Here is a 71,653-nt window from a genome sequence, read left to right on the forward strand (position 1 = left end):
AGTGAATTGTCAATTCTTTGCTTGCTATAAAGATGACTATTTGAGTCCTCAGTCAGCTGACATTGAAATCTCTTAACATTGCCTAAGGCATGTGACGTGTGTTAAAAAACATTTGAAGATGCTCATGACACGCTCAGACTATTTACTATAAACCATGAGAACATATTCAAGCAAGATGATTGGTAAAAATAACTTCCACATTTTTCTGCCTTTTACTAAATAATTTTGACTGGTTTGTCTTGTTTTACAGAGTGCTGTCAGGCTGCCTGCACTAACCGGAGCAGGACCCCTGTGGCATTAATGATTTTGTTTGGACTTGTTCTCGTGATGCTCATTATTTGGATATGTCACAGGAAGCTGAGATGTCATAGATGACTCTATCATTCTGTCAAGTGATGACAAGCTGATTGCATAACTGAGGAGTCATTCATCCCTGTGAGGACTAAATAGTCTTGTCCATCTACACTTTCCCCACTTAAACCTGACTTAAAGAACACGCACACTCCTTACCCACTGGACAGACAGGGTAGTGTCATGCTCATATAGCCCTCTTAATTCACTATAAATGATCAGCTCTACTTTTTAAATATCAATTTAATGCCATAGTACATTTTTGTAATGTTTTTTCGTTTTTTTTGGTACTTTTAAAAATGGTTTATTTAATATGTAGAACTGTATTATGAACCAGATATCTAACTTCTGCATTACTGCTGAAGGGAATAACTTTACAGTTGTCAGCTGATCCTTCACTCAACCTAGTTCCAAGTTGACTGATGATAAATTCTGAGGCCAAAAGTGAAGCCAAAGCAAAATGGGCAGCATGTGTAACCAGCACACACACAGCTGGGTTTGGCTCTTAGAGCATACCCACTACACATACACACACACACTCCACACACACACACACACACACACACACACTGAGTGCAGCTGGGCTTGGCTCGTAGAACAAAAAAAAAACAGACACAGCATGTATGTTTGAAAAGCCCTTGTGTCAATATATAACAGTAAGTCTTTGAAATTAAGCTTTATGTCTGTATGTGTGTTTGAGCTTTATGTGTGTATAGGATAGAAGACATCTGAATCTTTATATCACTTACCTGCATTTACAGTTATATATAGGAAAAGGCAGCCAGAAATGAAAGTGACACCATAAAGTTGATCAGCATGTTTGGGGTTAATGTGCGGGAGCATCAGTTTACCGTACTTGTTTGCAACATTCCCTTCACAGCTTTAGTGCAAAACTAAACAAGTCATGTATGAACACCAAACACGTCATTGTTAATCACCGTCATGTTATTCAGAGGTGCTTGTCATACTAACTCCGAGCTTCTGCATTACACACAGTGCTGTAGATTGGCTTTAATATGCATTTAATACGCATTGATAAATAATGTTATAATATACATTATTTAGAAAGTTAAAATTCATAGGTCTAGGGTATGAAGCATGATAAGCTAAGGTTATTTGTAAATGTAACTTGATATAACAATAAACTAAATAAAGCCTTAATACATGTTGCCTTTACTCCAAATGCTGTTCCAAATTATGGTTGTGAATGGTTCTTATAGATATGAGCATAATGATCATTGTTTTGTCTTACAGATGATTGCATGGTTACAGTGTTTTGCAATGTGAATGTCATCTGGTATTGTATATAACTGAAACTGACTGAATATTTGAAGTTGAAGGGGGTTTTGCTTGAGCAGCTATGATGAGCAGACAAGATGGTGAAATAAAAATGCCAATTTCACAGAGTTCTGGCCCCAGGACCTCCTGACAGCCACAGTCAGCAGTGAGTTAACAGTACTGGAGAGGATATCGTGCGTGGTGCTGTGCTTGCTGCATTTCACATCACAATGTCAGGACATGCAAACCATATATAACATATTACATATGACTGAATATTGTTTGCCTAAACATTTGCTGGCAGACAGTTGAGTGCATATGTACAGAGCATGTGACAAGTTCTATATAAATTACCTGGGGAAAAAAACTATATAAATAAACCTGACCATGTCTTTTTTAAGAGAACATGCACCCACAGTATACAGGGCAGCCACAATTAAACTGTGTTACCCAAAAAACACACTGAACCCCGAATTCAGTATCATAGGAAAGAGGACAATTACCCGTGGCTGAGTGTACATGAACTAACGGGAATGAGCAAACCATTTGGTGGATTTCAGAGAAGATCTCCAGTAAATTTGGCTCTGATGGTAAAGGGAGGGACTGGTAAATGTTTGTGGGTCATCATCTTTAATCTGGTTCAACAATCCCCAAGCAATCTAAATCCTTTCCATGTCAATATTTGGTGTTTTGGAAGGTATTGGAGTTAAAACATTTCACTTCTGCAGAATCTCCATGAGGTCTATTTACTTTATTGCTGATCTAAAAATGTTTTTCACTGCCAGCTCTGCATCCCCCCAGCTGTGTTACTACAAATAGGGATACGACTTTCATCAGATCCTGTTTCTGACAGATACTAAAAGTAAACATAATGATAACAGTCTCATCTGGAAGACTATTTAAGCTTCTACTTATATATGAGAGGTATTACACATTCTAGGTTCCAGGTATGTATGCTACCTCATGGCCTCTTTGAAATCACTATTCTGTCAAATACAGCCCAAAAATAGCATTATTATCATATTAAACATCATGGGCTGCTCATTTTTAGATGAAAGAAATTATCTTCCATTTTTTTGTCTATTTTGCAGACATGGGGACTCTGTCTTTTCTGTTCTGCTTTGCCATTCTGATTGTAGCTGGTAAGCTGAAAATCTTGTACTTAAAAAAAAAAAAAACAACATTTTAGAATGGGACATAAAACATTAACCTTAAATGATAATAAATTATTACTCCTAATGTTGCATTTGCTAAGTAATATTACTTAAACAGTTAATAATTGACATTTATGCTTTATTAAAAAATGATGTTGCATCCTAAATGAATATTTGCACTATGGTATGCTGGATGGTGTTTTCTATTTTTAATGCAGCAGTGCTCCAGTCATTTTAAAGTGTTGTCTTTTTTCTTACTAGAAAAGTATGCTTAAGAAAAAAATTATTAACATTTTTTTCGGCAAATTAAAAATCACTGAAAAGTCTCAATGAATTTGTTCAAACCAGCCTGTATCTATCCATCCATCTATATTTTGCTAATCAAAGTGATTTAGCACAGCATTCTACATTCAAGCTTCTCTGCTGTCAATAGTCATAAAGTATCTTTTGTTTCTCTGGTGTGCCTTACAATTTTCAAACACCAGCCTGATAAATGTACTGTAAAGAATTATGATTAAGATGTTTTAAATAATTTAATCAGTTAACTGTGATTACAGCTGTTAAGGTTGATTCAATTCAGTCACTTGTATAATTATTTTGAACAAAATATTTGCTCATTTGCATTTTGAGGATAAGTTGCTAGCTCTACCTTTATTTTTTTGTCCTCCACCAGTCGTTGGATGCCCTGTAGGCCGTGAATTCATCACTGCTTTCATGCCTAATCATGGACTTAATGATGGTCAATCTAAACTCACACTTGCTATCACAGCCCAGGATTCTGTAGCCACTGTCTCAGTTGAGGTCAAAGGTCTCCAATACAAAGAATCACTGAGAATAGAGAAACGAGCTACAAAATGGATCACCATCCCAGAAAATTCTGAGATCAGTGAAGATGGAACTTCAACCAAAACTGTGCTGGTTACATCTGATGCAGACATCACGGTGGTGTCCTCCAACTTCAAACCATTCAGTGGAGACAGCAGTGTGATATTTCCCACAAGCCAGCTTGGCAAAAGTCACATAGTCTTCACCCCAGATGGTGGCCCCATGCAAAAGATTGTGGCCATCATCAATGGCAAGGAAGCCAACGCAATAGACATCCTGCCATATTCAGATGTGACGCTTACAAACAAGAAGCAGCTAAAACAAGGTGTCAAAACAACGGTGAGATTGTCTCCCTATGAAGTCTATCTGCTTCGGAGTGAGGAGACCTTCTCGGGGACCAGGCTCGAGTCCAGGGTTCCCTTGGCCGTACTCTCAGGGCACCAGTGCCTGAGCATCGATGATACCTGCGAGCATGTCTACGAGCAGCTAGTGCCGATAGAGTCACTCTCGGATGAGTACCTGGTCCCAGCCATGCACCTGATCATTGGGAAGGATACTGCCCATATGCTTGCAGTTGAAGATGAAACTAACGTGACCATCTTTCATGGGCTTGGTACCCAGCACAAGGAACTTCATGCTGGAGAGCTCCTGGATGTTACCATTCAAATGCCTACTATTATCCGAAGTAACAAAAGGGTCATGGTTATGTATACTAGTAGCAATGTCCCCTTTCATGTATTTTTGACTAATATAATTCCCACATCAGCGATGGCAAAATCATGGTCCGTTTATTCACAAGATGATTACCAGAATTTTGCAGTCATTGTCTCAGAGGCAGAATCCAGTAAATCTCTTTTTGACTTGCTGAAGTTGAATGTTTTTCCTGCAAACAAGAAGTACACGTGGACTATTAAACCTATTGGAAGCGTCAAAGGCCCTATAACTATATCGGGGGATTCACTGCAGGCTGTGTATGTTTATGGTGGGAAACTGAGGCATGGCTATGGCACAACAGCAGTGTGCAATGCTGGTAGGATGCCATCTTAATAAAGTCTTTAAATATTCATCAATTATATTTTATTATTTGTAGACGTTGTCAGAAAGCAAATGTTTTAAAGTAAGAGTAAAAACATTCTGCACTGTAATTTTAGTTCCTGCACATACCAGACCTCCACCCGATCCGTGCTCAAGTATCAGGTGTCGTGAGGGAGAGGAATGTAGGAAGGGTGCGTGTGTGGCCACTACCTCTGCCACCTGCTGGGCTGTTGGAGACCCCCATTACAAAACATTTGATGGGAAGCATTTCGATTTCCAGGGCACGTGCACCTACATCTTGTCCACCACAACAAAAACGGAGCACGGCCTCGTCCCCTTCAACATTCTGACCAAGAATAATCGCAGAGGGAGCAATAAGGTGTCCTATGTAAAGATGGTGTCCATCACTGTGTATGGTTATTCCGTGGCTGCCAGTCAACAAAGGGGTGTTGTTGAGGTAAGGGCACTGGGTAGCAATGAATGTTCTTCCTTTACCTTGACACTTAAAATATATATATATATTTTAATATTGTTTAGTATTGCATTGACTGTGGATGTGTGTGTGTGTGTGTGTGTGTTTGTGTGTGTGCTTAATGTTTGTTAATTCAGGTGGATGGTGAAATCACTCACTTGCCGATAACAATAGCTGAAGGAAAAATACAGATTGTGCAAAGGGGGAGGAACATGTTAATAATGACAGACTTTGGTCTAGAGGTGAAGTATGACTGGAACACGGTGCTCTACATTACAGTACCCAGCACCTATTCTGGCGCATTAGGTGGGCTATGTGGAAATTACAATGGTGACTGGAGAGATGAATATTCAGATCACACGGGAGCACAACTCTCCACTGTCCTGGAGTTCGCCAAGATCTGGAAAGTTCTAGACAATGACTTGTTCTGTCATGATGAATGTGAGGGAAAATGCCTCAGCTGCCCTGCTGAACTTCAAGAGAAATACACGGAAGATGAGCACTGTGGTCTCATGGTAAAAGCAAGTGGACCTTTTGCTGCCTGCCATAAGGTGATGGAGCCTGGCATCTATGCTGATAACTGTGTATATGACGTGTGCATCAATAAAGGCATCAGAACCTTCCTCTGTGATAACATGCGAAGTTATGCTGAAGCTTGTGCAGCAGCTGGAGTTAAGATTGACTCAAACTGGAGGGTGTTGGCTGACTGCCGTAAGTGTCTCTCCAAGTTTTTTCCTGTTAGTCTAATGTGTGGTTCTACATGTTTTACATTTGTGAAGACATAGCTAACGCATTACTGTGCTAACACCGTTTACTCTCTCCTAAAATAAAGTTTGTGTAATCACGCAATCATTTGTGCCTCAACCATCCTAACAGCAATGCAATGCCCGGAAAACAGCCATTATGAGATCTGTGGAACGGCCTGTGCTGCCTCTTGCGCAGATCGGGACGCACCATCCAACTGCAAACAGCCTTGCACAGAGAGCTGCCAGTGTAATTACGGCTTTGTGCTCAGTGGAGACAAATGCGTGCCAGTGAATCAGTGTGGCTGTGTCTATGAGGGCCGTTATTACACCCCTGACAGCATGTTCTGGGCAGACAAGGCGTGCACCAAAAAATGCTCCTGCAGTCCAGAGAGTGGACGGGTGACGTGTACTGCCACAAAGTGCAACGCGTCTGAAGTGTGTGACACGTGCAACGGTGTGAGAGATTGCTACCCACTGTCCTACGGGACCTGCCAGGGTTCTGGGGATCCTCACTATCAAACCTTTGATGGCAAGGCTTTTGACTTCCAGGGTACCTGCACCTATTACCTCTCTAAACTGATCAACCCATCTGACTCATCGCTGGTGAACTTTGAGGTCCTTGTCAAGAATGAGAACAGGGGCATGAACAGGGCTGTGTCTTACACCAAGACTGTAGAGATAAAAGTCTTTGGATACACAATTATCATGAGTAAAGACAGTTATGGCAAAGTAATGGTAAGTGACCTTTCTAACCGTATAGCCAAATGAACCATCATTGGCACAACAGATGCAGAGTTCATGAACTTGATGCCTCATTATGCCATGGCCAGGATCCTGAGCATCACCCACATTGGTTGTGTTCTCAGGAAGGGGGGGGGAGTGAGGAAGAGGGGAGGAGTGAGGAAGGAGGGGAGGAGGGGTGGTATGATTTCTCTCCCTGTCAGTAAGAGAAACGCTGCCATTGCATGAGCTGCGACTAGAAAACGTGGTGTTTGGGTAAATATGTCCCAGAGGAAGGACATGACAGCTGTTGCCCTCCCTGGTTGGCACCTGATGAATAGGGGAAGATTTACCTCAGGTGGAAATTGGCCATTGGCAAAATAGGGCAAATTCAGGGATACAATGAAAAATGCTAATTATCAGTTTTAACTAAGTATCAGTTTACCTGCCAAATATTGTTTGCCAAACAGAAAATAACATTATCAAAAACTTTTTTGTTAAAGGTCAACAACCTGTTTGTAAATTTGCCATTTGAGAAGGTGGACGGTGGCCTCTCTGTTTTCCGCAGTGGCTACTTCGGATTGGTTCGAACAGACTTTGGCATGACTGTGAAATTTAACTGGGAAAACTACGTGTCAATTACCCTCCCTAGTACCTATGGTAACATGGTAGGAGGGCTCTGTGGAAATTGGAACGGCAACCCAAGCGACGACATGTTCATGCCCAACAAACTTATGACAACTAATCCGTCTGTGTTCGGAACCAGCTGGAAAGCCAGGAGTGACCCAGGTTGCTCAGAAGCGTGCCAGGACATGACGTGTCCCAAATGTGACCCCGCTGAGCGGAACAAGGATGTTTTTACAAAGGCCTGTAGTGTCATTACTGACAAAAATGGTCCATTTAAAGGATGCCATGGGAAGGTCAGCTCCGCACAGTTCTATGAAGACTGCCTGTATGACATGTGTATGTATGCTGGGCATTCTACAGCCCTCTGCAATATCCTTACAGCCTACACAGCTGCGTGCCAAACCGCATTCACCATTGTGGAGAAATGGAGAAATGATAGTTTCTGCCGTAAGTGCTCATTTCTCAGCTTGAGAATACTATTTATACTCAACTGTCCCCTAACTGTACATTCTGTTAATATGGCAGGTACCTACCCTACTCTTGTTTAAATTGATGTCTGCTTTTACACACCATCACTGCTGAATCCACTTGCAAATGGTGATGTGTTAGCTGACCAGTGCTCCTTCACAATATCTCCCCACAGCTTCCTCCTGCAAAGCTAATGGCCACTACAACGTTTGTGCCACTGCCTGTCCACAGACCTGCGGCCACCTCAATGCCTGCCAGGACATCCATTGCATGGAAGGCTGCGTGTGCAACGACGGCTTCGTCCTGAGCTGTGGCGAGTGCGTGCCCATGGAGCAGTGTGGATGCATGCATGAAGGCCAGTACTACCATCTGGGTCAGGTCTTCTACCCCAAAGACCAGTGCAACCACAGGTGCATCTGTGGAGAGCAGGGAAAGGTCAAGTGTGTAGACAACTTCTCCTGTGGTCCGAATGACAAATGTGATGTCCGTGGTGGAATACAGGCCTGTTTCCCTGACGAAAAAGGAACTTGCTCAGTGTCTGGCTCTGGGATTTATCACTCCTTTGATGGAAACCACTTCACCGTTCCAGGGGACTGTGTGTGCAGAATGGTAGAAGTCCTACCAGAAGACAAGAGGAATGTGCCTTTCAGTGTGACAGTACAGCAACTGTCTTCAGCTAAAGAAGCTGTGGTCACAAGGAGAATCGATATAGAAGTTGCTGGATACCACATTTCACTGCTTCCTCGTGTCTTGTGGGAAATAAGGGTAATGTTTGCATTTTAATGTACATTTGTCCAAAAAGCCACACCAAAAATTCAAATCTTAAGCCTGCTCCGTTTCTTTCTTGGCAGGTGAACAATGTCAAATCAGTTCTCCCTCTGACACTTGAGGCAGGACTAGTGAAGGCCTATCAGAGAGGTGCTTTCATCACTTTGGAAACCAGCTTTGGGCTTTGGGTCACATATGACACAGTGTCCATGGCCACATTTGAAGTCCCATCCACTTATAAAAAAGGAGTCCAAGGTCTCTGTGGTAATTATGATGGCAACAAGGCAGATGACTTCCTGTTGCCCGACGGTACGCACGCTCCTTCTGCTGAGATGTTCGTGGAGGGATGGACCCTTCCAGAGCAGGTCTGTCAAACAGGATGTGGCTCCAAATGCACAATGCCTGACAAGGAACATCAAATAAAAACAGAGAATGCTTGCAAGGTCCTAATACAGGACAAGGGCCCATTCTCTAACTGCCATCCCAAAGTGTCTCCCACAACATTTTACGATGCCTGCACAACAGATTCTGCTTCACAGCCAGAAGATGCAACACGTCCTTGCCGCCTCATCCAGAACTATGTGGCTCAATGTCAGCAGGCTGGTCTTTCCATTAGCACCTGGAGGAATGTAACTTTTTGTTGTAAGTAGCTGTATGTTACTTTCTAAGGGTAGAAGTGTATGCATTTGCATGTGATGTATATCTACTTATGTCTTCTATATTCATACATATCACATATATATCTTATGCTATCACATATCGTATACTGCATATATCTTATATATGTTTTAATATAGTTTAAGATAGATACATATATATATATATGTGTGTGTTAAACACATAATCTTTCTCTATATAATCTATAGCAATGAGGTGTCCTGCTAGGAGTCACTATGAGGTATGTGCAGACATGTGTTCTTATTCTTGTGCCAGCCTTTCTGACTCACACGGTTGTCCAGCATGCCTCGAGGGTTGTGAGTGTGATGAGGGCTTTGTGTTTGATGGGGGTGACTGTAAACCTCTAGAAGACTGTGGTTGTCTGGTGGATGGCAGATATTATAAGGTGAATGGTCTTCCAGTTTCTATCGTAATATCTCTTGGCAGTCTGAGTAGCGATATCTCCTCTGATGGCTCCTCTGGTGACTTGGCTTTTGGCAGTATTAAAAAAAAGGTTTAACTATGATGATTATGATTTTTGAGCAGTCGGGTGAGTCGGTAGTGATGGGAGACTGTATAGAGACGTGCTCGTGCAAGACTGGACAGTTCGTATGCCAGCCCTTGCAATGCAATGAAGATCAGGTCTGCATCCAGAAGGAGGGCATTTCTGCATGTGTGCATGGTAACTCTGTTGTCTCTTTATCAAACTACACTCCTTATTCACGTGACTTATGTATCAATATCCAAATCAAATACAACAATGTTCTACCTTGTTCCAGACCCTTGCCGGAAGAAAAGATGTCGTGAGAAAGAGGAGTGTGTGCAGAAAGACAACAAGGCAGTGTGTGTTGCCAAAGCCAAGGCCTCATGCAGAGCCATTGGTGATCCCCACCATGAGACATTCGATGGAAGACTGTTTTCTTTTCAGGGCATCTGCTCCTATACTTTGGTAAAAACGTGGGGTGAAGACAAAAGCCTCACCAACTTCAGTATCGTTAATAAGAATGAACTCGCCAAGGGAGGACGTGGATCTTACATTAGGTCAGCCAACATCAAGATCCCAGGTCACGAGATCACCATTAACTTTGGTGAGCATAACAAAGTGAAGGTGAGTAAACCTGTAATTTTTTCTTGGATGATTGCTGGCAGTTTATTAGGAATACTAACATACTCCTTTATTAGGGAGCATTAACATACTCCTTTATTAGGAATACTAACATACTCCTTTATTATGGAGCATTAACATACTCCTTTATTAGGGAACATTAACATAGTCGTTTATTAGGAATACTGTCACACTACAGCCCCGGACCCCTCCCCTTGCGGTGTGTGTTCATATTGTCTACGTCTGGTTATGTCGTATGTAGCTCCGTGGGTGTGGTTGTATGTGTGTGTGTTCATCCGTCTCACCTGTGGCTCGTCTCGTCATCACTCGGGGTTTATGTGGTTTGTCTATTTAATGTGCGTTCGTGCAGTGTCTTGTGCTCATCGTTGTCTGAGTCACACACGCGAGTGTATAAATGTTCGATGTGCACTATCTGCGCTATTTGTGTATTCACCATTAAAGTAACGTTGCTGTGTTTGAGCTGGACTTAGTGCCTCATCCGTCCGCCTGCACCCAGCGTTACAAATACAAACACTCCTTTATTAGGAGCGTTAACATACCAGAGACTGCCTAAGGCACTTATATTATTATAAGTAATTATTAATATATATAAATATTAATAATATAGCAGAGATTGGTGCACAGGAAGACAATCAGAAGGAAACGCTCGGTAATAGACATAGTCAACAATACTTTACGACTAGACTGAAACAGTCAGGAGTATAAGAAGGCTCAGGGGTGTGGCTGATGAGACACAGGTGTTCTGAGTTAGTATTCAGGTCAAGGGGTCATAGAGACTGGCAGCCAGGTGGTCCTGTCGATATCTATAATTATTATATGCATATTTACAGTATATAATATATACATTATACAGATAGCAGTTTGTGCAATATGCCTAATTCTAGTTTCTGTCTCCTGCTCTGGCCAGATTGATGGTAAAGACTCAGTCCTCCCTGTGAATCTGGACTCTGGTGGTGTTACCATTACTCAGTCAGGCAAACTGGGAACCCTGAGGACAGACTTTGGCTTGGAGGTCATCTTCAACTGGGGCCAGTACTTCCAGGTGACAGTGTCCAGCAGCTACTACAGAAACCTGGTGGGCCTGTGCGGCACTTATAACGACAACAGCGACGACGACTTGGTCACGCCGGCGGGTGACCGCCCATCAGACGTGACCGAGTGGGCGGCGTCCTGGAGCGTTGCCGATGGTGACCACAGCTGCTGGCATTTCCCCCCCTGCTCCGAGGAGGAGAAGCTCCTCTATCGCGGGCCGACATACTGCGGTGTGTTGGAAGACGGAGCAGGACCTTTCGCTCAGTGCCGTGACACTTTCGAAACGGCGCAGTTTCTGTCCGACTGCCTGTTTTATGCCTGTCTCAGGCACGGGAGCCGCGAGGCCTACTGCACAGCCCTGGAAGGCTACGTCAACACCTGCAAACATTCCCACCTGGAAGTGTCATCAGAGTGGAGGCAAATTACTAAATGTAGTAAGTACCCACTGCTGCATGCTTAACCGTTCTATTATCTGATCAACATATGCCAGAAAACTTATTGTTCATCTACACAAGTGAATAATATTTGTGCTCCTTCTGGGTTTTTTCCTTTCCATATGAACAGCTTAATGAAACGCTCCTCAGAGTTCTCCTGCATATCCAGGGGTTCTCCTGCATATCCAGTTTCTTAAAGAGTGAACTGAAACAGGAAACAAGTAAGGATGGTGGATGCAGCCAACTCATGAATATTCATGATGTTTTGAAAACCTGATAAAGCAAAAAAAAAAAAAAGGCAGCAAATGAACACTCAAAAATAACTTTCATTCACTTCATGAAAACATTTTTTCCATCTTTAGTTAGTTCTAAAGTCTATTATTTCAATGAAGACAATATATTAATTTTTTTAATTGCCGGATTAAACTGTACTGTTTTTATTGTTATTAAATTCTTGCATCCACAATCCATTTTACTGTGTAATTTAATTTGTTCAGCTTCATTATGTGTCTTAAATATATCTTTGTTTTTAAAGTAAATGTAAATGTCAATAGATTAAAGGAAAGTAAAATAACTAAAAAGAGAAAATTTATCTTTAAAAATAAATAAAAAGAGGAAATGTAAACTTCAAATACAAGATACTTTCCCAGAATGCTACAATGGTCCTGTTTCTCTGTCCTTGTAAAATCCAAACCTCATGACTGTCATGTCTGCCCTTGACTCTGCCCTCAGGCTCCTCTGTGTGTGTGTGTGTGTGTGTGTGTGTGTGTGTGTGTGCAAAAGTGTTTCCGTCGGTATAGTTTCCACTAGTTTCACCCCTCATTTTGTCCCTTGTATATTGTTATGTTGTCAATGTATTTAAGTGTGCATTCGTGTTTTTGTCAGTCATTGTTTGACCCAGCTTTGTTTCGCGTTCAGTGTAGAGAGAAATAAACATCTTAAAAAACTCTTTTGAGCGAGCAGCTCTCTGTCTGCCATCATACAGTCATCCATGAGGTTGATGTCACATTGTGCCTGGCCAAGGTTACCCTAGGCCTGATGCCATATATGGTGTCTATTTCTATTGTTGGGTGTTCAGTCTAGCTCTGCTGAATCCACAGTACTGTCATGTACTTCACATGTGCTTTTATTGTAATAAAGATTCTGAGTTGCGAGAATAGTGCCAACCCACCAGAAAAAAAATTGCTCCTGGTTTAGAATGAATGAAACTGATATGCCTCTACCAGGTTGGGATAACAGCATGTAACAGATCCTAACAGTCAGTCCTGGGAACAGTGGACAGTTTTCCTGTTTGGCTGAAACACAGTAGCTCTGTAACAGTGTGAGTTAAAATCAAGAAATGGCATGAAAGGCTTATGAAAGCTTATATAAATAAACCCCAAAAATAAAGCAGGAGATGAATGTGTAGCACCAGTGACTTCTGTGTATATGGGTACTTTATTTCTGCCTTTCTGATTGTTGTTTTTCTGAATTATATGGACATTGCTCTTACTCTTATTGTAGCAGTGAACCTATTTTGTGTGATAAAGAGGTCAGTGGCTTGAATATAAAGTTTGGATATATCACTGATTAACACTGCAGGACTGAGAGCCTGCAAGTTAAACATGCCTTTTCCTGAAGTGAAAGTGGTCTAACAGATCCACAGCCTAACTGTCCAACTTTCTAACGCATTAAGTCAGAGCAAAACTGTGAAATCATCTGGTAGCCCACAAGCACTGGGCTCAGCAACACTGTTTAACTGATACTTCTTTGAGGGGAAGTTGGGATAACAGTGGTTTAACTGTCATTTCAACGGTTACTCCCAACAGATGTTTTAGAGCTGGATATGAAAGGCCCCACAGAGACTTTTTTCTTTCCTGAAAACGTTATTGAACATAAGGAGAGATTGTTGAAAGGTGCCAAATGCACAGAGTTCTGCCCGCGTGCAGTCACGCCAACGCCCTGCAGCTCTACAAAACTCACCGGCAAAGTTAGGCTCTTACTGCTTTTACCTAAAGGCATGTTATCAGGACCTGTAGTGTCCAGACCAGTCATAAAATGATGCATGATGAAAACAACATAAAACATAGGATGTGCTGACCTTTCCAATGACCGTATAATAATCATCAAATGATTACCATTATTATTATTACTTTAGGTATCACATGCATGTCACTCCTTTAGTTTGTGCCTGGGTGACAAAAGCAGCAGTCTTTGCTATCTTCTAGAAAAAGTGACAGAAATTTCACACAGATTTTGCAATGTTTTTTCAAACATATATTACAGTATGTAAAAAAGAAGAAAATATGCATGTACAGAAATATACAGTGCCTGAATACAGTGTCTGAGACATTAATTATACATGTTTGTACATTCATTTGTACACATGAATTTGTAAGTTTGCTAGAAACAATTTTATCAGTTAAAAAAGTCTAATTAAAGGGATACAAATTTTCATAACTGCAGTATAATATATATAAAAAATGCAATAAAAAATCAAGATGGTTTTACTAATAAAATCATATTGATACATTTAATGCACAATAAATTAGCAGTAATAAAGAATTGTTTGCACATTGTCTAAAATAATAGGCTCCCATAAGGATTAGTTTCCACATTATGCTGACATTCACATGTCCAATCACTGTGCTTAAAAGGTAGGTGCAATATGTACAGCACATCACAGTAAAAAAATGTAATTCTTGGCTTAAATACATCAAGATGCCTGGTGCTGATTTAACACCTGCAGTGCGTAGTTAAGTCCAGCTTGACAGAAATGAACACTATAAAACAAAAATCAACACTGGGGGTGTTGATGTCAAAGAATACTGGAAATAAAAAATGCAAATGCATTAAGCTACATTATGTAGTCTGCTTTGTTGCTTTAACACTGAACATTATTATTAAATAGGTACTGTGAAAACAGCTGCGTTCTTTAATCTACCAAATTACCAAACTAATTTTCCCATGTTGAGCAACTTGCTGGACAGCATATCAGCACCTTTCCCATCCATATAAACTGTCTGTATTTCAGGGTGTAGCTTATACCCATCATCCAAGCATTAGCGACTCTGTTCCTGTCCCAAGTCCATTTGCACATGCTCCATTTTGAGCTACGATATAATTTTGTTCATGGAGCCTTTTTCCGTTGGTCACTTCAAAGACAAATACCTTTTCTCTCATGCTTCCACAGTTGGTTCACCATTGGCTGGTGGTTTCCTGAAGACAGTAAAAAAAAAAAACAAGTTTATTTTTGGTTTCGAGTCCAACTTCAGTTTTGATATGATCAGTTTTGTCAAAATAGTAAAAATAGTGATGGGGATCAAAAAATGGCTGAGGAAGCTGCTGGCGGGTAGAAATATACTAATGCAAATCTGACTGTGCCATCTTGACAGCCTGATTGCCATTTTTTGTGGATCGCAATGTCTGTTCAGCATCCACCCCTCTGAATAGTACACCTACTCAAATTTGGTGAGGGGCGCTTTGTCACATGTGACCTCCGACCTCACACCATTTGCTGGCCCATTTTGGGCCTGTAGTTTTGGGATGCTACTGCGTGGTTTCTCTAGCCCATTCATGTCTCTGAATCAAAGGACACACACACACACTGATATCTCTAACAATTGAGAGGAAACAGAATGCCTAGCAGAGAGCGTTTCATGAACGTATAGCTTTTATTAACTGCAAAACAGTACTTCACAAACACTTACGAGACAAATTTGGGCAACGACAAAGAATGTAGACAACATGCACACTGGCGATAATAAGACACGATAACGTAGAGACAGGTGAACACACACGCTCGAAGAAACATGCACAGAGGTAAGCACATGTACACATGTACGAACATATACACAAACACCAACAAGCCCGAGAGAGTCAGGAGCGTACCATGACAACACTTGGCCACAAAAGGCCCATACACAGTTACAGATCACCTGCACATCATGATACAATCCTACCTCAAAACCACTTTTCTGTGGAATTTTATTAGTGCATGATATTACATTTCCAAGGAAACTAACAGGCCCTTTGTGTTTGGGAGGGACAGAAGCATGTATTTTATATTCAGACTTGTAATAAGTTCATGATAAAATACAAAGACACTTTGTAGTACAACAGACCTGTGGCAAACTTTTAACAGACCTAATTAACAAGCATAAATCACTTTAGTCTATCATGACACAAAATAGCAGGCATGCTCTACATGCCCTGCTAATTCTATCAGAATGAAAAAAAATATTACTCACACAGCAGCATTGTTGATAACACCCTCCTCCACACTCTTAGACACAGACATCTTGTGGACAAGCATTTTTCTGCTGAGGAAGTTGAGCAGACCACATCGATTTTTATAGCAACAGAAGGCATCCACCGACAGCAGCAGCACCAGGAAAATCACCATGACGATGCCAACCACACCAGCTTTGCCCAAGCCACCTTTGGTCTCAACTGCAGGACAATAAAGAGAAAAAAGAAGTGAATGTAAACATTTGCTCTGTGCCCATTCAAGGGTCAGACAATAAAGAGTTCCACAGACTAAGGACTAAGGCCGACGGGTCCATGAAACATCGGTGAAATCCTTTCAAATGAAAGGCTGCAGGGCTGGGCTATCTTTCATTCCCCAGGGACCAACTTTACTTCAGCTATAACTCTTCTGATGAAGCATTCGTATACAAAAGCCAAAATGTCTTAAATGAAAGGAAGAGGCAGTTTTCTGTTACCTTGTGGCACAGAAAATTTTAACTTGGCAGGGCTGGATATGCCATTGGTGTTAACAGCCAAGACTTCGATCAGGTAGTCTGAGCCATACTGGAGATGAGGAATGTAAACCTTGGTGGAGTTGGCAGCCATTTCTTTTTCTCTCCAGTCCTCCCCCTCCTTGTCCTGCCAAAGTGAGACACAGAACACATTTTATTTTAACTACTCAACCTAACCAATAGGGAATTAATACTGCAAGTCTGAAAGCTGAATGAAATTTTTTAAAGACAGGAATGAGTCAAAAATGTTAGTGTAAGCCTCCTTGAGAAGCAGAAATATGTTTAGACAGGGAAGACTGTTGGCTCTGAACCATAGGCTACATTCTGAACCACTAATAGAATGATGGGGTCAGAAGAAGCAAGGCTTTCAGACTGACCTTTCTGTACCGCACGACATAACGCTTGATGGGAGACCCGCCGTCATCCAGCTGTTTAAAGGGGATGGAGAATGAATTTTCCTCTATCACCTTCTCATCATTAGACAACATGGGGCGGTCTGGTTCTCCTGCACAGACAATAATGAGAGAATAATGAATAATCTAATCACGTAAGCAAAAGGCTTTAGTGGGAACACATACTCACCAAATAAAGAAATACACTGTATGTAGGAATAATTGGTCCCCTAACAATCATTGCATCTCACAACATTTTAAGTAATGTGCAAAAATATTCTATTAAAAAAATATAAAACCTGCACTACAATCAGAAACAAACCATGCATTACATTTTACAACCACTCAATATGCAGTAAATTAGATCTTTTTAATGCATTCTTGACAGGCCTATTGATTTACCATCTGATATGGTGGCATAAACGAGAGACATCATCAGAAGCAGGTCACAGTTCAGGGTGAAAGGTCATCGGCAGGTGGATGAAGTCATGGTCAAGGGTGATGGATGGCAGAAGCAAATTATGAACAGATGGCATGAGCAGTGGCACAGGTAAGCATGATAAGTACATAACTTCAGTGGATTCAACAAAAAAACATCTTCTGAAATGGTGAAATATTATTGGAGTGAAGTAACTCCACCTGACCCTAAAGCCAAGTGTTAGCAGGTGAGATGAACTGAGAGGAAGACGGGATGGAGTTTCGGTGGCACTCACGTTTGGCCTGAGTACGAATCTTGTGTTCAGCTGAAAAGCCCCCAAGGAATTTGTTGTTTTGGGCAGCAAAACGTATAAAGTACTCGGTGTATGGAGCCAACGCCTTTACCACCAGGGGACCTACATATTCAAACATAATACATCAAAATCTCTCCTTCTATAAGCCTTGTTTTCTTTATCATTGTCATGAATCAAAGATATTCTCAAAAAAATCATTCTGGTTCTGAACATCACAAGCTGAGGGCTGCATTACTGGATGGAGGAACGTTGGTCTCGGCCCACTTGTCCTGTGGTTGTTTCCTCCATTGCAGGACGTAATTAGTGAGGGGAGAACCTCCGTCCAGTACGGTGGTGTTCAGAGTGATGTGGGCCGATGTGGGACCAGGTGACACCCTAAACAAGGATGGCACTTCAGGCGCCGCTGGAGATGGAGACCAACAGGGATGTTTGTCAGTACTTGTATAATGTTAGTGTACAATGTGATTGCTATTGTGCATTTCTAAAAAGTAACACTGTATAAAAAAAAGCGATTATATTCAAAGCCTAACAAATTAACCTGTTACTCTTTGCTATTAATAAAAAATGAGCAATTACTAAATATTATTATTATTATTTATTTATTTACTTATTAAAGAGTCATTACTGATAGAATGTCCATGAAATAATTGATTTAATATGAAAACTGTACAATCCGGTATGTATGTAATCTGTATGTATACGTGTTAAAACATCTAAGAATTTAAGTTTTAAGATATTAGTTATTAGATCAATGATTACAAAGACAACGAGGGCCCGTCTTACTTATGAGGCTGAAGTCCTCTGTGCTGTGGACAGCACTGCTGTGGGCATCGCAGGTATACACGCCACCATCAGAGGGCGCCACTTTCTCAATGATGAGCTTTGATCCCTCTACCCTCTGCCGACCAACAGAGGGCTGCACACACACACACACACACACACACACACACACACACACACATACAAACAAAACAAGGTCGAAAGAGAACATTTACATTCACAGCATTTGGAAGATGCCATTACAGACTTACAGACAGAAGTATTGACTGACCGAAGGGGCGAGTCTTCAGTATTCGTTTGTAGACAGCCATGGGAGGCACAAGCTACTACAAAAACATACTAATTGGACCCAAACATGCTCAGCAAATATGACCTCATCCTAAAGCAATGCTTAAGGCAACCTGCCGAGAAAAACCTGCTTCAAGCAGCAACACAACTGTCACTGCAATGGCCAAACCTTCAAACAGAAACCCAGATTTGGACAGTGATTTAAGGGACCTTGGTGAAAGACAGGAGTGGACACTCGTGCTTGAAATAGATGGCAGGTCAATGGAAACCATTTGGAAGCCGAAAGAGCCGGTTCTTATTGGTGAGCTGAGCCAGTCGATATGTCTCACTGAAAGCAGTCGGAACATCGGTAATATAACCCAATAGCATATAGTCTTCAGAACCTGTGTGGCAGCACTCCATTCTGAATTAAAGTGCACCAGTCTGCATTCACACAGTGGCTACATGGGAACATAAGCTGGACACAATTTCAAATCACAAATCATCTTGTCTCCTACCATGGCATTGCTGCTGCCCTTCCTCCTCCAAGTGATGGTGGGCACAGGATGTCCAGTGGCATCGCAGTAGATGAGAATGGACCCTCCGAGACCTACTGCCATCTTCTTCTGGCTAAGAGTCACCAGTGGGATTTCTGAGGACAATCAGCAAACCATCAATTCCCAAACCATGGTTAATATGCTGCAGGTAACAAAAGCGGTGCCAGGGAGCGATTTATGATCCCTATAGACAAATCTTATTTAGAGAGGTTTGAAATGAAAGGGTTAGAGATATTTTCTTTTAAGGAACATTTTGTATTATAGCACTTTATAAAGAAGCTTCTGCAAAGGGCTGTTGAAAGGGTATTTGTTGAAGGAGTAGATATTTTAAATGAATTTCAAACACTAAAAATGATCTTTAATGGTGAATGAAGATGCTTAAATATGATAAACAAACATTAATTTACTTAAAAAATGAATGCCTTAAAAAAAGCTTCCAAAAAAAAAAAACCTTTTTTGGTGATTCTTAATGGAAGTGGTTGCTTACATTGGATTAAATTCTCCATGACATTACTGTTTATTGTTGTAGTAAACTTTAGACAAGAGAGCCCTCTTCTGTTCTAGACAGGCAGTGTTCTTGTCAGAAAATCACTGACAAAGTAGCATAAAGGGCATACTTATTTTATTCAAAATTGGTTACATCTCACTAATTAAAAAATGCAATAATTAAAATAGTTAAAGGTCACTCTGGGATCCTTATGCGTCTGATGGTGTTGAGGGTTGGAGTATTAGATCATGCCTGTGAAGTTAACCTACTTCCAATAAATCAATACTCAACAGCTTAATCACCTGAGACATCCAGCTCGAATATGGCACCGTCCTCCCCAATTTTATTTTGAGCTGTGCAGATATATTTCCCAGCATCATTTCTGACCACAGCTGGGATGATGAGCTCACTCTTGTCTGAGTTGTAAATGTAGCGAGAGGAATCAGAGGTGGGAGGTCTGTGATGAGAAGTATGCACCAAAATAACACAAACATATAAACCTTTCATAATTGAATACCAATGAACAAATTGGTATGGCAACCAGGTAGCAATAGATGAACACAGAAAGAACTTTAAAGGCACTTCACGACATCATGCCACATTGATGCTGTACTGAGACAGTAAATAAATGCTCAAATGTTCTGTACATGTTATGGTCATCCATACCATTTACAAAGTGACAGTAACATTTGAGTGAGTGATTCAAACTCGTAGCACAGTTTATTGATTACATCTAATTCAAATAATCAGTTGATTAATCAATTAATTAAATCATAATTAATAAAGGTGTTGAGTGTTAGAGTCAAGAAATTCAAACAGATGGACTCGACCAGAATTTCACAGTCCTGATTCATGAAAACCCAGTGACAAATAAGAGACTCAAATTGCCCAGCTAAGGTACTTACGTTGACCATGTAATGATTGGAGCAGGTAGCCCTGTGACCAAACAGATGATTGTGACATTTGTGTTGGGTCCCGCAAAAACACTTGCCTTCTTTATAGAAATCATCGCAGTTGCTGGTGCTAGAGAAGACAAAATATTTAAGACAAAATTAGAAGAGCAAGAATTTCCATATATGCATCTTCATACAACTCCTAAACTGATTATTGGTATCTTGAGGGATATGTTCTACAGGAATCTCTACATCGGTCTGTATCTGTATCTGTAAATCTGTAAAAGTTCTCGCATCTCACCATTCACAACGATGGAGATGTCTAATGTCCTCAGTATCTTTCGTCCCCTGATTCTGCCCTCGCACACGTAGGTTCCAGAATCCTCCCTTTGTATGTTTGCAATCTGCAGGGTCCCATCTGGTAGCACAGACTGATGTCCAGGACCTGCAGAACAGGGAGACCATCAACACTAAACACACCCTCTTGGTTCTTCATTCATTCTAATTAAGACACTAAAAGAAAACAATGCACAAGCAAATTGCAAGCCAGTGGCATGTTCTTGAAGAGGAGTGGAGCATATCATCTCGATCATTTCTTACTCTTACCATTAAGTAATGAGCTAATCAATTTAGAAGAACTGTTAAGATGTTGTCTGGGGCTACGCAGAAATGTCCCGCAATGTGATGAGAATCTGGTGGCTCAGTTACGAGCAACAGTAGGTCAGGAAGAGATGGACATCTCTTTACCACATAAAGAGCCCAGAGAAAGGTTCCTACCATTTATAATACGTAGACGATTCCGATACCAGTTGATATCCACCTCAGGTTTTCCACTGACGAGGCAAGGAATTTGTGCTGTCTCGTTCACTAAGAATTCGTGGTATTTCTGTGTGTTGCCAAAGTTTGGCATTTCTGGAAAGAAGAGAAATGGCAAACGTGAATCAGTTGTACATATATAAGAGTTTGAAGCAACTCAAGGGCCTTGAAAGATTGCAAACAAAACACTGAGAGCCTATTACAATGTAAATGAATATAATTGCATTGTTGCTTTAACAATACATTTGTCTTAGATTTTAGCTACTTGCCATAGACAAAAATGTTCACTGCCGCTTCATCTTCATGATTGCCATAATTGCAAATGCACTTGTAAGTTCCTCTGTCATCCAGGGTCACGCTCTTTAAGAGCACTTTACTCGAGGTTTCATCTATACTCTCCACTATATAACGGTCTTCATCAATGTCTTCCCCATCCTTCTGCCATTGTATTTCTGCGTCTTTACCAGCTACAGGATTCATGGATTACAGAAAAGAAATACATGCGAAAACATGTGAAGTACAGGTATTGTACAGGTACACAAACACACAAAAATATTCTCACACAGATCCCTTAATTTCATATTCATGATATTCTGCTTCTGATGCACTATGAATTTCTTTAAGCGTAACGTTACAGGTATCGACAGACAAACAAAACAAAATAACAAAAACAATGGGAACCATTGTTACCATAAGAGAAACAAAAAGAAAGCATCCTAACCCTTGCACAAGATCAAATGGTCACTTCCCACCCTGACCTCTGGGTCACTTATGATGAGGTCTACTTTGGCATCTGTAGAAAGAAAACAACAATTTATTATTAGCTATTTGGTAAAACAGGAAATAGGTGTGGCTTTGGTTACAAACAAAGATTATGTAAATACATATATAAAAATATATATATTAAAAGTGTGTCTTTAACAGTTACTATCATGCCCAAGCATTTGGGACTCCCCATTGTTAAGGTAATAGTACAGAAGCCCAAAAATAGCCCTAACCTAAATGTAGATCAAAGAAAGGCAACCAGGAAAAGAGTCAAGGGCTATTGGAAGTGCTGGACTTCCATTTCACCCACTATTTCTTCCTGTAAACTCACTATTCCTTTCTTCCTCAGATATCTTCACAGATTAAGAACTCCATAGTGAGATGCACATGTCAATCGCATGATGTGACTAAATCTAATATTGTGAAGATTTCAGGAAGCAGTTAAGAAAATGTAATTTATTTTTATGCAATGAGGTATTAAAAATTATCACATAGTGAATGACCCTATTTCACTCTGTTCACCCCTCCCTACATTTTTTTTCTTTAATTATTTATTATTGTTTACAATTTTCATTGATGAGTTTACAGTTTGTCACTTTATCATAATAACACTGTTACACAAAGAATCTGCAAAAATTGAGTACTGAATGAAGAATGAACCAGAATTAGATCGAAACATAAGATTTGAGGTTATTGTTATGATAATTAATGGCATATATTGATTGGAGGAAGACACTCGACACCAACTGCTTAAAAACACCGAAATAAGCGGGAAGGTTTCAAGAGCAGTAAAATCCTTACCTGTTAACCTTGAATTAATGAAGAAGACGACAAACAATGTCAGTATCATCAGATATGCAGCCATCGCTGCGAGCGTTCTCCTCAGCTGTTAAAGTTTGAACACCTGCTGTGTAAACCTGAACCCAGTAACTGATTTGGGCTACCTCTTTGAAGGATTTATATGCTGTGCAGACGCTCAGGACAGAGACAGACAGGAACCTCGTTATCTCTAAAATCTTTGCTGCTTTTCCCGAACCAATGCTCCCACCTCCTGATCTTTTATTTAAATTATCCGTCGGCGAGCGGGATACCAAAGCTGCCCTACCCTTACAGGCGCCAAAGGATCTCCCCCTCTCTCTCAAGCGCCGGATGGAAGGAGCTTAGCTGTCTCCTGAGACTTGATGGAAGAAGATAATTTATCGCAGCATCATAGATTTTATTAAGGAATCTTCGTCCCCCCGAAAGAACATAAAACGCAGACCACACAGGATAAATCTTTTGATGTTTCCCATACACTTTTTTGTATTTATTCATAATGTTTAGGTGTTTGTATAAAACACTCGCATACACGCATGCATGTAAAATGTAAATCAACCACAACTAATTTATTTGGGAAACAGATATTGCTGGTATAATACTTTTTATTTATATGTTATCCAAATCAAATATATGTATGTATTTTACTTTTTGCAACTCATTTATTTGGGAAACAGATATTGCTGGTATAATACTTTTTATTTATATGTTATCCAAATCCAGTATATGTATGTATTTTACTTTTGCAGTAGCTATAGTAACTTTATTAGTGGTATAGCTACAAGAGGGTGTGTCTCTAATTCTACTATCGCCGTACGACAGGGTGTGTCTTCACTTCTACTAACGCGTCTGTGCGTCAGTTCCACAACACAATGACAATGGGACGAAAACTCAATGCGTGTAGTGCATACGTGAACATTCGCCTGTGCACACGTGCATACGTGATTATGTTGACACGTACTGTAGTAAGCGACAGGATAGGTTTTTAATAAACAAGGGACACGCTATTTTTATAATTTCCAATTGTTTCACTCATTACTCTGGCAGAGGACAAGACACGACTGGTTGCGTGCAAAATACAATGCGTTATTGTGCTGTCTGTATTCTCATGGGACCCGACTAAGCAGGGTTGTAGAAATTTAGCAATTTCATTCATCATCAGTTTAAATAATTGCTAATGTTTAAAATAACTATATAAAACATTGTTTTTATATCAAAACGATCGCTATGAAATCTTGTAGTATTTCACATTAAATAGCCGTGTGAATGAATCATTAACCATGTTCTCAAGATACATTATTTACCGAATTTTGCCTTGCTTCATGACAATAACAGTTGGGATGAGGGATGGTATTCTTGTACTTTGATTGGCCTAATAATATTACAAATGTAAAAAATATATTTATTATTAGAGTTAAATGGGATAAATGAGCCTAATTTTACGTAAATGTAAAATGTAAATGTGCCAAATTTGTCAATTGTGATATTCACCCCAATCCAAATTTGTCCTCCGGAGTTTACCCATCTGTGCAGTTTCGGTCACTTTTGCATTTTGTCAGTTCTCTCACCATAGATGTAGCATGAGGCGGCGTCTACAACCCACAGATGTTGCAGCTCATACAGGCAAGTGGAGTCCACATACACTACCGATCCTCATTTTAACTGGATCAGGAAGTTGGATCAGCCCGTCATTTGAATGACCACTTTTATTTTGAGTATGATTCCAAATCCACACCTCCGTGGGATAATAATTCTGAATTACATTGATCATTTTTTCAACGCAATACAGAGTCAACGCAATGCTGACAGTGTCCGCGCTTTAACAAAGTCACTCTGACACACGCTGCCAACTTCCTCTGCCTTACTATGATGTAACAATGATGTCACTGCAGACAAACTGCAATGTGCTAGGGGCATTTAAGGAAATTCATTATCATACAATGCATGGCCAGTCAGGAGAAGTGCTGTGTGCCACTACATAGCACGTCCACATAAACTGTTCTTTTGTACAAGAAAGGGGCAAAGCAGACGTCCGCCATTCTTTCACTTAGAACAGAGATAATCAAGTATCAAAGTCAACAGAAACTGCATCTTTTTTGTGGGTGTGATTTGGTTAGTTTTATTTTGTAACAATAAAAGGTAAAAAATAACCCCGTTTTGGGGTGGTAATGATATGTTTAATTCAGGGCATGAAGTAAAATCCAGTGACTTCAATCTTTGTTTGGGTCAAAACTGTCATGCATGAAGTGCCCCCCCCCCCCCCCCCCCCCGTCTTCAATCCCCAATTAAGATCCTTAACTTCAAAGCAAAAATAGGTAGAGGAAAGTATAGTAAATAAATAGATTAGATTACAAAGTAGATTTCCAAACATTCATCAAAAGCTAACCACTGGCAGTCTCAGTCGCGTTTGGCCATGAAAATCCTGGAAACTAGCGCCCTACTTACTGTAAAGCCAATTGGGCCCAAATTAAGTAATTCAAGTAAAATGCTAGATAGCACACTTTATAACCATAGGCGTACGTGCAGCATGAGGAGTCTGGGATTTTGTTTGTCCAGCAGAAAACAAGTTCTGAGTCTTGCTTATTATTGGCCACTATATAGGGTCATATCTGTTATATCTGTCATATGTGTTATATCTGTCATATCTGTTATATCTGTCATATCTGTCATATCTGCCATATGTGTTATATCTGTTATATATATTTGTCATATATATTACATGTTTTATATGTGTCATATGGGTCATATCTGTTATATCTGTCATATCTGTCATATCTGCCATATGTGTTATATCTGTTATATATATTTGTCATATCTATTATATGTTTTATATGTGTCATATGGGTCATATATGTTATATCTGTCATATCTGTTATATCTGTCATATCTGTTATATAACAAAACAATAGGTTTGGTTCTGCTGAAATCCTTCATGAATATGTTAGTAAATTCATTTGTAGATATATGCAAACATTTACAAACATATGCAAATAACATATAATGCATAATGTTCCTATACAATAAGGGGCTCTATGAGCAGGAAAGGGAAATTTCTCATGAAAGTGCATGAATGCTTTATTTCCTCATACACCTAACACCATGAGCCTACACACACCTGGTATGTTTCCCCTTGACAGGACTTTATCTTTATAGTGTAGACTCGGGTAATAATGTATTAGCATAAGGAGTCATTTTGTAAGTCACTCTGGACAAGAAGTATATACAATGCATATGCAATAGTGGAAGTCATTTCATTTAGGGCATCACTGAAATAGGGTATCATCATGAACATAGCCACTGTACCAAAACATCTTGATCAGTTTGAACTTTAGCAGTGTTTGTCAATATCTGCATAAAGGGTATTTGCAAATGCAATGTTGAATGTAGGTTATTAACATGTGGATTATACTTCTGTTTTAGTCAAAATCAGTTACAGTCACCAGTAAAGGCTGACAGTTTTTAACTACTGTAGTGTTACCAAAAATGTGTGGATTACTACTTAACATGGATGATGCTAACCTATAACACACATCTGTAGAGCAGGTGTACCCAGTATAGAGCCTGCTGTGTGTATGTTTAACAAACTATACAGCAGATAGCTTATACTGTATGTTGTGGTCACTCGGATAGCATTATTAACCTTATTTAACTATTAACCTTCTTTCTGTTATATTCATTCAATATGCATATGCTGCATTGTGTCTCTCTTTCTAAATATGATTTTGTTTGTCTCTGAGACATTCCAGGATTTTGGTACATTTCAGGGGTGGTCACTTCTGAAAATTTGATCTTCAATTTGATCATTTTTAGTCATATATTTATTAGCTACAGGTTATAGACTATCAAAAAGTTTGATTCGTCAATCTCAGATATGGAAGCAGTTTTTTCGTTATTAGATTGGTGTGCAGTAAATTGGTATGCAGTAACAGGGTTGCGACTAACAGGGTTGCAAATTTAGGCTAAGTTGTGGTCTACCCCAGGAACAGATGCTCACTGTAAAATTTAGCTATGTATACAAGATCAAGGACAAATATGGTTATATAAGTATATAAAGTAAATGTTGACTCTACTCAATATTAGTCTTACAATATGAGGAACAGGGTTGCATTCACTGAGAGACACACAACTTGGACAAACATATTTGGGAAAAAACCTTGAAAATTGTTAGAGCACTTACCATTGGTCTTGCCATGTGGGCAGGAAATGTCCTTGTGATGCAACTTCTTTTGTGCCAGTAAACAAATATTTTTAACTCTTTCTCTGCCAGATAAAATGCCTTATGGTAACAGGGCTGCGCACATGTTGTGGGACACAACTTAGTGTAAAAACTGTGACATGCAATACAATGTAGACAAAAGAAGTTGTTTTCATAAGTAAAGGAGATGCATTTCAACAATATTCAAGAGGAAGACATTTATTTAGAGCTTATTTTAATTGTTAAATTTGGCAAAGGAGTTGGTCACCCAATGTGTGGGACTGTGACGGGCAGGGTGAGCAACTAAAAAGGAAGCGATCACGCCAAGTCTCAGGGGAAAAGGATGGTTTAATAGAAAGTGTGCAAACCAAAACCCGTGCAATAGATCCAAATTAAGGATATCATGACCAGCGGTCAACTGGTACAAAGACAAGACATATATAGGCAAACAAACGACCCTCAGGTGAGACGGATCACGGGCTCCGCCCACCTGAGGGACGCACACGACGTCACAAAACAACAGCCGCTGTGGACGGAGGCGACCAGTAGGGGGCCGCCTCACCGTGACAGGGACAAGAGAAAACGGCTATTTTTTTGAGGTGGTCCAAAGGTATTCGGTCTTTTGAATAATATCTAAGGAGCTTATTTTTCCACCAAATTTTACAGTTTGTCTTATAACAAGTACATTGTTAAAAAAAAATAGTCATTTAGATATTTTGGATATGTACATTTGAAATTTAAGTGGTGGGACAGGATATGTAACAAAATCCTGAAATGACCCCTCTATTTCTACAAACCTTTTCTACTTTATCTTACTCTCAAAGTAAAAAAAAGAACTCACTTTTATGTCCATTACTGGCCTCAGAGGAAACCACAATATTGTTGGAGCTATGTGGCATTATGAAAGGAATCCGACTATGTTGCTGTGAAAGAGTGTATTCTCAAAAGAAGCTTGATCAGTTTAAAGGAAGGTCTCCGTTTTGTGTGTGTGACCTTTTGGATGCAACATCTATCTGTCCATCCTCAACAACTATCCATCCTCAAAGGCAGAGGATCTCAGGCATCCATCCCATTACAAACTGTATTGCTGTTGACAAACTGTTGACACCCCTGGGAATTGATGGAACATTTGCATTACATTAAGCAGCACCTTAACTGTATGGCCTAGTCAGGAGTTTGACATCCTTGCTCACAAACCTCACAGAGCTCACAGTGCCATTTGGCTCTTGATTTTCATTCGTCCATGAATTTGAGGTGGACAACATTCCAAGAACCAGGCTGACCGGACAATGTGCATTAAAATCACAATGCATATTTCATTCTACTCCTTAGTCACAGAGATGAGATTTTTGTAGATTGTCATTTTAGGCCCATATTCATTACACCAACTTTGCTGTATTTGGAAAAGCCTTGTTTTAAATTTTATCCAATATTTCCACTCAGAAAATATGATAAAATAATGTTCATTTTATGTGTGAACATAAACATACTAACCATTATGTACAAAATTATTGTGACGAACGGGGTGGAGCGAAGGACGAGACACAGAATCCTTGCTACAGATGTCACTTTTAATTGTACTACACAGAGATTGCGCAATAGCGCACAAGAAACATTTGACGTACACACAGAAACGTGTAGACTCCAGACAACGACGAGCACAGGACACTGTGCGAGCGCACATTAAATAGACAAACCACATTAGCCCCACGTGATTACGAGACGATTCACAGGTGAGACACATTATTCACACGACATAGCCATAACCACGGAGTTCCACTGACGCAGACAAAGCACGTGGACTACGTATACACACGCCCAAAGGGGAGGGGCCGGGGTCCTCAACGTGACAGTTATGAATCATCAAAATGTATTAGAAGGTCTGTGTGCATTCCTGAAAAAATATGTTCACAATATGGTTGTAACGTTGCTCGCGCCACGGAGCGAAAGGACGGACACAAGTGCTGAGAAGAGCGAGATTTATTCAGGGGAATACCGTAATCGTCATCCGAAAGCCAGGCAGGGTCGATAGCAGGAGGGCAGTCCGTGAAACATGCAAAGACAGGCATTACAAAGACAGGGAGCACGGGTAACAGGGGAAACACGAATACGGTCAGGTACAGAGAACAGCGATGAAACAGACACGATCACAGATCAAAATACCGGACGAAGGACAAGGGAGACTCAGGGGCTTATATACACTGACATTTAAACAAGGGGCAGGTGACGGTAATAACAAGGGGCGTGGGAACAAATGAGGTAATCACAGAGACAAACGAGCGGGGCGGGGTAAACAGGTACGGAACACAGACACGAGGGGTTCGGAGTGACAGCTAACGGAGGGGGACATGGTCATACGTGACAATGGTCAAATATTCAGTGTTGTACATGCTGTATACATTTAAATATTTTGCTTTCTTTTTTCCAGTCATGATGATTAGAATAATAAAAAAAAGATTTACCTTCTAAATTTAAATGACATTTGTGAGTTAATTTAATGGTAATATTTATAATAGTAGCTGAAAACAGTCCACAATGCTGAACTAAGTAAATCTGCAAACTCACTTTTATTCTAACCTGCTAAGCCCAACACTTCTACAATACTCAGCTGAAACGCACACACACATGGTTTGAGAAAAACACATTTTGTCTCTCTAGCCAGCCCAGCAGGAGTGTATTTACTTCCATGAGGCTAACTTTCCCTGCAGCTTATCTTTGCCTTCTGCATAATCTCATCTCAAGGCAGACCTCTCTCGCTCTCCCGGCCAGCCAGGGAGCCCTATAATAAGGCCTGCCACCCAGATCGAGCCCCTGTGTCCTTTCAGCTTCTGTGAGGCCCCGCCACACCTTCGACGCTATCGCCCGTGCAGGCCGCTGCTGGGCCAGTCCGTCTCGACACTTCCAGCGTATCGATCGTGAGGCCCCTGCGCCGTCTCGCACACAGCGGGCCGCCGGACGCCGGGCCGCCAGGGATGCAGTCCGCCCAGCGAGGGCTTCGGTATCGCGGCGATTATCAGCCCGCTCATTTTCTCTCATTAAGGGGAGCGTGCACGTTCAGGGCTCAGCAATGGGAGAAGCTTCCATGTATGGGAGGGGGGAGGGGTGTTTGCTTTGTTTTGATTTGCTTACCAGGGCCTCCATTCTTCGAGGAATTTCATTGCCTTGCAACACTCCGCTCTCTGGCATTTGGTCTTTCATCTGCTCTTCTGAGTTTTAGAACATCTCGCTGGCACGCCTTGTCTTTGATCACGCATCTGAGGAAAACAATGATTCCGTGAGATGTGGCTGTAGCCTACGTATGTATATAATTACTTGCAATGTAAAAGCAGTTAGCCACAATACAGCAAAGTCTATATATAGTGTGGTATGAAGCTTCAGTAAGCCAAAGCACTGCACATTGAAATTTTCCTCCTGTATGTTTATTTTTCAGTATGATCTTTGTAAATGGGGGAGTTGAATCAGGTGTGACAAAAACTGTAGGGCATCGGGCCATTGGCCATGTCAGCCCCCCCTCTTACACATTCACCACTAGTCAGTGTGTGCCCAAGGGTCCACTTTGGATTAGGTGTTACTAGATGGTGGAACAATCTCTGCATGCCTGTGATGCTGACATGGAAGTCATTCCAAATATTAAGCCAACTTTAATTCTGTGGTCAGAAACAATCAATGAAGGTCTGGAGAATGACTAAATAACATTTTCTAAGGAACCAAAACTGTATGTCCTGTAAGTCCAAAATATATGGTTTGTAGTCTTCATACTCTATGTTTCTAATGTTTCTAATAAAGTTAATTGTGAATGTATTAGTGCAGTGATTTTTGTAGTCCACAGTGGTAACTAAATATCAGCATTTTGGATTAATGACTTTCATAAGAAAAAAAATGTGTTGTGTGTAATTACCCACAAGATCTAGCAAGAAAAACTTAAAAGAGACTCGACCTTACAACTACATCAAGCCACAACAAGAGAACCTCTTTAACCTCTTAAATTCCAAATCTATTACCTAATTATTTAAGGTCATATAATTTAGAATTTACTATGAACTGATTAGTAACTGTGTTGAAAATAATTAAAAAAATCTGTGTTTACAAGTAAGAGTTTATATGAACCCTTTTTTCTAAATTTCTGGATTATAGTAGTTCAGCAGATCCAGACACCAGACAATGCTGTCACTCTGAAAGTGTGACTAATCTTGGCGACAAGCCAGCGACGTCCACGCCCTTTACATTTTGGGATGCCACTTGACGCCAGCTCCCAAAAAGTATCGTCCAGCAGCGGTTCCCGGCTTTGTCTTCCCTCTATTTCAGTAAACAAATAGGCGTCCCACAGACAATGGGGTAATGTCTTGGAGCCAGGAATACAGCTCTCACTTATAACAAACACACACTGATAATGCACGCACAGTCGCCGACATGCTCCTTCGCGCCTGCGACAGACGCTCCAGGAAAAAGGGGCCCGATAGATTAGAAGTGAAGGCTTTCTAGCACACGTACACTGATAACATGCACACAGACAGCTGTGCACTCCCTCCTCAGTGCAGGAGACAGACACAGGAAAAGCAGACAGATTAGAAGCAAAATAGTTTCTGGCATACACTGAGCAACAACTCAGTCACATACACCCACCCTATGGCTGTACATAAGGACTACCAGTCCTTTCATTTACGTTTATGGCATATAATAGCCAGAGCAGATTACAGAGGTGCTTTAGTGTCTCCTTGTAAAATGTGTTCTTATAGTAAAACTGGTCTAGACAGATACAGAAATACCACCAAGCTAAGGCTTTATTTCTCCAGTCCTTTTAGAGTCAATGAACATTAGAATTAGCCTTGTCCACATGTGCCATACTCCAGTACACATTCTCATGAATAACCTAAAAACTGTGATGTTTGGGTATTTTGTGAATGTATGCAAATGCATAAATATCAGTTCATGCAGTGTGTTCATAAAAATACAACTTTATCTGTTGTATCTCAAAATAAATGTACATTGAGCCATGGTGCTTCAAGTATTTGATTGATCATTTTCTTGTTTACTCTTATTTATTTTGTTGTAGAAAAAATTTAGATTTAAATAACATTTTTATTCAGAAATCAATTCTGAGTCTGCACCTCTGTCACAGAGTTAACCATGAGATAAATTGAAAGTAAACTAGTTCTGGTACAGAAATGATCTGGATTAATCATAAGAAAAACTAAAAGTTAGAGAGTGTTGATTTAAGTAATTGATACTGTTATTATGTTATGTAATAATTATACATTATAATTATTATACTGTTATAATGTTATTAATACTTTCACTATTAACCATATGTGCAATTTGCATACCAAGTTGCCTTGAGCATATGGAACTCTTTGTGTCAGAGAGCTACAGCAGTAGAGGATCCATAGATCCATAGTGGTGGATCCATAGATCCATAGTGGTGGATCCATAGAACTGTGGATTTGGAGGGTTTGGTGTAGAATGTGCACGCCTTGGATAACACCAGAAATACAGCGAGATCTGCGGATAAATTTGAAAACATGTTTTTATTATCATAGGGGATTGCTATTTAACTTGACTAGACTAGAACTGTTAAGCTAATTTAGTGAGATATTACTGCTAATGTGGCTAAATTACATCTGTGCGTTTAGACCACATAACAGCTCAGAGAAAGGGCTTGATGCTCAACCATACGGTAAATGACTGCAGCAGAGACATATAAGCAAAGAAATAACTATACACTAAGCTTTGTGATTGTTTCAAAAAGAATGCTACAAGTTAAAGAAAAATAGCATTTTACTGGGTTTCAGCTTCGGAGGGAGCAGAGAAAAAATCCCTATGAATGAAATAATGAAAGGTCAAGGGCCCTGACGTAATGTAAACCAGGGCTCGTGAAGAGTGACTTAGGGAATAATACCAAAAACAAAAGAGGAACCAGACCAATGCATGAGCAGAAACAGATGTGCTAGATGATAACAACGCCAATAAAACCTAACGGGTAGGTTTAATTTAGATCGTGGAAACACATGGCATATTGCAAATGAGGTTTCTGGGGCTGTTGACACCAATTGTTAACATTAATAGAAATGTAAAAACTTAGACTTAAGGTCACACATGCTACATTTTTGAGGCAGTCTTGTTAACACACTACTGCCCTCACATGAATGGCAGACATAAAATGGATCTAAAAAGAAGCATGAGCACATGTCTTCGACTGCACAGGCCAGAAGCACTAAACACTCACCAGAGAAAGCAAATAAAGTGTAGATAAGTGGTTAATATTGCATGAGAGGTTTGTGCAGCAGGTGGGCCACTCCTTGGATGCCTGGAAAGCAAATGGATCAGAGTCCCTGTCCCTGTACTAGTCTTAGCACCTCTGTGTACAGGTGTACTGTTCTAAATCTTCTGTGTGCAGTGTGAAATATCCAGTATATGTCCAGGTTTACTTGGATGTAGAGACACTATTAGACACTATTGGAGGTGGTGGGCTGGGCCTGAAGATACCTGAAGTATTTAGGTATCTAGGTGTTTATCTATAGGCTTGATAACTTATCCCTGTCCAGATCAAATAAGAAAAGTGAGACACTCCTACTGACAAGTATGTATAAAATGATATGTATATAATTCAGTATCATAAGCATAACACTTTCTTTAATGTGAAGAAAAAGACACTGGAATTTATTTTTGTTCACATGAAAATTATATTGTATGATAAATTTGTTTTAAAATGAGCAAACAAAGAATGCATTAAAATCAAATATGATATCTTCCTTTAGGTTTGTCACTAACAACATTTTATTCAGCACTCCATAAATTTCCTTTCAGTTACATAAAATTATTCACATAAGTGTGATTTCAAGTCATGTGAAATCAACCATGCTTCTCCAAATGTGTCACAGTTCTCTCAGTAAAAAAACAAACAATTTAAGTCACATGACATCGTGTTAGGATTTCACAGCTACTTGAACATGTACCTGTGAGTGGGAAGCCTGTTCACTGAAATACAGGGTCTCATAAGCAAGAAAACATCCATATTAAATGAATATACTCTGTGAAGATACAGAACTTTGCTCATTCCAGTCAGAGTTGCTGCTGCATGTGCTAGCATTCATCCAGATGTTTTTGGTAAAAAAAAATTATCAGGAATGGGAGAAAGGATTGCCATAAAACTTGTTACTTGAGACACACTGTACATTACTGCCAGAAATAGGCTAGTCACCCATTCTGGACCAGTTTCTTCTGTGAAAGTCATCCATTCTGGACCAGTTTTGCACCATTCCACTTTTCCTCAGCTCTTCCAAACAGTGGGTGATAAGTACATATCAAGCACAAGCCATATTTTACTCTAATGCCTACCTGGTTCACAAAATATGTGCCACTTTTGAAGGACAGAAAGGGGGAAGTCCCTACTTTGAAGTCATTTCCTTAACTAAGGCCCCAATCCACTCTGGGGAAAAATCAATTATAACCAGCCAGTATCTGAAACTTTTGTGATCTCATTGAAGTCCATCATAAAATGCTGGAAAGGTATTTGTGGATTTGGATGATGCTCCACTCAGGAGTTCTACAGAAGATGGAAGCACAAATAATAAAACACAGGGCGAATCTTTCTGGTACTGCACACACCATTAATTTTCTAGTGCCATGATTGGTTGCACTACTGCACGAAACAAATTAAGAAAAGAGGAAATTTGTGTGTTTGAGTTTACTATCTCGTTCACAGTCCTTTCTTCATTTCCTTTTTTCAGCGGCACTTCTGCAATACTTTTTTGCTCTTTTGGACAAAGGAGACTGTGGACATTTACTTAAACTTTGATGTGACATTACTGGTCTTGCTCCTACACTTCCCCAAAGTTATTCCTATCTTTCATACACGGTATCCCTGGGATGGTGGCCAACATCTTTACTAGTCTACTTCCCTGCTGTTTACTATAACTGATGACGTTACTGCCCCCAATATATTAACAATATATTGTTTAACAATATATTTATTACTGAAAAAAGTGGTAAGATTAGAGTAGCGTGTTACTGACATCACTGAGTGTGACTCAAGAGAGGCAAGATCAGATTCATTGGGCTTCAGTTAGTCCTGTCTTGTTGGGTAAGCTCCAATTAAACATTCTTATTTATGCTGCAGACTCCATCTGGTTTAATGTCCCTTCACCCGTGTCAAGGTAAGTCCCAACAAGAGCAGCCATGCTATGTGCACACCGCACACCCACACCCCTCTATTCCCTGAGGACTAAAGTCATACTCTGAGGTTAACCTCATATCTAGAATGAGATGCCAGTCAGAAAGCGCTAACACACAACATGCTGTCAAAGATATTTTCTCACCCTGTATGTCCTCTGTCTTTCAGTATCTTGCATCTGGATGTGCACAGTAGAGCTCCTTATACCTTATAACCTCTCCGAGGTTCACCTGGGGAGTAACACTGCAGTTGGAGCCTACAATACAGTATCATCACTCAGACACGGAATGAAAACCTGGCGTTCATCACAAGACATTTACATTGACAATATCAACACCCAGAACTTTCATTCTAGTTACCTTATACTTAGCCTGATTGTGTGATTTGTTTGTGACTTGTGTATTCGTCTTGACTTGTGTATGACTCGTCTGTATAATTTGTTTTTGTGTAATTTGTGTGTTAACGGGCCGCCCAATGGAGGATGGGTTCCCTTTTGAGTCTTGGTCTTCCCAAGGTTTCTTCCTATTCCCCACCATCTAGGGAGTTTTTCCTCACCACTGTCGCCTTTGGCTTGCTCATTAGGGATTTGGACCCATAGTATTGTTAACCTTGTAAATCCTGTAAAGCGCTTTGTGACAACATGTGTTGTGAAAAGCTCTACACAAATATATTTGATTTGATTTTGATTTTGACTTATACTAGGGGCCCTTTCATGACCCGTGTCCAAGGCCATCGAAGATTATATAGATATAGTGATAGGTCTCCTATAAGCATTAAACAACAAAGATCATCTTAAAATGATAGAGCAGGTATTAGATTGAAATGTTTTCTTTGCTTCTGAGTCTTCTGAGCCTACTCGAGTCTAAGTGTCTTTGTGTTTGTGTTCATTCACATTTCTGATTGATTTATTGTCTGTTTCTGTCTGTCACTTTTTAATCAAATACAATCGTGTCCAGTGTATTGTTCATCTGTGACAATTGTAGAAATAACTGATTTCATTAATAGTTGTGCATAATGTGTGCATAATTCTCTGGAATTGTCAATGTGTACATTTGCCACAAAGTGCCTGATCTGATAATGAATACATTTGCATGCACAAATTAATTGGATAACTGCAATAACTGCAGAAAATCAGATTTTGCCAGAAATCTGATCAGCTAGTTACTGCACACTTGGGTAATCAGATAGTTGGGATAGGTCTGCCAAATTTTAGACTTATACTTTGCAACCAACCAATAATCTCACAGACATATGTGACACAAACTTCAAATGTCCTGCTATGGCTTTCTGTAAACATGGAATCTGTGGTCAAATATGGGCCTTTTCACGTTTTTTTATTCATGGTTACTCGGTGCACAATAGTGTTGTAGGAATATGCTCAAGACACAGTAGTGTTGTAGGAATAGGCTCAAGACACAGTAATGTTGTAGGAATAGACTCAGTGCACAGTAGTGTTCAGAGCCGGAGTGGCTAATCTAGAGATTTGGGAGGATTCCTGATGGGCCGGCTCATGTCAATCTCTAGTTTGGGCCGATTAGGAGGGAAAAATTATTTTGGGCCTGATTTGGGCATGAAACTCCCGGGCTGAAAAAGGGGCCCACTCCGGCCCTGGTAGTGTTGTAGGAATAGACTCAGAGCACAGTAGTGTTGTAGGAAAAGACTCAGTTCACAGTAGTGTTGTAGGAATAGACTCAGTTCACAGTAGTGTTGTAGGAATAGACTCAAGACACAGTAGTGTTGTAGGAATAGACTCAGTTCACAGTAGTGTTGTAAGAATAGACTCAGTTCACAGTAGTGTTGTAGGAATAGACTCAGTTCACAGAAGTGTTGTAGGAATAGACTCAAGACACAGTAGTGTTGTAGGAATAGACTCGGTGCACAGTAGTGTTGTAGGAATAGACTCAGTTCACAGTAGTGTTGTAGGAATAGACTCAAGACACAGTAGTTTTGTAGGAAAAGACTCAGTTCACAGTAGTGTTGTAGGAATAGACTCAAGACACAGTAGTGTTGTAGGAAAAGACTCAGTTCACAGTAGTGTTGTAGGAATAGACTCAAGACACAGTAGTGTTGTAAGAAAAGACTCAGTTCACAGTAGTGTTGTAGGAATAGACTCAGTTCACAGTAGTGTTGTAGGAATAGACTCAAGACACAGTAGTGTTGTAGGAATAGACTCAAGACACAATAGTGTTGTAGGAAAAGACTCAGTGCACAATAGTGTTGTAGGAAAAGACTCAGTTCACAGTAGTGTTGTAGGAATAGACTCAAGACACAGTAGTGTTGTAGGAATAGGCTCAAGACACAGTAGTGTTGTAGGAATAGACTCAGTGCACAGTAGTGTTGTAGGAATAGACTCAGTTCACAGTAATGTTGTAGGAATAGACTCAGTTCACAGTAGTGTTGTAGGAATAGACTCAGTGCACAGTAGTGTTGTAGGAATAGACTCAGTTCACAGTAATGTTGTAGGAATAGACTCAGTTCACAGTAGTGTTGTAGGAATAGACTCAGTGCACAGTAGTGTTGTAGGAATAGACTCAGTTCACAGTAGTGTTGTAGGAAAAGACTCAGTTCACAGCAGTGTTGTAGGAATAGACTCAGTGCACAGTAGTGTTGTAGGAATAGACTCAGTTTACAGTAGTGTTGTAGGAATAGACTCAGTTCACAGTAGTGTTGTAGGAAAAGACTCAGTTCACAGTAGTGTTGTAGGAATAGACTCAGTTCACAGTAGTGTTGTAGGAAAAGACTCAGTTCACAGTAGTGTTGTAGGAATAGACTCAGTTCACAGTAGTGTTGTAGGAATAGACTCAGTTCACAGTAGTGTTGTAGGAATAGACTCAGTTCACAGTAGTGTTGTAGGAATAGACTCAAGACACAGTAGTGTTGTAGGAATAGACTCAGTTCACAGTAGTGTTGTAGGAATAGACTCAGTTCACAGTAGTGTTGTAGGAAAAGACTCAAGACACAGTAGTGTTGTAGGAATAGACTCAGTTCACAGTAGTGTTGTAGGAATAGGCTCAAGACACAGTAGTGTTGTAGGAATAGACTCAGTTCACAGTAGTGTTGTAGGAATAGACTCAGTTCACAGTAGTGTTGTAGGAATAGACTCAAGACACAGTAGTGTTGTAGGAATAGACTCAGTTCACAGTAGTGTTGTAGGAATAGACTCAAGACACAGTAGTGTTGTAGGAATAGACTCAAGACACAGTAGTGTTGTAGGAATAGACTCAGTTCACAGTAGTGTTGTAGGAATAGGCTCAAGACACAGTAGTGTTGTAGGAATAGACTCAGTTCACAGTAGTGTTGTAGGAATAGACTCAAGACACAGTAGTGTTGTAGGAATAGACTCAGTTCACAGTAGTGTTGTAGGAAAAGACTCAGTTCACAGTAGTGTTGTAGGAATAGACTCAGTTCACAGTAGTGTTGTAGGAATAGACTCAAGGCACAATAGTGTCCTGAGAAATGAGCACTTGTATTGGGTGATTTCTGTTGGTAAGAATGGTGGTTCTAACTTTATAACAGGAAAATTTGGACTTGCTGTTGCTATTTCCCATCTCCTTGAAATGAGTGATCAGCTAAGTGCTATTCTGGCACCAGAACCACATGCCCCCTGTTAGCCAGACTGATGTTTTCATCTTAGCATCGGGCGACTAGTCTAAACAAACGTGGACGCTGTGGATGTAATACGAAAAAGAATATTTGATCACCTAGGTGATGAAAAACAACTAAACAATAGAAGGAAGAGTCCAACATTCTATTTCTAGGATTCACATGTAAATAAATGAGCCTTAATAATGGGGTATAGACAAATGACTTCTAACAGAGGATAATTATAGCATATACATTAAGAATTGAGTCATAACAATCCCTCTGTATCTGCAAGTGTACGTAGAAATGCCAGTTTCATTATTAATACTATAGGAGTTAAATGCTATTATTATTACTACAATAAATAGGAACATTTGAATAATAATAATAATATATAGGTTATATAACATTGGTGCTGTCATACCAAATAGAGTCATAGCACCCCTGACTCACACGCACACACACATATACAAATATATAACACCCAATACCCCCCCCACCCCACGCGTGCTGTTGCACGCACACACATACAGTCATAAATAAGTGCAGACTACGTTGGGCAGCTTAGGAGAGTAGACTAATCTAATTGTTTCTGCAATCAGGAGAAGTAGTGACTTATCTTTTAGCACAATTATAACACGTTTGTTAAAATGCCACATCTGCTGGCTCATTTTGAGCCCTGAATATAGTTTTGGCTTTCAAAATATGACTAAACATGTGCCCACATCACATCTACATTTCCTGCAACACTTGACCAACTCCAGATTGCATACCGCCCTAACTGCTCCACCAATAATCACACATCAGCAGGACTTCAGATGAGCTATAGCCCATCTGGAGGATATGTGTGGATGCTCTTCACTGACTTCAGCTTCATCTTAAATACGGTCATCCCCCCCGGCACTTGGTAAGTAAACCTGGTCCAAAAGGAGTCAATACTCCACTGTGCAACTGATTTTGGACTTTCTCACAGTTAGAATAAGCACCTTTAAGACATCAGGAACATGGCAGTCCCCCAGCCACTGTGTTTTGAGCTCTCTGTTGTTCACTCTGATGACACATGACTGTTGTGCCAAGAACAACTAGAACCATCATTCCAAACTTTTTTGACTTTAAGTTTGCAGACGACACAACATTGGTGGGTCTCGTCAGCAACGATGTCAAATTGGCCTACAGAGAGAAATTTAACCAACTCCTCATGTGAAAATAACAACTTGTCAGTGAATACATACAAGATATAAGAAATTACTGTTGACCTCCTCAGAAGAGAAAATGGTGTATATTTCATTTACGTAGTAATACTGTGGAATCAGGTTTCTGGGGGCACACAAAGATAACCTGGCATGGACTATGCACACTCTTGTCGAGAGGGCACAGTAGTCCTGAGATGGATGTGGAGAGCAAACCTTCCCCTTGCTATCCACTTAACATTCTGCAAAAGAACTATGAAGAACATCTTGAAGCTACTAGCATCCCACTGTGGTTACTGCACCAACTCAGACCATCAGACCACAGATCCCTCCATACAGTGGTAAAGATGGCAGAGAAAATCAGAACCTCACTCTTGTCTATAAAAGATCAATGCCCCACCAGAGTCACCAAGATGGCCAGACACCACATCCATGGACTTTTTAACTTCTACCATCTGGCAAACCCTACTGTTGCATTCAAGATATAGGAAGTGCTTATCAAGCCATCGTACTCTTCACCAACACTTCAACAATACACACAACATGCTGACCTGACAGAACTGTTAGACTACTTATACCTTTTGTATTACAGTAAGTCTTTCATGGGCTGCACATATTCCCAGAGGCCTGTTCTCAGAGGGGTATTCCAGAAACCGGGTAAGTAAACTCAGAGTTAATGAAAACTCAGGGTTTTCCATTCCAGAAACAGAGCTTAGAGAGAACCTGAGTCAGTTACTATAGCAACTTATGCTCTGAAGCTACTTGAAACCTAATCCCGAGTTACAAACATGTCATCATGACGTGTCCTTTCCTTGAGGATCCTGTGGATATTGAAACTCAAATTATTCGCCGAGCTCTTCATCGGGAAAGCCTTATAAAACCCTGAATAGACATAGGCCTACTATCATTTTCGGACGTTATCGTTTTTCAGCACAATCCATTACTTACATTAGTAACATTATTAAGTGTCACATTTCAAATATTACACATCGCGGATCAGCCCTCAAATCTCTCCAGATTTTTATACATCGCTCTTCGTTTTTTTGCAAGTGGAAGTTTTCTTTATAGTGTAGGAGAAACCTGTCAGCAAAGCTACTGTATGTCGGTCTGTCCGAAAAGTATGTCTGACATTAAAACGACTAATGCCCAGTTTTGTGGTGTTTCCTGGTCATAAGCCAGTTATGGACATCAAAGAGGAATTCCACAGCATCGTTGGTTTGTCTTTAATTCACACGGACAATAAAGAAATTAAGCAAAGGAGAAGCAGTATATAACAAACTTCATTCCATTTAAATTGTAAGGATTTCCTAGAGTGATTGGCTGCATTGATGGAACCCACATATGCTACTTGTTACAGCACCATTAGAACATGAAGACGATTACATAAACAGAAAATCCATCCATAGCATTAATGTACAGGTACTAACCTTTATAACCCTTAATGAATAATGTACTTATATTTAATGGTAACAAAAATAACGTAGCTATTGTAACTGACATTTCTCCCCATCAAGATCATATGTGATGCTTCCCACCTCATCACAAATGTTGAAGCCAGATCCGTGTATGATTCCACACTGTACAACAAATCTGAACAGGGTAGTTTATATAGTTATTGACATGCAGTGTAATAGTTAAATCATTGCAAACCCTAGTGAGCCATGGGGACAGAGGGTATCCCTGCCTGCCCTATACCTTATGACTCCCTATTCAGATCCTGCACCTGGACCACAGTCCCGCTACAATCAGGCCCACAGCAAAACCAGGGCAAGAATTTAAATGACCCTAGGAATCCTCGAGGCCAGGTTCCAGTGCCTGAAGGGGCTCAGGGTTACCCCTGAGAGAGCCACATAATAATCTATGCTGTAGAGTGCCAAAATACTAATCTAATTTGTATGCTGTATTGCTTAGTAATTGCCACAGCTAACAATAAATATTAAACATGTTTCAGCAATTATTTAAGGTAATTTAAAATCACATTTGTAACTCTATTAATATTTAGAAACAGTAACACCTTGAAACCCAAGTCTACTTCTATGTATACTCTGTACTCTACTTCTAGGTATACTCTGTATACTTTTAGTGTCACAGTTAGCCCCTCCCCCAGCTGTCACTCTTGTATGTTTTGTTTATTTAGCCATGTGTGTTTGTAGTGCCTCCTCATGTTTTGTAACCTGGCCCTCTCATTATTGATATCATGTGTTGCTCGTTTAGTCTTGTCTAATAAAAACATTATATTTGGTCTTTTGTGTGGCTGATCACTGTTTCCTCGTACAGCCCCCGTTTTGATCCCCTGTTTTGTATTTCTAAGTGTCTATTACATTTTGTGCTTGTTTGTTCTTTGTGTTCGAATATGTCTTTACGTATCAGTTATGTTAATGTATCGGACTCCCTTTCGGACTTGACCAATGCCTGTTTATACGACCTCTTTGATCAGTCTCGCTCTTCTCAGTATTTGTCTCCGCCCCTTCACTCCTTCATGTCGATGGCATTACATGTAGCTTACAGTGGTAAAGCACAGGTGAAATTTCATCAGAAAAATACTTTAACAAGATTACTTTAGACATTGAGAATGCAAGAAAGACTAAAATGTTTAACATCTTATGCAAGGTAAATGTATCTAATATATTTGACAAGTATACATGGTAATGGTTAAGAGAATTGCAATCTCTTAATGCTCATTTGAGGTGGATAAATTTTTTTTTTGTTTTTCTAAGGTCAAGTAGCACCATCTCAGAATAGCCCAGGAAGAAAAACAAACAATTGAAGAGGAAGGGAATGTCAAAAAAACCAACCAGATCCTAAAAAACCCAGTGGAACAACTTGACACAACCAATTATGGACCTCTGCGTTGTTTATCTATGCTTGTTTAACTTTATTATTTTGTCTAAAAAAAGTGCTTTCAGTCTTGATTACTTTCCCTGACCCCAATCTTCATTGTAATGTGCAGAAGATGGCCACAATTCACGGATGTCTAAAAAGATAGCTTATCCTAAGCAATTATAAACAATTCACGTTTTTATAATAACTTTTATTTTGTAACAGCAACACTGTGCCAACATGTACTGTTTATGCATTCAGTGTCCTATAAGGTGTAGAAGAACCAGCTGCTGAAGGTGCTTAAAAAAATTAGCCATACTCTTTAGTTTAGGACAAAGTGGCGAACTGAACACTGATATACAGTATGTCACAAGTGGAATAGTGGTATGTTGCCCCCTACAGAATGCATAGAGAAAGTTCTGGTCATGATAGTAAATGGCATAGATGAAAAAAAGAAAGGGGCCTCTCAACAAGATGTATAGTGGAAGCCATTTTTTACTAAGGTGGTATGGTTATGGGTATGTTAAAGTTATAGGTTGTAGGATGGGATGTTTATTATCTTTTTTCCACTTATATTTGGGAATATTTATATTACACAATATTATACACATTATTTTCGAGTAAACAATAAGCATAAATCAAACATTCATAAACAAAATGGCTCTTTCCTTGCATATCATGGGCACCAACCTAGACGGTTGACTTCAGTGAAAAAAACTGACTAAGGAACGCTATGTCTCTAATAGCTCATGTAAGATCCTCCCTCTCTGAAACCCTCCCCTGTCCACTTCCCTTGAGCACAGACCCCGGGCCATCTAAAAGCTGACCCCCTTTATCCGGAGGGAGAATAGAGAGAGGCTGTGGTGCCCACGCCCATGGACACCCACAGCGATATTCCGCTGGGAAGGTAGCAGCGTCTTACCACAAATGTATAGCGTTGGATATGATTTTATTCGCTTTTGCCACTGCAGGTTGTCCCGTCCAGTTCACCTCCTGATTTCTGTCCATGTGAACACTGTTCGTGTTAGCACAGAAAATATGAGGTCACATGTCACTGGAGCTGATGTAACTACTCTGAGAGAGAGAGCATGTGGGGGTTTTAAAGTAGAGAAGCTTTAGAATAACTCTCCACAGTGCACTTCAGAGTTGGGGAGCTGACCCCTCCTTTCTCGATGCAGTCCATAACGTCATGTCTGCGCTTTAATCAAGGCCCATGCATGGTGTCGCGGAAGCATAAGCGCCGACTGCCCATGAGGGAGACCCGCGCTCACGCTCTCACAACACACTCTTAGATACACGTGCCACGCCCTAAGGGCCTTGGTCTTGGCTAAGGGCAATTTGAGGTAATTAGAGGAAGTGAATTAGCGTTATCTGTGGACAGGGAGGCTGCAGAGCCAAACTCCACCGCAGTCACGTACGGTGAAGGCCCTCGAGTGACACGCTGTTCGAGGAAAATACGCATACTGTACTGACCTTTCATACACCAGCAAGCACGTACACACACGCAACCATCTCATTCATATTTACCAGACTTTTCAAATGACAAATGCTGTTATATAGGCTATATATGTTGAAATGTGCTTTTACACTTTCCACTTTCCCCGTTATATATTTAAACATTAGCCTACATTTAAGCTGCATTTGAATAGCTGGATGACAAAAGTGCTGACTGGCAGAAATGATAAAGCTGGAAGGGTTTTATGATAGTAAGCGCTTTTCCTGCGTTGGAGAATGGGCTGCGCGGCTGTTTCCTCGCAATGGAGATGTATCGGTTATATTAGGCAACCGGATGTTGAGGAACTTCCTTGTCCATTAATAGTCCAAGCAACAACCCACACAGAGGCGGAGATTTTTTTTTGTGCTGGGTTTGCTTCAATTTTCCACGAGGGTCCTCTGAAATAGGTTTCCCCAACTAATAATCGCGATAATTACTACTAATAATCGCGATAATTACTACTGCAACACCCCGGATAGCACGCAGTAGCGGAAAGCGATTAGAAAGCGATTCTGTCTTAAACACAAAGCGAGATATGCAGCTCACAAACCAGCCTATGTAAATACATCTCAATATATTGTCGACGGGGGGGGTGGCGAGTGTGTAAAATGGAGACAAATTAAGTATTATATCGCGAACGATTCTTAGTGTTGACTTGTAACTTCCGCAGATAGATAATAAATAGAATTTATTATTGTATGTGTATATATATATATATTATATAATTATAATATTAGAAAAACTAATATATGAAAGGTCTCTCTCAGGAGCTCAGTGAATTCCAGCGTGGAACTGTGACAATATGCCACCTGTGCAATAAATCCAGTCGTGAAATTTCCTCACTCCTAAATATTCCACAGTCAACTGTCAGCTGTATTATAAGGAAATGGAAGTGTTTGGGAATGACAGCAACTCAGGCATGAAGTGGTAGGCCACGTAAACTGATGGAATGGGGTCAGCGGGGTCACTACAGACATCCAAACTTCATGTGGCCTTCAGATTAGCTCAAGAACAGTGTGCAGAATTCTTCATGGAATAGGGTTCTATGGGTGAGGAGCTGTTTCCAAGCCATACATCACCAAGTGCAATGCAAAGAATGTGATGCAGTGGTGTAAAACACGTCACCACTGGACTCTAGAGCAGTGGAGGCGTGTTCTCTGGTGTGACGAATTGCGCTTCTCCATCTGGCGATCTGATGGACGAGTCTGGGTTTGGCAGTTACCAGGAGAACAGTACTTGTCTGACTGCACTGGGGTTCCTCAAATGAAGTGAACTGCACTTTCTCCAGACCTGAACCCCATAGAAAACCAATGAGATCAACTGAGTTGCCATGTAGAGGCTCATAACTCTGTACCTCAGAACTTGAATGACCTGAGGGCCCTTCATAAGGAGCGGGATGCCACGCCTCAGCAGACATTAAGTGGACTTGTAAATAGCATGGGCACTTGACAAATGACTCAGACATTGACATTTTTGCTGGGGTATAATCCACTACTGTTATTGGCTTTTGCTTCAATAAATTGTTTGAGATTAGGAACTCACCACCACATGCCCCACTTTAATGGTATAATATCACTGTAGCATGAACTTTTTAAGTTTTCCGTAAATGTCACCATAACGTTTTTAGTTCAAAAACAAGTTGTATTCCTATTATTCTTATTATTATGAGCATATTGTGTGCATAGCACAGGATTGTCACTGTTATACATTATATATATATATATATATATATATATATATATATATATATATATATATATATATGTTATACATGTTATATATATATATACACTGTTATATATATATATATATATATATATATATATATATATATATATATATATATATATATATATATATATATATATATATATATATATGCATCACAATTAACCCAATGGTTTTTAATACTGAGAGAATTAATTCCTAGACCTAGGGTAAGAAGGTCTCGTGCATATTTAATCCTTATCTAGACCAGGACCAGGGCCAGGGCTTAACAAAATATTTTCTTTCTTTTCCTTCCTGAGTTTTGTCCAGCAGATGGCACTGTAGGCATGTCATACACACGCACACGCTATATATTCATTCATCTCTCAATAAATACAATATATATACAATACAATATTTCACAATATATACTGAGATACTGGTCATAAAACTTCTGTATTCTAATGCAAAGCATACTAATCCAAATCTACAGGATGAGTCTCAAGGTTATACACAATACTTGCTTTGCAAAATCATGTGAGAGTAGATTGTGAAAGCATTTCAGCATGCAGTAATTTTGCCATAAACTGACATTGTTATCCTTAGTTGATGCTTTGCACACCACAATCTAAAACAGCACTTGACAACTGAAATCCACGATTTAAGACTGAAGAAAAAGGATATTACAACTCAGTGGCCGTTAAGTCTTTTTTTCACTGGAATTTATTGTAAATCTTCAATTCATTCAAAGGCAGTGGGGAACCGTCAGGGCCCTCTACGCCCTCTCAGAGGGCCTAAAATATTCTTAAAGCATTATATATATAATTATCCAATTTTATTTTATCTACTTACAGTTTGACATTCGACATCTAAACAATTACAAAAATATAAGCAAATAAAATATTCACCCGTGTCTATTCAATCTGTGTTGGAAGGTGAGGGGTTGAGTGGAAGCCTGTGAGCCTGTGTCTCCCCCTATCAGGACTGTGATGCCCGCTGTTCGTTTACAGAGGGCCTGGCAGTTATAGGCAGCGCAATACCAGTTTCAAATGACAGCAAAATTGACCAATCATATCTTCTCTCTTAGTGGGCGGGCTTAACTGTATGATAATTTCCGCCCGCTGTGGCGACGCTAGCTGTCGTTAGCACCATCGCTAGCTAGTTTCGATTCATCCCTTTGACGTCCTCGTGCGCGTTGTTTACATATTCCGCTTCCGAGAACCACGGAGCTGTGAACCTTATTTTGTTTGGAAACTTATTTTGCTTAAGATGTTATCTAGTACAGATATTATTGTTTATTGCGTTTTTAAAGCTGTACTGTCGTCTCAGTTTTTCTTTATTTAGTTTATTAAGAAAGGAAAAAAAAAATTTCGGGGGGGAGGGGGGGGGGGGGGGGGGTAGCGGGCCCAGGTTTAAAGGTCACGGTTCGCTACTGTTCAAAGGGGATTTGGTTTATTTCTCATCCCAGGGGAATCTAATTCCAGTTTCTTTCATTTCCTTATGAATGGCTGCATTGAATTTGGCCTCCATCTCTGGGCTGAAGTGATTCTTCCAGTCTCCAGAAATTCCTTAGTGAAAAACAAACAAACAAACAAAAAGAAATTCCAGCTTTGCTTACTAAAAACTTTCAGAGGATTTCACTTTCATTGACACCAGCACAAGAAAACAGTCTTGGGTAAATGGTCCCTTTATCTACCTTTTCTGAGGAAAGGCGACTTATTGCTGTCCATGATCACCTGTGGTACCAGTGAATAGTTGGACATCATGTTATGCTTCATGTTCTTGAACTGACAGTGTTCGGTCACTCGATCCAGTGCATCTTCACACAGCTGCCGACCAAGAAAGCATAAAATGCGTCCTATAGCCCCACGCAGATCCTGAAAATGAAGTATGATACCTCATAAAGTACATGGTTTTTCTGTTATTATGTGACATCATGTTGCATTTATCAACATAGCTAGATTTTGTAGAATATAAAATCTAATCTACAATCAGTCAAATATACAGGCTGATTTACATTGTTAGTTCATGAGTTACACTAGGGATGGTTAATCTGATGATTTTATACTGTGACAAATCTTGAAGATGCGTTCTTTTCAAGAACATGTAGGGATCATGACATTTTAATGTTCTACTTGTGTTTCAAAACTTCACAAAATACTTTGGCCAGTAATAAAGTGGATCCCTGCTACATTCACAAACAAACAGAATGATTGCTTACAAGATGGCTGTGCTGATTGGCATGTGTCTGTACCTTACCTGTACCTTAGTGTCTGTGTCTTTCGAGTGTTATGTATTTTAAAAACAAATCGATTTGGGTAATGTGGAAGTGAAAGAGGTCATGCCCTTCTGTAAACTGTAAACATTGTTGGTCATTGATTAGCACTATGCAAAATGACAAATCTATTCATCCACCTTATCTTACACATGGCGAGTGTGTTTCACTCAGTTAGTACAACCCCACTCATCTGTAGGGGGCACTAGAATTGCTTGTAAAAAATGCTTGGTTGTAAGAGCATCACTTTTACCAATAAGGGATAAGTTAAGAATTATGTGATCAATTTCATGTATGACCACTTTCTTCCTTCAACTTGAAATGCCCCTCCATGGGATAATAAATGACAAACCTCTGAAAATACATAATTTTACTATCGCATAACATGCATATTTACACATAAATACAAGAATGTTATTGGTTTTTATGCATTGTAAGAAAATGTAATGCAGTAATTCATATTAAACTACTATACGAGTTAAATGCACTCTAGACATAGGAACAGATTCAGTCAGAAATATCAAATATTTATGTTGTTATTGGAAAATTGTAGTGTCACTACATATGGTACTGGGACTGGTGTGAACAATTAACATCAGATAGCTCACTACCACAGAATCAGTATGCAGTGTTGCCTCAATTTGAACATATTACCTGAACCAGCTCCTCATAAGTGATGTAGAAAATTCTGTCTCCTAGATCAGGGTTTCTCCAGCTCTTCACATGATCAGTCCACTTGCCAAAAAGCACTGCACAAACAATATGTCATCGTGCCGGCATTCTACATTAAAGTCTGATGCAGCACCAGTTTAAACAACATCTATTAGAATCTCTCTTACCTTGCCCTGCTAGGAATTTGTCAGCAAATTCTTCAAGTGTTCCTGGGTCATCCAGAAAACTGGCCATCCGGTGGAAATGAAAAGACGAAACCAAGACATCTTTAGGGTTTCTGCCAATATATATGGCCTGTGGATTAACGTAAAGATGCAAAAGTTGAATTGCAGATATAAAAGAGGCACCAACTGAATGTCTTACTTTTGTTGTCATTATTTGTTTACATGAAGAACCAGTTTTAAGGTATCTATGTAAAAAATATCTCACTTCACTGAGTTAGCTACTAACACTAGACTAGACTCACAGTACTTTACCTTTGCCTTAGACGAGAAGAATGTGGAAGGCATCAGATGGTAAGGCATATGGGAGACCAAAGCCCGTGGAGATCTCAGCTTGTCCATGACCAGAGCAGCACGAGTCTCCTCAAGCCAAGGAACCCTGTCCCAGTTTGGGATGGTTTGCACTGGAGTAAAATCTCCTCCATTGAGGAGCAAAGGAATAATCTCTTGCATCCATGTTGTACCTGAAAAAATGAAAAAAATACTATAAATCATTTATATTATGTTTAAATATATATTATGTTTAAATTATGTTGTTATCAATCTTCCTGTCCACAACACTTGCACTGTGTGTGACAGGGTAAAACTAATAACTTGATTTCTGAAGTGTTTATAGGGTTCTTACCAGATTTTGGATAAGAAATGCAAAATATATCTGAATCGTTGACATTGAAGTTCTCAAAATATTTAAAACTGTCTTCACTGTGATTCTCCTTTGGGCACATCAGTCCATGGTATATAAGGTACTTTTTATTCTCCATGTAAAAACCGTGGATTACAACGCGTGGGATGCTAGACTAGCACTGATGACTCTCCTCTGGGTAGTGGCATCTCTGCTTTTAAAATTACGTAATTTAAGTATTGCATACTCAGATTATTACTGGTTCTCCAGAAGGACGACCGCTCATTGGCTAATTAGTTGATATTACTTTCGGGGGTCTCATAGTTCTAAACTTTTAATCATACGTTTCTGTATACCATTGTCAGGCGACGAGGTAGCGAAAATGAATCAAATAATTACTCACCGGATTTGGGAAATGTAACTACAAATAAGACATCGTTCTGAATTTGTAAGGTCTCAAAATTCTTGAGATTGTTCTCAGAACACCCGGTCTTGTGTATAAAAACTCCATGGAAAATTACAGTTCGTATACAAGTGTTGTGCCAAATTCAGCACGTGATATGTAACCTCTTCTCGCAGAGTTGGCAGGTTCGCGGTGTTCACGCCAAATTGGGCTTGTTTGAAAATCCTGCCGCGGGTAAAAATTCTGGGGTCGCGGGGTACGGTTTTTGGGCTACTTTTGAGTTGGGCTACTGCGGAAGTTACAAGTCAACACTAAGAATCGTTAGCGATATACACTCGCCACCCCCCTCCGTCGACAACTTTGGGCTTTGGGCTAGTTAAGCTTCTGAAGGGCGGGTTTTACACTGATTTTGTGCGGGATATTTTTGTAGGACCTGGCAACCCTGTCTTCTCGGGTACGCGGTGCTGTACGTCTTTCTGGATGGAGTTATGTCCCACACATAGCCTACTGTGTGTTGTATGTGAATGCTGTCCCTGTTTCAGTTAGAAAACCCATGTATTGACAAATTCGGCACAACTCCGGCATGATGACAGGATGAAGACAAAGGTTTTGTCCAGGTTGTGTCTTCCTATGGTTTATTCACTCTTAACAATTTTGAATTTCCCTCATCCAATTACTCGTGAAACACGGGAACTCCTGCCTACTAAATTGCTCGGTAGCCTAGTAACCTAGCGATGTTACTTAAAGTGATGAAGAAGTTCCACAAATGCTGCCTTTTAATATAGGGGGAGACCGGGTATGGTTGTAACACTTATTGATTCAGTCATTGAATTTTTGAGCTAGAGTTCTCAAACTTTTATACAAAGTACACACATTAGTTTACTACAAATGGCACCAATTCAAACCTCATTTCAAATATCACAGCCCTCGTGAGTTGATGTCAAATACATGGTGTTCCCTTGTTACAACCTACCCCACTACTGGGGTAGGTTGTAACACATGCTGGGGTAAGTTGTAACAATTAGACAAAAGAAGCAAAAACACATCATGCAATATGCTTCAAAAAGAGGTTTTATAAAATAAAATAACAATCCAGAACAATGTATCTCTCTCTCTGTGACTGACCATAACTCATATCCACTATCTGTTTTACTCAGGAGTGTGTGTGTGTGTGTGTGTGTGTGTGTGTGTGTGTGTGTGTGTGTGTGTGTGTGTGTGTGTGTGTGTGTAAATTAGTGTACTAGAACAAACTTAATTAACAATATGTATGCGTAATGAACACTAATACAATGTACCTGTGTAAAGAACATGTAGGTCAAAATAATAAACAATGTCAATGTGTGTGTGTGTGTGTGTGTGTGTGTGAGTGTGTGTGTGTTACATGGCAGATACCATGTGCCTTCGCAACTGATTTGACTGACTTGTCCTTCTTTGTGATCTTCTCATCAGATGCTTTTTTAAAAACATTTGCAGGCACACCTCTGTCAATCTTTTTTTCCCACTACTTAGGCATTCTATTAAAAATCAAGAAAGTTTTCTTAGTTGTATTTAAGGTGATGGTTGTAACACTTTTTAAAGCTGTGTTTACAACCCACCCCCACTTCTCGTTTTTCTTTCCTTCCCCGTGCATTCTAGGCTTTGTCTGTTTATTTGTGTAGCACTTTCTGCACGTTCTGAGTTTGTGAACTGTGGACATTAAAGACGTGCATGTGTTTATTGGCTGTCACTTTTCACTTTCACCAGTGTCTGGATTGATTGGATGTAAAGGCAGAGTGTTGACTGTAAAGCATACTTGGATATGAGAAATGGGCTATATAACAACCACGTTAATAATAAGAATAGCAATAAGCAATTTGACCATTATTTACAGTTACATTAGTTCAATAGATCTATAAAGAGCTCATCCATTAAGGAACTTATCTTCAAAGAACTCTCAGTGATCAAACTAGTAATGACTGATACATTCTCTTTCCAGATAGTTTAATAGATTTAACCAATGAATTAGGGTGACTAAGAAGTTTTACAATTGGTGGTTAGTATGGTACATGATATCATAATAATTTCTGAAGTGTCATTAGACTCTGCAATTTAGTCTTTCATGTCAAGACATTATTTAGAATCCATCCATACATTTTCATCTGCTTATCTGGGTTCAGGTCGTGGGGGGTAGAAGCCTGTGGAGAAAACTAATTTAATCTGCTTGTATTCGTGATCTCATTCTTTCGGTTACTACCCAGAGCTCGTGACCATAGGTAAGAGTTGGAACGTAGATTGACCAGTAAATCGAGAGCTTTGTTTTTTGGCTCATCTCTCTCTTCACCACAACAGTCCGGTACAGCGTCTGCAACACTGCAACCACAGCACCGATCCGCCTGTCAATTTGTTCCATCCTCCCCTCACTTCTGAACAAGAACCCGAGATACTTGAACTCCTTCACTTAAGGCAACGGCTCACTCCAGACCCAGAAAGGGCACTCCACCCTTGTCCGACAGTACCATGGTCTCAGTTTTAGAGGTGCTGATTCTCATTCCGGCCGTCTCACACTCGGATGGGCAGTCATGGCCTGGTATTTAGGGAACTGGTCTTGTGACCGGAGGGTCGTGGGTTCGATTCCCAGACCTGATGCCATGACTGAGGTACCCCTGAGCAAGGCCCTTAACCCTCAACTGCTCACTTGTATAAAAATGAGATAAAAATTTAAGTCGCTCTGGATAAGGGCGTCTGCAAAATGCCGTAAAATGTAAAAATGGATGCAAACTGATCCAGCGAGAGCTGTAGGTCCTGGCCTGGTGATGTCAACAGGACCACTTCATCCACAAAACGGAGACGCAGAATCCTGAGACTACCACACCGAATCCCCTCCACCATCTGGCTATGCTGAGAAATTCTATACATAAAAGTTATGAACAGAATCAATGACAAAGGGCAGCCTTGGCAAAGTCCAACTCCCATTTTATCTTAAAAAGAGGAACCACCACACTGGTTTGCCAGTCCAGAGTAACTGCCCCCGATGTACACGCGAAGACATGTCAGTCAGGACAGTCCCACAACATCCAGAGCCTTAAGGAACTCGGGGTGGATCTCATCTACCCCCGGAGCCTTGCCCCCAAGGAGTTTCACAACTTCCCTGGTCACCTCAGCCCGAGTGATGAGCAAACCCCCGTCTGAGTCCTTCAGTTATGTTTCTAGAATCCAAATAAAATAACAAAAATGATTGCCCTTCTTTTCTACTACAGATATTACTAATCCACATCTTTAGGAGGAACTACATAGATCATATTATCAGATATGGTGGATTAAACTCTGAACTTAGCCAGAAAGAAACTAATCTTCATGTGTTAACTCTTTCTGTACGTGGTACGTGTTCGCATGTGGTCGTTGGAGGTAATATCAGTTAACTTGCAAAATCATGTGCAAGTAGGTTACAAAAATGCCTTGCAGTATGCAGAGCTTTTGTAATAAACAGACAGGTTTGCTTGTGTGAACGTTTTTTCACCTTACACAATCTGAAACTGCCACCTCACAAATTTTCACTGTGGGGGCTGTGTAGGTCGCTGGGGACACTGGGCTCTTCAGAAGGGGATTATATGGCATCCAGCACTGGCTTAACAAAAAGAGAGAGAGCGGGGAGGATATGACAATGACCTTGAGAACGCCGCATGCCTCCCTGCTGATTATAAATTAGTCATAAATGAATGTTTAATGTTATTTTTTAAGTATGTGTATGATATGTGTGCATTTCTCTAGTTTGGTTTGTCTCTCCTAGTTTAGTTAGATATTTACAGTATCACCCTCATGTGACTACCCAGCTGTTATTTACTTCTACAAATACCTCATATTTCTGTCAGTATGGACACTGTTGTACACATACCAGACCAACAGAGGTCACCCTCCCCGGAGTTTTAGCTTCACCATGATGACGAATCGGATTCACCTGCACCTCATCCACTCACTTACTACTTAAGCTTCCAGAGAACGTCCGGTCTTTGCAAAGTATTGCCATACAATTATTGTGTGTATACCATGCAGTTGTTTCTCTGATCAGTTTTCTGTCCATCGCTCTTTGTCTGTTCTTTGTGGTTTTTGGAAATTATCCTAGCCCTGGTTCTGTTGCTGTCTCTGACTTCTGTGGCTGACCCTTGCCTGTTCGACCCTCTGGCCCTTTTACTCTAAATTAAAGTGCTCTGCAAATGGATCCTGCTTCGGTGTATGAGCATGTTACAATTTCTTTGTGTAAACAATATGTTATTGGATTTTGTTGATTAGCTGGCATACAAAAAGTTTCTGAATGTCACTCTTGAAATATAGTTTTACATTTTATATAGTTTTAAGTTCTTCAAGGTTTTGCCAGTACAGGCTATGCCAGAGTTATTAAATCAGAGTTTATCAGAATCTATATTTCCTGTTTATCTGACAGGAAAAAATGTATTGTATCTATATGAGATATCTATATAATTCATATAACCCTAACCATAACCCTAATATCTATTAATATAGCTTAAGGTTAAATATCACTAATCATAATGTCATTGGGTTTCCTTGTAGTCTAAAACTGTTTGGCAATTGAAGACAGTTAAACCTTCATTATAAAGTGTGCTTCAATTAATAATAATAATAATAATAATAATAATATGTTTATTTTATATAGCGCCCAAGGTCAAACCCAAGGTCGCTGTACACAAATGAAAGGGGAAAAATACAGGGCTTAGAAAGAGCGGAAATATTGAGAAAAGAGGAAAGTCTTGAGTTGAGTTTTGAAAGTAGAGAGAGAGTCAGAGGAGCGAATAGAGGGAGGTAACGAATTCCAGAGGGTGGGGGCAGCAACACTGAATGATCTGCCACCCATAGTAGAGAGTCTGTGTCGTGGGACAGAGAGCAAACCTAGGTTAGAGGACCTGAGCTGACGTGATGAGGTATGAAGGTGGAGAAGGTTGGAGAGATAGGAGGGTGCAAGACCATGCAGAGATTTGAATGTTAGGAGTAGGATTTTATAGTGAATTAAATCTTTACATTCTTTTCACCCATGTATCATTGGATATACTGATATAAAATAAGACTTACACCAAGCTTTATTCTAGCATTTCCCCTAATACTAATTCAATTCAAATACAAATTGAATCAATCCATGCAAAAAGCTTCGTTACTTTCTCTGATGGCCTGACTCTAACAATGACTGAGGAGGGAAAAGCATAAAAAAGAAAGGGAAAGAAAGAAAGCCACGTATTTACACTAAAGAATGAAGTGATACACATTTAAAGTGACTAAAAGGTAATGTCAAGTCCCAAAGTTCATCTTGAAATGTGCCATATTTTGTCAATTGTGATTTTTACAACCCAATTGAAATTTGTCCTCTGCTTTTTACCCATCTGTGCAGTTAGAACACACACACACACACACACTAGTGATTATCTAGGGGGCTGTGGATCACACGTGCCCAGAGCGGTGTGCAGCCCTAGCCCGGCGCCCGGGGAGCAGTTGGGGTTAGGTGCCTTGCTCAAGGGCACCTCAGTCATAGCCTGTCTGGGAATCGAACCCAGGACCCTCCGGTCACAAGACCAGTTCCCTAACCGTCAGGCCATTTCAAAGGCCATCCTTTGAAAAGCATTTAATAGGATCATAACTGCAGAATCTCCTCCCAGTTTTACTTCCTCCACAGCACAGATAAGGCAAAAACCCATAAACTGAACAACATGAATGACTATGCAGATTATTTATTCATTCATTTTTGTTACCTGACAAACATTAAAATCACTTTAGATTGGACATCGGACAAAGATCGTTATTTTCTGTTTGCTATCTGTGCTTACAGGTACAGGTTATAATCATGGCCCTGCGCTGCATTAATTCACAGAGTGGTGTGACATGTGGTATTCATGTCTAGAAATTAATCTCTCAGAAACTAAACTCTTTTTAAATTGTCATTTTTAAGCTGAATTAGGTAACTAGTTCAAAAATACATATTTACTACAATTGTCACTCTTGTAACAGGAGACCATGAGACAGATAACATCTGCAGAAAGTTCTACATTAATATATTTATACTTATTGAACTATATACTTTTATACCTTATACTTTTATACTTTTCTATTTTATTTGTTTGTGGGGTTGTTTTATATCATTGAATGAACTAAAGTATGTGTGGGTAGAACAGGGTTTTTAAATACTTTAAAAGATAAACAAATTTGCCCAGACTAGATTTATGATACATTTTCAATTCATTCAAGGACATTTTTGGTTTATTTCTCATCCCAGGGGAAGTTAATTCCAGTTTCCTTCATTTCCTCATGAATGGCTGCATTGAATTTCATCTCCAACTCTGGACTGAAGTGATTCTTCCAGTCCCCTACATTTCCTTGGAAAGAGCAGACAAAAAAAGAAATTGCAGTGCGTTTGTAAGAGTGATTCTGCTCCGTCCTCACAGAAATGTCTGGAAGATCCCATTTCCAAAGCATTGACACCAGCACAAGGAAACCCAGCTTTTGGGCCATTTTTTCTATATCTACCTTTTCTGAAAAAATGTGACTTGCTGCTGTCCATGAGGTGTTTTGGTACCAGTGAATAGTTGGACATCGTGTTCTGCTTCATGTTCTTGAACTGACAGTGTTCGGTCACTCGATCCAGTGCATCTGCACTCAGCTGCCGACCAAGAAAGCATAAAATGCGTCCTATAGCCCCACGCAGATCCTGAAAATACATAGGAACTCCATGATGCATTACAAACTCATTCCTGGGACAGTCAAACCAATTATAACAGTTACAATATACAATACCAAATACAACATTCAATACACAATACTTCATAAAATAACATATTTATGTAACATACAGCTTGTTTACCCTTGCCAATAAACCTCTGATGTCTGAGTATTCAGCTTGAATCAATGCTGATGTCTCTATTATAATCTGTGTTTATTCTCAGTCCACCAACAGTTTGATTTGTATATACATTTTTCCACTTTATTAAATATTGCTTTAGAAAAAGCTTCACTTTATATTTGCTTACATATATTCACAGACCACATCAACTGCATAAATATCAGAAGTGGCAGAGATCCAGCTTAGATTAAAGTCACGGTAAGCCAGACACTTACTTCACTCCCACTCACCTGATTATTAATTACACACAACCATTCATTCGTTTTCTTCTTTATCTATTTACAGACCACATGCAGACTCGCCCAGTATTGTATATCAGTTGTGGTCTTCAAGACTCCCTGAGGAATTCCGACTCTGCAGTGTCTGTGTGCCACAGGTTTTCCCGCCAGCAATTTTCCTGCTATTATTTTGTGTAGCTAGATTGTATCTGTGCTTTCTATAGTTTGTCTCTTTGTTATGGAGAATGAAGATACTCTGTTTCAGTACTCACAACATCGCTCCTTCTGGGCCACAGTCAGAAAAGTGTAGCAGAACAAAATGCTCACAAAATGTGTAAACTGTTAACATTTACCATTTCATGAACTAGTAGAAACTGGTACCTGAATCATCTCCTCATAGGTGATGTAAAGTATTCTGTCTCCTATTTCTGGGTTTCTCCAGCTCTTTACATGGTCAGTCCACTTTCCAAAAAATACTGTGAAAAAAGTATTACGTCATGCCAGAGTTTTATATTAAAGACATATTATATTAAAGTACATTGGTTTGTATCTCACCTTGCCCTGCTAGAAATTTCTCAGCAAATTCTTCAAATGTTCCCGGGTCATCCAGAAAACTGGCCATCCGGTGGAAATGAAAAGATGAAACCAAGACATCTTTAGGGTTTCTGGTAACATAAATGATCTGTGGACAAAGTAAAAAGTAAAAAAAAAAGACTTTTGAAAGAGTTATTTATGTGCTGTAGGACAAACTGTTGGATAAAATTCAGATTTGGCTTGCTGTTCTAGAATCCCATCCTATCCATTTTTCATTAATTTTATAAAGATTGTGAAAATAATGGAGTACTTAGCTGTTTGTGTTATGGAGTTACACCCACTAGTATTTTTGAGGATGTGGCTGCCACATGATAATTGTCACGTTGAGGACCCCGGCCCCTCCCCTTTTGGGCGTGTGTTTATGTTGTCCACGTGCTTCGTCTGCGTCGGTGGATATTCGTGGTTATAGCTATGTCTTGTGATAATCTGTCTCACCTGTGACTCGTCTCGTAATCACGTGGGGCTAATGTGGTTTGTCTATTTAATGTGCGCTCGCGCAGTGTCCTGTGCTCGTCGTTGTCTAAAGTATACACGTCTCTGTTCATGTTAAGTGTTCTACGTGCGCTATACGCGCTTTATTCGTATTCTTATTAAAAGTGACGTCTGCTAAAACAAGGATCTGTGTCTCGTCCTTGACGCAGCACCCATCGTCACAATAATGAAATGTTAAGATTTCTTTGCTTTTGTATTCTCTTCTGAGATTGTTGATCCCCCATTTATGAAGTCAGGCATTAATTAAGGGCTTAATTTAAATATGTTCAATATAACGTATTTTGGGTGTTTTATGCAAGAATTTTCAAACGCTAACCAAATTGTGAGATTGCACATTCATTAGATACTGCTGTAGAAGTTGTTGAATTAAGAAAATAGCAAGAATGAAAATATCTGCAAGAACATAAGCATTCAAGTTCTTTGAGCTCACTAACAAATTTGAACAAAAACAGCAGAACAAGTACTGGTGAAATAGTTTATATATCTTTGGGGCTAAGATTGAGGAGCATGGCTACTGTGGATATCACCACTACAGCTGCATTCACAGTACTTTACCTTTGCCTTAGACGAGAAGAATGTGGAAGGCATCAGATGGTAAGGCATGTGGGAAGCCAAAGCCCGTGGAGATCCCAGCTTGTCTATGAGCTGAGCAGCACGTTTCTCCTCAACCCAAGGAACCCTTTCCCAGTTTGGGATGGTCTGCACTGGAGTAAAATCTCCTCCACTGAGGATCAAGGGAATAATCTCTTGCATCCATGTTGTTCCTGAGAAATATCAACATATTTTCTTGTGCTGTGAAGCTCTGAAAAGCAATTGCCTACCTTTCCTTGTACACTAAGGTGAAAATAATTCTAAATAGCTACTTGCCTGACTTTGGATATGTAGTTATAAAGATGTCATCTTCTTGAATTTTGAATGCCTTAAAATAATTTAGACTGTTCTCAGAATAAGCCATCTTGGGGAGAAAAATTCCATGATAAACAAAATATTTCTTGATCTCTTGGTTACACGACATAATGACACATCTGCTATGCCATTACCAGTTGTACACATTCGGAATAACAGCGAAGCTTCTGGTGACGTGTGTAACACAATGTTTCTGCCACTAAAGGAGTGAACCCATAGTTGAGATACCTAGAATTTACCCTAGCACTGATTGACTAGAAGATTGCGGTAAAGTTAACAGATTATGCATATTATTTGGTGAAGAGGTCAAAGTCTCAGTTTTCTCTTTGAGTGAGTTGGCACATTCAGTAAAACAGTGTGTAAAGAGTTTAAACATACCTGCAGAAAGGTTCATTGTCATTGCATTCACTTCTCTGGCCAGAAAGGCCTAGAACACATAGACTAAAAAAATTGGCACATTATGTTTAATATTCATTGTGCTTTTAGTGTTAACTCTTTACAGTTACTCACATGCTGTGTGGTATGGATTTTCTCACAAGTCATAAAGCTATTCCTCAAAAGGCGAATATTTAGGCAAACATATTGCAATAATATTTTTCTAGCCTGATTTGGCTTTTTCAAAGTGCATAAGAAGTAAAATAATTTTTTATTTATGTAGCACTTTTTATAACATATGTTGTTACAAAGCAGCTTTACAAGTGCATGTGTCCAGGGAAAAGGGGAACACACATACTGAGTCACTCAGTGTGACTCAACCATGGTAGGTAACATGACCATATTGCAGCACACTCATCTGAGTGTACAGAACTGGTTCAGACTGTTCTGGGGCTCTAAGCCGAAGCTTGATAAGGAACTCTGAACTCCATGACCATTTTTTGACAGTTACACCTGATTCTCCACTAGAGTGCTCTCTCCTTTTTCATGAAAGAATTATATGTTATGCCCACCAATCAAAAAGCAAGAAGTTAATTTAGGACTAGTGAGAGGGGGTGGAATGTTTGTGCGTGCGACATCGAGATTTGCTTTAGTTATTTTGCTTTAGTTCGCTATGATACATTTGACGTGGTGGACGGGGACGGGGGGGTCTTCCTTAAATTGCTGGGCCCAACGCAGCATGCATGCTGAGCGTATAGGACACGCCGGCTCTCCAACTTTATACAGTACAGTATTGCCAATGTGCTGGAATTCCATTTAGTTAAGTAAGATTGTCTCCCACCTTGTGGATTTATTTGGTATTGCAAGTCCTTTTGTGACCTGTTTACAGTTTTTCACTATTTGGTTCATTTCTCAGATCAGAATTGAAATTCTCAAAACTGTTCATTGAATCTCCACATCTCCTTGTCACTTGTGCACATCATAATTGTATTTCTCATTGTGTTTCATATTTTGCAAATGCTTTTGTACATTTTGCAAATGGACATGGACAATTGTGTTGTTTTTTACATTATCCATTGCTTATGTCATGTTTATCAAAATGTGTTGTACGGATTGTCTGTTGAATTGTCTCACCCTCCAAAACATTTAGACTTTAGGTCATCGCCTAGGTCATTACATGCAAAAGTGCTGAACATGTTGTCATAATCTCTAAGGTATCATTATTATTATTATTTTTGTTACATGTTGGTAATTTTATCGTAACTTGATTAAATGATTCGCAGGTTTACATTCAGTTACAGTAAGAAAGGGAATTTGTGAAGGTTTAGATCAACCAATGGTCCCAACCACAGGTCAGAAGTGCGTCTCATAAACTTTTACTGTTACTGCCAAACATTTATAGATGCTAAACACTGCAGTATCACAAAGTCTCATAATGAAAAGACAAGGCCATGTACAGGGTGAACAGCCAAGAAGAGGAGTAAGACTGTGTGGTGTAAGGCAAAGGGGGCAAAACAGTGAAATACAGTAAGGGCAACAATTGTGGACCATGTTTTACATGTAAATCATGGTCTCACAATGGCTGAAGCTGGTTGCTGGGTGCAGCCGAATATTGGAAGAACAACTGTGTCTTCAATCATTCAAACATTTCATAGAGAAAACATGTATGTAATTCAGAAATGTGCTCTCTGCTGTAATGCTGCACATTGGCATACATTCTGACATGTTACTGTATTACAGTTTTTCTCAGTCGATTTGGTCCATATACCTGCAAAAGCAGATACTTCACTCAAAATTCTTTATTTTTGCCTCAAAAGCACATTTTTAGGTCAGTCAATTTGTCAGTGCCATCAGAGTATCTAATCTGTGTGCCATTGACTATGAACAAGGCAGTCAAAATACTTAGTCATGTTGTCATTGAAACTATAAGTCACAGTCAGTGCAGACTGTATATTCTGAAGGAAAATAGCTAAGCTTTTGATTTCAAGAACGCTGCACATTCTGTGGTATATCCAATACATGTTACACACATACAAACTTACACGGAACACAAAGTTACACATGACTGTATGTGGGAAACTGATAGCAAGAAATTGGACTAGAATCAAATTTGTACAGCAATATTGTTTGACTGTATTTTTTGCACTGCAATTTGTTGACAAAAACAAATCTGATTGAAATTCAGAAAAGACTGACAAATGACTGGAAAAACTGCAAAATTAGAAAGTTATTCTACACATTCAAAACAACCTGAGCACATACATGCTTCTCTTGTTGATGTGTGATAATGGAACCTCTGCCCCCCCTATGAGTCTTGATACCCTATATGGTATAAGAATGCAATGTATAATGAATAATCTCCTTTGCAATGCAACGAGTGTAGAAATATCGCATACAAAATCTATGGCCAGACAGAGAGCAGCGTGTGGATGGCCAGGAGGGTGAGGATGGTGGTCAGGTGAGGGAGGGTGAGGACGGTGGTCAGGTGAGGGAGGGTGAGGATGGTGGCCAGGTGAGGGAGGGTGAGGATGGTGGCCAGGTGAGGGAGGGTGAGGATGGTGGTCAGGTGAGGGAGGGTGAGGACGGTGGTCAGGTGAGGGAGGGTGAGGATGGTGGCCAGGTGAGGGAGGGTGAGGATGGTGGTCAGGTGAGGGAGGGTGAGGACGGTGGTCAGGTGAGGGAGGGTGAGGATGGTGGCCAGGTGAGGGAGGGTGAGGACGGTGGTCAGGTGAGGGAGGGTGAGGATGGTGGTCAGGTGAGGGAGGGTGAGGATGGTGGCCAGGTGAGGGAGGGTGAGGATGGTGGTCAGGTGAGGGAGGGTGAGGATGGTGGCCAGGTGAGGGAGGGTGAAGATGGTGGCCAGGTGAGGGAGGGTGGAGACGGTGGCCAGGTGAGGGAGGGTGAGGATGGTGGTCAGGTGAGGGAGGGTGAGGATGGTGGTCAGGTGAGGGAGGGTGAAGATGGTGGCCAGGTGAGGGAGGGTGAGGACGGTGGTCAGGTGAGGGAGGGTGAGGACGGTGGTCAGGTGAGGGAGGGTGAGGACGGTGGCCAGGTGAGGGAGGGTGAGGATGGTGGTCAGGTGAGGGAGGGTGAGGATGGTGGTCAGGTGAGGGAGGGTGAGGATGGTGGTCAGGTGAGGGAGGGTGAGGATGGTGGTCAGGTGAGGGAGGGTGAGGATGGTGGTCAGGTGAGGGAGGGTGAGGATGGTGGCCAGGTGAGGGAGGGTGAGGATGGTGGTCAGGTGAGGGAGGGTGAAGATGGTGGCCAGGTGAGGGAGGGTGAGGATGGTGGTCAGGTGAGGGAGGGTGAGGATGGTGGCCAGGTGAGGGAGGGTGAAGATGGTGGCCAGGTGAGGGAGGGTGAGGATGGTGGTCAGGTGAGGGAGGGTGAGGACGGTGGCCAGGTGAGGGAGGGTGAGGATGGTGGTCAGGTGAGGGAGGGTGAGGACGGTGGCCAGGTGAGGGAGGATGAGGACGGTGGCCAGGTGAGGGAGGTTGAGGACGGTGGCCAGGTGAGGGAGGGTGAGGATGGTGGCCAGGTGAGGGAGGGTGAGGACGGTGACTAATGAAGTGAAACCACACCCCCCACTTTATTTACAGGACTATTGTTATTTGATTGTATTACAGAATGAGCATTATGTTTACATTTCCTTTTTACACTACAGTATTGTTAGCAAGTTCATTTTTGTGTGAATAAAAATGGATTCAACATCCTTTGAGTTATAAGTTTGATGTGTGATTAACCTTTGTGAAATCCTTTTTTTCAGTTTTATACACCATTATATTCTGTTAGTTAGTCCTTTGCCATAGTGACAAGTGACAACACATCTAACCATTTTGACTTGAAGTGCTCACACAATCCCAAATGGTCAATGCATTTTGGTAGCACTGACTATTCATACGAGAAAGCAATTGAGTTCTGACACATGGGTGAATTGTTTTGGAAAGGATATGGGCTTCTGAAGGCTAACCATGGTGTTGTGATGAACCGTCCAGGTTATTTTGATAAAAACACCAAATGTTTGAGGATGTCCAGTCTGTTTGAGGATGTCCAGTCTGTTTGAGGATGTCCAGTCTGTTTCGAGAAATGGGCCAAAGCAATTTCATGCCAATCTTTACTATTTTGGTGGCACTGACTCTTTAAATGATAAAGGGGTTTAGCGTTGAAGCATAAGTGACCAGTGTTGGGACAGATATACGCTTTTGTAAGTCAGCTCTTTTGTTGTGCTGATCTGTAAGACAGTTGTGCCAAATGATGTTAGCGTTTCGAGAATGTAATTTTTGTTTCAAGAAATGAGCCAAACCAATCGAGAAAACCTGTAATCTGGCCTATAATTTGAAAAACAGTCCAAATTATAATTGTCCAAATTATAGTAAAAACCTCATTCTTTTATAAGAATAGATGGCGCACTAGTCCAGACACACTGACCTCTGTTGGAGTGCAGTTTTCCCGCTGCCATTTTCGCCTTTCTGTAAAAATGAGCGGACCAAAGAAAAGACAAGTGGACACTGAGTGCCGAGTGTTTAATAAGTGTGAGGAGTGGACAACAAAATATCTTTCTCACTGAGGTCCGATCAACGGCTGTATGTGTGATATGCAAAAAAAACGGTTACAGTTTTCAGAGTACGAAATCAGCCGTCAAACTTCAATAGCAAGCAGTCAACAGAAGGACGAGCGGCTACTGCTCAGAGGTTGGCAGTTTATGTGTTATGAAAAAAAAATGCATATGTAAAGTTTGGAGGAGCGTCTTTTAAATAAGCGCAAAGTGCGCATTTACGCACAGCAGGGCTACAGTAGCTTAACACACCGCACACCGCTCTCGATTTAAAGAGCACCAGACAGAGCAGATTTCTTAAACAACAATCTAGGAATACCAGTAGGGTTAATATTTTCAAGGCTTTAAGATTGATAATGTTAAAGTATAAATGCCTTAAATGTGAAGGTAAGTAGGTAAACAAATACAGCCTCTTTTCTCACGCAAACTTTAAAGGGGTCTTATAAGGAAGAGGCTGTGTTGGTTAATGTTCCTACCAACTCTTCACTCTTACTAAGGGGGGAATAAAGAGAAAAAAAAAACTAATGTGCAGGTAGGCTTATCTAGTAACCAGAGAGACTGGGAGTGGGGAAAGTGTATGTGTGTGTAGCAGTGTGCGTGTCCCTTGGGCGTGTGCATGGAGTATCTTGACAATGTAGAGTTGGACCATTTGTGAAATGGAAGTGTGTCGTTATGAAACATTGCAATGGCAGCTTGAATTATTTTCTGTCTAGGAGAGTGTGTATTTTGAGTGGGGCTATTTTGAGTTGTAACATGTTTACAATTTGTTTACTCTTATTTTTTAGAAATGCATGAGGAATAAAAGGAAAAGCATACAATGCATAAAGTTTGCCTTATTTCATATGTATCTGAAACCATAGTAAACCACACAAAACACTATGAGAAATGTGTCTTGATTAGTCCAATCTAAATTTGTCGCACTTTGCACACCTACAACTCCGTCCCAGAACACGACAGGACCGCCTGGCTGCCAGTCTCTATGACCAAGGTCCCCTTGACCTGAATACTAACTCAGAACACCTGTGTCTCATCAGCCACACCCCTGAGCCTTCTTATACTCCTGACTGTTTCAGTCTAGTCGTAAAGTATTGTTGACTATGTCTATTACCGAGCGTTTCCTTCTGACTGTCTTCCTGTGCACCAATCTCTGCTTCCCTAGACCTTAGCCTCCTAGACCAAATACTGCCCTTAGTATTTGGACCGGACTCTGCTTTCCTAGTTTGACCCCTGCCTGTTTGGAACTCGCTTCTGTCCTTTCACTCATGTGGTTCCATAACTGACAGATCATGCAGTGTGGACTCTGGAAGTTATTGCTCTAACCCTGGTCCAAATAAAAACTACTCTCTGCACCTGGATCCTCAAGTTGAGTGATTCCCTTACCATGTTACAGTTATTGTGTGATATATTTAACAGAGTTATAAGTTTTCCAAGGATTCTTCTTCATATTGAACATTTATGACACCTTCATAAAACTACTACTGTACAGGGCCTACAAAGAGGTATCTAATCTAATTGTCAGTGTCTCAGAAGGTCAGTTATGGCATTGCATACTTTCTCTCAATGATGAGAAGTAATATTTAAAATTTTAGCTCAATTAACACCATGCAATAACCAGTATATGGTCAATTACCACATGCACTTATGTCGATGGCTTCCTTGTACTTGGAAAAACTTTAATTATAAGCATATACTCAGTAAATACCTTTTGGCATTCTTCTTATTAATGTATCTTTGGATATACTGATAAGTAATATGGTCCTACCCAACAATACATATGCTCATTTTCTGACTACGATTACTTCTAAAAGAACCCTCAATCGTGACATTCCGAAGGAGGAAGTCAAATGAGCCTGACGTCTGACCAGTTTAGTCCAAGCAGAATAACAAGCTTCATTACTTAGTCCTCTGGCCTTAAGCTAACAAACAGTAGGAGGGAAAATAACCTTCTGCATCATAAAAAGTGAAAATTATGTATTGTTACGTATAGCTCCGCCCTCCACCCTTCTTGTGTCATATAATCTAGTCCCGCCTTGTTTCTATGGTTTCCCCGTTGTCCGTCATGCCCCTGTACCTATGTGTCCATGCCCGTGGTTAGCTTTACCACCTGTGTCTTGTTTGAGTCCGTGCATTTAATCCCCACAGTTTCTTCCCTCCGTGTCGGTCATTGTTTGTGGTTTGCGTTAAACGTTTCCATGTTGTATTCTGGTTTCCTGGTTCTGGTGTGCATTCTGTTTTGTCTTAGTCTTCCCTGTATTATCGTTATTGGTTTTTGTTCTCGTTGTCTTTTGGTTATTGATATATTTAGTAGTAATGTATGTTCGTCGTCATATGTTAGTGATTTGATTCCCTGTTGTGTTTTGCCAATTCGCCATGTCCTCTGTGTTAGCTCTGTAGTTGTGTGTGTTTCCCCCTGCCTGATTTTATCCCCCCATTCGTTGTCTGTTTATTTCTATGAATAAACGAGATCTCCTGCACTTGCGCCTTGCCTGCCTAGTAACGCATTACATGTATATAATAAGCAAATGCTAATATGTAGACAGGAGTGGTTAGTTGTCAAGTCCAAAGATTTGCTCTTCATACAGTTGAAGGAGCAGCTTATACAGTTGTGTGATGCCAGTGTGGAAACGCAATAAGCATTCAGGTCTCTAGCAACATCTGCAGTTGTACCTTGTAATTATCTATCTCCTTCTCTGAGGATATCAAGGGGTGGGCCAGAAATTTCACTCTCTCTTTCACAATCTCAGATGAAGAGACAAGAGGTCAAGTGATTGTCCTACTGTTCAATCTACTGTTGGTCGAATGTCCTTTTGTATTTAAGTGTGTACAAACACCTCACTCTGTAACCTTGATTCACTCTGTAAGAGGGACAACTGAATACCTGAAAAATTACAGTTGCAATTAAAGTTATTACAGTTGCAGAGAGACTCCTACTGGTTATGTCAGTTTTCCAGGATAGAGAAGGCAAGTGTGCATAACTAAACAATAGGGATGTATATGCAGGTTCTTTATTAACTGCTGCTTGTACATTTGTAATGTACGGTTACAAATTTTTCCTTTTTTTTTTTTGGATGTTCTGTTTTTCAAACGTTTGAATTAGCAAAAGTATATGTGGAATATTTAAGAATACATTAAAGTACATGTAAAGTGGACGGTTTTAGTACTGTAAAGCTTTGATTAGACTTGATCAATGTGAAGGTTTACTCCTCATCCCAGGTGAAGTTAATTCCAGTTTCTTTCATTTCCTCATGAATGGCTGCATTGAATTTGGCCTCCATCTCTGGGCTGAAGTGATTCTTCCAGTCTCCAGAAATTCCTTAGTGAAAAAAAAAACAAAAAAAAAAGAAATTCCAGCTTTGGAATCTTACTAAAAACATTCAGAAATTTTCAAGTCTTGGGTAAATGGTCCCTCTATCTACCTTTTCTGAGGAAAGGCGACTTATTGCTGTCCATGATCACCTGTGGTACCAGTGAATAGTTGGACATCGTGTTCTGCTTCATGTTCTTGAACTGACAGTGTTCGGTCACTCGATCCAGTGCATCTGCACTCAGCTGCCGACCAAGAAAGCATAAAATGCGTCCTATAGCCCCACGCAGATCCTGAAAATGAAGGATGATACCTCGTAAAGTACATGCATATTTACACAAAAACAACAATCTTATTGGTTGTTATGCATTAACAAAATCCAAGGCAGTAATTAATATTAAACTACTAGACAAATTAAATGCACTCTAGACAGAGGAACAGATCCAATCTCAAATTGAAATTGTAGTATTAGATCTATCTAATACTTAAAGAAAATAATTAGGATCTCATCTAATAACTGACATTAACAGTTGAGAAATTTCAGGAATAGCAGTTCTTTCTGTTGTTAGTAGAAATTGCAGTGTCACTACATATGGTACTGGGGCTGGTGTGAACAATTAACAGATAGCTCACTACCACAGAATTAGTAAGCAGTGTTGCCTCAATTTGAACATATTACCTGAACCAGCTCTTCATAAGTGATGTAGAAAATTCGGTCTCCTAAATCAGGGTTTCTCCAGCTCTTCACGTGATCAGCCCACTTGCCAAAAAGCACTGCACAAACAATATCTCATTGTGCTGGCATTCTACATTAAAGTCTGATGCAGCACCAGTTTAAACAACATCTATTAGAATCTCTCTTACCTTGCCCTGTTAGGAATTTGTCAGCGAATTCTTCAAGTGTTCCTGGGTCATCCAGAAAACTGGCCATCCGGTGGAAATGAAAAGACGAAACCAAGATATCTTTAGGGTTTCTGCCAATATATATGGCCTGTGGATTAAAGTAAAGATGCAAAAGTTGAATTGCAGATATAAAAGAGGCACCAACTGAATGTCTTACTTTTGTTGTCATTATTTGTTTACATGAAGAACCAGTTTTAAGGTATCTATGTAAAAAATATCTCACTTCACTGAGTTAGCTACTAACACTAGACTAGACTCACAGTACTTTACCTTTGCCTTAGACGAGAAGAATGTGGAAGGCATCAGATGGTAAGGCATATGGGAGACCAAAGCCCGTGGAGATCTCAGCTTGTCCATGACCAGAGCAGCACGTGTCTCCTCAAGCCAAGGAACCCTGTCCCAGTTTGGGATGGTCTGCACTGGAGTAAAATCTCCTCCGTTCAGGAGCAAGGGAATAATCTCTTGCATCCATGTTGTACCTGGAAAAAAGTCCAATAAAAATTGTGTTGACTACAATTTTAAATGTCTCTTTATCTCTCTCTTACTACAGTACACTGCAGTTAATCACCTAAAATCATTTTCAGATTTGTACATATGTTTTTACTGCAAGCTTACAAAAGCATAAGGATTTGTACATTTTTCAAATTGACCAGACAGCACTATCCCCAGTTTAGTCATTACCAGTGTTGCGAATAACGCCGTTAAAAATAACGGCGTTAGGTAACGTCGTCATTTTGGCAGTAACGGGATAATATAATTAATTACTTTTCCTGTCGTTACAACGCCGTTGACGTTACTGGTCATTAAAAGCGGTGTGTTACTATATATTGATATACTAATGCGAGCGGACCGCTGCCCAGGCTAGTGAGGAGTAACAGATCCCGATAGGTCAGTTCTCGGTGTAACACCTGTTTAACTTAACAAGTCAGTAAGCGATTGGCTAAGGCAGCGTTATGTTAGCCAATCAGAGCCCGTGTTTTTACACGTGCGCTGAAGCATGCGAGTGACACGACACAAACGGAGAAGAGGCCGAAATGGCGTCAGGTGCAAGCCGAAGAAAACTAGAACTTTCAAGGCGATATAAACATTATTTAAGCAAATACTTGAAGTTCCTGAATGTCTACCAGACTGGGTATTTGATTTATTTAATTAAGAATAAAGGTTTTATTGTTAAGTTTACTTCTGTTGTAAACAAACCAGTTGTCTCAGGTTGAGAGAATTTAATTTAATTTCATAGATGTAGATAGATGTACTTTTGCTTTTTTCCCCAAAGATTTGGGATTTTAAAGGATTTTATCCTGCACTGGTCTGTGGATGTGCAATAAATATCAAAAGTTAAACAATTTTCTGATCTACTCATTTCAACTGACTGTGAAAACTGCTTAAAAAAACTTAATTATTTAGCATATAACCTTTTTTTAACTGTAACGCAAATAGTTACTTTCCCTGGTAATGAGTTACTTTTATTAGAGAGTAATTCAGTTACTAACTCAGTTACTTTTTTGAACAAGTAGTGAGTAACTATAACTAATTACTTTTTTAAAGTAACGTTCCCAACACTGGTCATTACACTGGTTAAATGTACTCTTGCCAAATTAACTTCCTAGATTCCTAATGTATTCCATCTCAATTTTAATCCCAATAAAAAATAACAACCATTACTACAGGTAAGTGCAATCCACTTTCTTTAAATATAGAATGAGAATTATGAGTTAGCAGCTATATTAGCGTCACATGGGAAATGAGGGAGCAGAAGGCGAGGATGGCAAAGGCACATCTGGGATTGTGTATAAATAAGAAGTGTCACGGTGAGGGGGCCGGGTCGCCACCAGAGGGCGCGCATCTCGGCCAGCAGCCGATCCCAGCACACACCCCCGCGCACGCAACCACTCCCACCATCACATTCTCCTGAGTACTAACACACCTGTACACAATTATGTTGCTCTTCTTAAGGCCGCAGGTCGTCAGGTCCAGTGCTGCACATTGTGTCTAGGAACCTCGCTGGACCTCTCAAGCGCTACTTACCCGCTACTTTCGTCCTTGTGTTTAATGAGAGCGATCTAGTTTGCTTGCTGGTTTTCGTTTGTTGTACTATGGAGAATAAACTCCCTTTCGTGCCACCTACGTCTCCGGCTGCCTCTGTCCCAATGCCTTCGGCGTCACAAGAAAGATGAATAAACGGAATTGGGAACAGGTGTATGAACTGATGAAGGGGTCTGTCAATACATGGGTGTGTGTGTGTCCTCTGGGACTGGCCTACAGTGACAATTAAGAGAATCCATATTCTTCTGAGAATTCTGAGAAACATATACTGTGTCTCGTGCACTGTGAGCTACTGTAACCAAACACAAATTCCTTGTATTTGTGAGCATACCTGGCCAATAAAGCCAGATTCTGATTCTTAATGAGTAGACAAGCAACGCACAGTTCAGTAAGTTCTTCAGTCCTTATCTACATAGGTTAGACACTTCGCCCCCTCTAAAAGGCAAAACAAGTTTATTTATATAGCACCTTTAATTTTCAACAGAAATTCAAAGTGTTTTTCACATGAATAGTAGATTATCACAACCCAAGATCTATTTCCCAAAAAATATGGTAAAGATATAACATACAAGATTAAAGTACAGAAGATAAGGAATATACAAATATAATATTTATAGCAAATAATATTACAATAAAACTACAACCCCTGGAAAAAAACATGGAATCACCAGGATGAGCACTCAGACATTTTATTCTGTAGAACAAACTCAGATCCAAAACATGATGCATACATAGTCATGATCCTTTATACTATTCTGCTACAGGTTACATCATGGTTTAGTGAATTATGGACGTCCGGTCTCATTGGTGCCCACTGAGGTTGGAGCTGCTCCTCCCTCAATAGGGTCACCAAGTCACGGCTCTTCTGCTCCTCCATCATACAGGAGGTTCCATTACTTGGACACAAAGGAAGCACGATATGTCCTTATATACAGACAGGCTACATGGGAATGCCTGCCTCTAATCACACAAAGGGTGCTCACATGGGTGAGAACGTAGGAGATAGAGAAGAGGAGAGAGAGTTTGAGTGAGATCGAGAGAGTATGTGTGTGTGTGTGTGTGTGTGTGGTAATGGTAATCAGTGTTATATGTTTACAT

At 40.2% G+C, this 71,653-nt stretch overlaps 5 protein-coding genes across 10 annotated transcripts in view; 1 reads left to right on the forward strand and 4 right to left on the reverse strand.

Moving 5' to 3' along the window:
* Nucleotides 1–373: 373 nt before the first annotated feature.
* LOC143519543 (IgGFc-binding protein) lies at nt 374–12,642 on the forward strand. Of its 5 annotated transcripts, XM_077013118.1 has the most exons (15): nt 374–1,795; nt 2,415–2,576; nt 2,721–2,771; nt 3,457–4,638; nt 4,760–5,100; nt 5,253–5,826; nt 5,992–6,596; nt 7,085–7,655; nt 7,852–8,441; nt 8,528–9,086; nt 9,311–9,507; nt 9,648–9,783; nt 9,881–10,209; nt 11,135–11,693; nt 11,824–12,642. In XM_077013118.1, exons 3-15 carry the CDS (start codon nt 2,723–2,725, stop codon nt 11,826–11,828), a joined length of 5,697 nt encoding a protein of 1,898 aa, XP_076869233.1. In that variant the 5' UTR covers nt 374–1,795; nt 2,415–2,576; nt 2,721–2,722; the 3' UTR covers nt 11,829–12,642. The 5 variants fall into 5 exon arrangements, with proteins under 5 accessions (XP_076869233.1, XP_076869232.1, XP_076869231.1 ...); XM_077013117.1 differs by having other exon boundaries at nt 374–2,576; XM_077013116.1 differs by lacking the exons at nt 374–1,795; nt 2,415–2,576 and having other exon boundaries at nt 2,583–2,771.
* A 1,284-nt stretch (nt 12,643–13,926) lies between these two features.
* ncam3 (neural cell adhesion molecule 3) lies at nt 13,927–23,254 on the reverse strand. Of its 2 annotated transcripts, XM_077013121.1 has the most exons (16): nt 22,922–23,254; nt 22,077–22,148; nt 21,625–21,822; nt 21,317–21,451; nt 20,841–20,984; nt 20,552–20,669; nt 19,949–20,103; nt 19,121–19,254; nt 18,339–18,471; nt 17,791–17,958; nt 17,538–17,657; nt 16,810–16,937; nt 16,397–16,559; nt 15,923–16,124; nt 15,135–15,254; nt 13,927–14,891 (listed from the first exon to the last, which is right to left on the reverse strand). In XM_077013121.1, the coding sequence occupies exons 1-16, from the start codon at nt 22,983–22,985 to the stop codon at nt 14,852–14,854; spliced, it is 2,094 nt and encodes a 697-aa protein (XP_076869236.1). In that variant the 5' UTR covers nt 22,986–23,254; the 3' UTR covers nt 13,927–14,851. The 2 variants fall into 2 exon arrangements, with proteins under 2 accessions (XP_076869236.1, XP_076869237.1); XM_077013122.1 differs by lacking the exon at nt 15,135–15,254 and having other exon boundaries at nt 22,922–23,253.
* Nucleotides 23,255–47,463: 24,209 nt separating this feature from the next.
* Nucleotides 47,464–50,086, reverse strand: LOC143519547 (sulfotransferase 2B1-like). The gene is made up of 6 exons (XM_077013123.1): nt 49,889–50,086; nt 49,519–49,727; nt 49,210–49,336; nt 49,025–49,119; nt 47,792–47,972; nt 47,464–47,663 (listed from the first exon to the last, which is right to left on the reverse strand). Exons 1-6 carry the CDS (start codon nt 50,022–50,024, stop codon nt 47,548–47,550), a joined length of 864 nt encoding a protein of 287 aa, XP_076869238.1. The 5' UTR covers nt 50,025–50,086; the 3' UTR covers nt 47,464–47,547.
* Nucleotides 50,087–55,983: 5,897 nt separating this feature from the next.
* On the reverse strand, nt 55,984–59,577 carry LOC143518282 (sulfotransferase 2B1-like). Its single transcript, XM_077010733.1, has 6 exons — nt 59,337–59,577; nt 59,025–59,233; nt 57,939–58,065; nt 57,765–57,859; nt 56,793–56,973; nt 55,984–56,641 (listed from the first exon to the last, which is right to left on the reverse strand). Exons 1-6 carry the CDS (start codon nt 59,482–59,484, stop codon nt 56,526–56,528), a joined length of 876 nt encoding a protein of 291 aa, XP_076866848.1. The 5' UTR covers nt 59,485–59,577; the 3' UTR covers nt 55,984–56,525.
* Nucleotides 59,578–67,397: 7,820 nt separating this feature from the next.
* LOC143519548 (sulfotransferase 2B1-like) overlaps nt 67,398–71,653 on the reverse strand; it is a 7,820-nt gene continuing 3,564 nt past the window's right edge. The window contains exons 2-6 of the mRNA XM_077013125.1: nt 68,783–68,991; nt 68,474–68,600; nt 68,289–68,383; nt 67,722–67,902; nt 67,398–67,618 (exon numbers count right to left, since the gene is read on the reverse strand). Of these exons, the coding sequence (XP_076869240.1) occupies nt 67,503–67,618; nt 67,722–67,902; nt 68,289–68,383; nt 68,474–68,600; nt 68,783–68,991 (728 nt within the window). The 3' untranslated portion in view covers nt 67,398–67,502. The remainder of the gene's footprint in view (nt 67,619–67,721; nt 67,903–68,288; nt 68,384–68,473; nt 68,601–68,782; nt 68,992–71,653) is intronic.

The sequence above is a fragment of the Brachyhypopomus gauderio genome, chromosome 7, assembly GCF_052324685.1.
Source record: "Brachyhypopomus gauderio isolate BG-103 chromosome 7, BGAUD_0.2, whole genome shotgun sequence".
Taxonomy (NCBI): domain Eukaryota; kingdom Metazoa; phylum Chordata; class Actinopteri; order Gymnotiformes; family Hypopomidae; genus Brachyhypopomus; species Brachyhypopomus gauderio.

Coding starts and splice junctions, on each gene's coding strand:
- LOC143518282 (XM_077010733.1), bottom strand. CDS start 59,484: ATGTCGTGTAACCAAGAGATCAAGAAATATTTTGTTTATCATGGAATT. Junction 58,066..59,024: donor TCTTCTCGTCTAAGGCAAAG/GTAAAGTACTGT, acceptor CTTTGTCCACAG/ATCATTTATGTTACCAGAAA. Junction 56,974..57,764: donor CCTATGAGGAGATGATTCAG/GTACCAGTTTCT, acceptor ATGTATTTTCAG/GATCTGCGTGGGGCTATAGG.
- ncam3 (XM_077013121.1), bottom strand. CDS start 22,985: ATGGCTGCATATCTGATGATACTGACATTGTTTGTCGTCTTCTTCATT. Junction 17,658..17,790: donor GACCAACGTTCCTCCATCCA/GTAATGCAGCCC, acceptor TTGAATATGTAG/GTCCCCTGGTGGTAAAGGCG. Junction 15,255..15,922: donor GTTATCAACAATGCTGCTGT/GTGAGTAATATT, acceptor CCTTTGATTCAG/AGACATGAATGGGCTAGAGA.
- LOC143519547 (XM_077013123.1), bottom strand. CDS start 50,024: ATGGAGAATAAAAAGTACCTTATATACCATGGACTGATGTGCCCAAAG. Junction 49,337..49,518: donor TCTTCTCGTCTAAGGCAAAG/GTAAAGTACTGT, acceptor GTTAATCCACAG/GCCATATATATTGGCAGAAA. Junction 49,120..49,209: donor CAAATTCCTAGCAGGGCAAG/GTAAGAGAGATT, acceptor TTGTTTGTGCAG/TGCTTTTTGGCAAGTGGACT.
- LOC143519543 (XM_077013116.1), top strand. CDS start 2,681: ATGAAAGAAATTATCTTCCATTTTTTTGTCTATTTTGCAGACATGGGG. Junction 4,639..4,759: donor AACAGCAGTGTGCAATGCTG/GTAGGATGCCAT, acceptor CTGTAATTTTAG/TTCCTGCACATACCAGACCT. Junction 6,597..7,084: donor ACAGTTATGGCAAAGTAATG/GTAAGTGACCTT, acceptor TTTTTGTTAAAG/GTCAACAACCTGTTTGTAAA.